The sequence below is a fragment of the Prionailurus bengalensis genome, chromosome X (assembly GCF_016509475.1).
Source record: "Prionailurus bengalensis isolate Pbe53 chromosome X, Fcat_Pben_1.1_paternal_pri, whole genome shotgun sequence".
Taxonomy (NCBI): Eukaryota; Metazoa; Chordata; class Mammalia; order Carnivora; family Felidae; genus Prionailurus; species Prionailurus bengalensis.
Window position 1 is genome coordinate 35,435,115 of NC_057361.1, and position 69,762 is coordinate 35,504,876.

Consider the following 69,762-nt stretch of genomic DNA (forward strand, 5'->3'; position numbering starts at 1 on the left):
TGTCGTTGTGCATCCTTCTGGTTTGGGCCCTCAAATCCAAAGCTACCCCTTACTGATATAGCAGGGTGCTGATTAAATACATCCTAGCACAGCAACATGCTGTGTCAACAATCAGAAATATTAACAAGGAAGTATACTTATTCACATCGAAAGGTGTTTACAATATATTGCTTTATTTCCTTATTTTTAAGTTTATTTATTTTGAGAGAGAGAGAGAGAGCTGGGGAGGGGCAGAGAGGGAGAGAATCCCAAGCAGGTTCCATACTTGTCAGTGCAGAGCAGCACGGAGGTCCATGTGGGGCTCGAACTCACGAAGAGATCATGACCTGAGTTGAAACCAAGGGTAGGACGCTTAAGCGACGGAGCCACCCAGGCCCCCCTCCAATATATTGTTTTAAAAGCTGCTTACAGGGGCCCTCGGGTGGCTCCGTCGGTTAAGCGTCCGACTTCGGCTCAGACCATGAGCTCACGGTTCGAGAATTCGAGCCCCACATCGGAGTTTGCGCTGACAGCTCAGAGCCTGGAGGCTGCTTCGATTTTCTGTGTCTCCCTCTCTCTCTGCCCCTCCCCCGTTTGTGCTCTGTCTCTCTCTCTCTCAAAAATAAACATTAACAAGTAAACTAATAAAAAAATAAAAATAATAAAAGCTGCTTATAAAGCAGATGGAGAACAAAACAAAACAAAACAGATACACGCACAGAAAAAGAAAGTCGAAAGCATATTCCCCGAAACCTTGCCTCCCCCCTCCCCGTGGGCCTGCAGTTCATTTGTATAATAAAAAATTTAAATTTTTTAAATTAAAAGAATTTTTTAAGCCGAACGATTGGGAGAGTTCCCATAAAGTGCAGATTTCTGGCTTCGCTTCTGAAAAGTCAGAGGGCCCGGCCACCCAGCGTCCCCTCAGGGCGATGGCCTGACGCAGAGCAGTGTTGGTCCCTTTCCACAGGACCCCATTCAGTCCACAGGTAACCTCAGGGCAGGCGTGCACGTCAGTGGGGTCCTTGGTTTACACTCCCTCGGTGATTTCCCGCCTGGAAAGATTTGGAACATATGTGGGGCAGAGGAAGTGTGATGCCTTTAAAACATGCCTCCAGGGGCGCCTGGGTGGCTCCGTCGGTTGGGCGTCCGACTTCCGCTCAGGTCATGATCTCACAGTTCGAGAGTTCAAGCCCCGCGTCGGGCTCTGTGCTGACAGCTCGGAGCCTGGAGCCCGTTTCGGATTCTGTGTCTCCCTCTCCCTCTGCCCCTCCCCTGCTCATGCTCTGTCTCTCTCTGTCTCAAAAATAAATAAACACTAAAAAAAAATTAAAAAAAAAATAAAACATGCCTCCAGGGTGCCTGGGTGGCTCAGTCAGTTAAGCATCGGACTCTGGATTTCCGCTGAGGGTCACGGCCTTGCAGTTCGTGAGCTCGAGCCCCGCGTCGGTCTCTGTGCTGACGGCACGGAACCTGCTTGGGGCTGTGTCTCTGTCCCTCTCTCTACGCCCCTCTCCAGCTCTCTCTCTTTCTCAAAGCAGATAAATAAACTCCAGAGAGAGAGAAAAAAAAAAAAAAAACCAACAAACATGCCTCCAAGTTCTTTGACACCCTTCCCACAAAAGGTGGAGCCCGATCCAAGCCTCTTTGAACACAGGCTGGCCTCAGTTACTCACTTGGAGCAAAAAGAATGCGAGGAGAGTGACAATTGGGATTGGAAAGAGGAATACAGCTTCTGAGCGGTCCCCGCTTTTAAAGGAAGCTTGCCTTTGGGACCCAGCCAAACAAGAAGTTTCTTTTTGACATCTTTATTGAAATATAACTCACATGCCATAAAATTCACTCACTTAAAGTGTATAATCCAATGGGTTTCGTGTACGTCTGGCTTCCTCACTCGGCATCATGTTTTCAGGGATCGTTCGTGTTGTGGCATGTGCTAGGCCATCATTCTTTTTTAAGTTTATTTATTTTATTTTGAGAGAGACAGCGTGAGCGGGGGAGGGGCACAGAGAGAGAGAGAGAGAGAGAGAGACAGACAGAGAGAGAGGGAGAGAGAATCCCAAGCAGGCTCCGCACTGTCAGTGCAGAGCCCGATGCGGGGCTCGAGCTCACGAACCGGGAGATCGCGGCTGCAGCCAAGAACCACACGTCGGATGCTTAACCGCCTGAGCCACCCAGGTGCCGCAGGTTGAGCTGACCCTCTTAAAGACGGACGACAGGCACATCAACAGAGAAGTGCAACAAAATGTAATACGGTGGGGTGGCTTAGGTCGCCATCACAACTGGACCGGAGGAGGGGTCCAGGGCGGGGAGATTGGAAAGAAGGAATAAAGTGAAGGATGGAGAAAGAGAGAGGCAGCGGAAGGAAGGCATGACAGGAAGCTTCCTTGCTTCTTTCTGGCTCGTCTTAAGCCGATTCTTTGCTTAAATGTGTATATCTTTAAAATGCCCGCTTTGGGGCGCCTGGGTGGCGCAGTCGGTTAAGCGTCCTACTTGGGCTCCGGTCATGATCTCACGGTTCGTGGGTTCGGGCCCCGCGTCGGGCTCTGGGCTGACGGCTCGGAGCCCGGAGCCTGTTTCGGATCCTGGGTCTCCCTCTCTCTCTCCCCCTCTCCCACTCGCGCTCCGTCTCTGTCTCTCAAAAATAAATAAACACTAACACATTTTTTTTAAAAAATGCCCGCTTTGCACACGCACGGGCCCCAGGAGCGGGTCCTGAGGGCCGCTCGTTACCGGAGAACTGAAAGCTAGTGGGGCGCTACGGCGACTAGGCCGGCTTAGAAAGCCCTCGCCCTTTGACAGAGAAGCCTTCGGTCGGGAACATTATTAGCCCTTGTATAGACCTTGCAAATCCAGCAGAGTGGGGGCCGAGGAGGCCCAGGCAGAAGTTAAGCCTTGGGCCCATCACCCAGCCTCATAGCTGCCTCCAACGTTCGTTCAGGGTCAGACTCCCCACCCCCGCCCCCCCGCCAGCAAGATTAATCTGTAGAGAAGAGCCAGGCTGCTAAGAGCTAATTGCCAACACTTAGGATTCTCCTTCTAGGATTGTAGACCTAGGGTGCGCCACCCAGGCTGCGGTCAGAAGAAACCTCTGCATCCAAAGTTCATATCCTTAGCCTGCTCTTTTTCCTGCCTTCCTCCCTCCCTCCCTTCCTCCCTTCTTTCTTTCCTTCCTCCCTCCCCTCCCTTCTTTCTTGACAACTATCCCGAATTAGGTGTCACTCTTCTTGTTTTCACATCTTGACTAACTAGTCAGAAACCCACTAAGACTATAAACATGGGGTTTTGCCTATTTGTAATGTTTTCTATACGTGTGTCACGCTATACGCATCCTTCGTAGATTACCTTCTGTTTGGGTCAGCGTGACGTCTGTGACGTGCGTCCGCCTTGGCCCGTGTAGCTGGGGTCTAGTATCTCGCCGGTTGACTGTAAGCCAATTTATGCATCCACTCGTCCGGAGCGGGCCTTTCCATTCTTCTTTTTCCTTCTCTTCCTCCCTTTCATATAAGCGAGGCGAGGCAAAACACCAGCTTCCGAAAGCGTTTCTGGCTCCTGCTAACCCTGGCCCCCGTCCTCTTTCACGGAAAAGGTCAGGTGGGACCCTTGGGGAAGGCGATGGGAAGGAAGGAGGGCTGGGTAGGGCCCGGACGAAGTGCGGTTCCCCTTCCTCCCGGGGGGGTAGGGTCCTAAGCCCGGGTGCCCATGGGAGGAGCCCCACATCTGGCCAGACTGAGCCTGCCTCCGCTGCTCAGTCGCTGGCTGGGAGGAGCCCACAGGAAGTGTGGCCTTGGCCCGAATGTGGTGCCGGATCCAGCAGGAGACAGCTTGGACCTTCCATGAACTCTGCTCCCCAGTAAGGTGTGCTCAGCGTGCCCTCGTGGCCGGCACAGCGGCTCTGGCCAGCAGCTTGCTTCCGGCTGCCTGTGTGCAGCACCTACCTGCCCAGGTGGGGACTCGGCTGACCAATCCATCGTCAGAAATCCGTTTGTCGGGGCGCCTGGGTGGCTCAGTCGGTTGAGCGGCCGACTTCGGCTCAGGTCATGATCTCGCGGTCCGTGAGTTCAAGCCCCACATTGGGCTCTGTGCTTACAGCTCAGAGCCTGGAGCCTGCTTCGGATTCTGTGTCTCCCTCTCTCTGACCCTCCCCCGTTCATGCTCTGTCTCTCTCTGTCTCAAAAATAAACGTTAAAAAAAAAACAATTAAAAAAAAAAAAAAAGAAGTCCATTTGTCCAAACCAGGAGGCTCTGGGAAGGAAGGTGTTATGAACTCCCCCCCCCCCCCGCCCCCATTCATACGTTGAAACCCTAACCCTGATGTGATGGTCTTAGGAGGCGTAGCCTTTGGGAGAGCACTAGGTCGTGAAGGCCGAGCCCCGATGAGCTGGGTTAGTGCCCCGATTCAAAGAGATCACAGAGCTGCCTGGCTACGTTGCCCCCATATATGAGGACACGGGAAGAAAGCAGCTATCTGGGGGCGCCTGGGAGGCTCAGTCGGTTGAGCGTCCGACTTCGGCTCAGGTCATGATCTCACGGTCTGTGAGTTCGAGCCCCGCGTCGGGCTCTGTGCTGACGGCTCAGAGCCTGGAGCCTGTTTCGGATTCTGTGTCTCCTCTCTCTCTGCCCCTCCCCCGCTCATGCTCTGTCTCTCTCTCTCTGTCTCTCAAAAATAAATAAACACTAAAAACAAATTTAAAAAAAGAAAGTAACTTACAAACAATATGATAACTCACCCCTAAATACCATAGCATACATCTCCTCAGAATAACGCGTTCCTACATAATCGCAATGCCACTATCACTAAGAAAATCTGCGTTTATTCAATAATACCCTCTAATTTATAGTCTTTATTTCAATTTCCCGTTTCAATTCACTCTACAGTGAATTATTTCAAATTATTTCAAATTATTTCAATTTCACTCTACAGTGATAGAAGCCACATGAGTGGCTGCCTGGGGTGAGGGGGGCCTTGAAAGCAAAGTGGCACCAGGAACCTTTTTGGGGTGATGGGCATGTTAGATGCTTGACCGGTGGTATAAAACTGTCAAAATTCGTAGAATTGCAGGGCGCCCGACTGGCTCAGGCCGTGGAGCGTGAGCCTCTTGATCTCGGGGTTGTGAGTTCAAACCACACGTTGGGTGCAGAGATTACTTAAAAATAAAATCCTAGGGGTACCTGGGTGGCTCGGTTGGTTACGCGTCTGGCTCTTGACTTGGGCTCACATCCTGACCTCGCGGTTCATAAATCTGAGCCCCACATAGCGACGGAGCCTGCTTGGGATTCGCTCTGTCCCTCTCTCTCTGCACCCACCCCGCTTGTGCTCTGTCTCTCTCTCTCATAATAAATAAACTTAAAAAAAAAGAGCTTTGGGGCGCCTGGGTGGCGCAGTCGGTTAAGCGTCCGACCTCAGCCAGGTCACGATCTCGCAGTCCGTGAGTTCGAGCCCCGCGTCGGGCTCTGGGCTGATGGCTCAGAGCCTGGAGCTTGTTTCCGATTCTGTGTCTCCCTCTCTCTCTGCCCCTCCCCCGTTCATGCTCTGTCTCTCTCTGTCCCAAAAATAAATAAATGTTGAAAAAACAATTAAAAAAAAAAAGCTTTATAAAAAATAATAAAAATATTAAAAAAGTAAAATCTTAAAAAAAACCAAACCCATGGAACTGTATACTTACAATGGGTGTCTTTTATTTTACGTGAATTATACCTCATTACGATCGATTTCTTTTCATGTTTATTTATTTTTGAGAGGGAGATGAAGAGAGACAGAGTGTGAGCTGGGAAGGGGCAGAGAGAGAGAGAGGGAGACACAGAATCCGAAGCGGGCTCCAGGCTCCGAGCCGTCAGCAGAGCCCGTCTCGGGGCTCCAACTCACGAACCGTGAGATCATGACCTGAGCCGAAGTCGGACGCTCAACCGACTGAGCCACCCAGGCGCCCCTCCACCGATTTTTAAAAATTTCTCCAGTAGTCCCCAAACTGTTTTATAGCTATTTTTTTTTTCTGTGATCTAGAATTCTATCAAGGTTCATCATGAACTGCATTCGATTGCCTTGTCTCTTCATCTTCTCGAAAACATTCCCTCCTGCTTTTGTGTCTCATGACATTGATTAAAAAATAAAAATAAAGAAGGGAGCAGTGGGGGAGGGGCAGTATGAGCCTTAAAAATCAATCAATAAAATAAAGGCCAGCTGTCTTGCAGAATGTCCCACATTCCATACTTACCCGTCTCCTCCCGATTGGATTCAGCTTACACATGTTTGACGAGAATATTAGCAAGATGATGCTGTGTCCTGACTCATCACATGTACGGGTCTGTCCCTCCGCTGGCAAGGCTCACCTTGTATGTTCCCGGCTTCAGGCTCAGGATCAGCCATTTCTTCGAGCAGCCTCTGGTTCTGGATCGGGGAGAATGGTAGTTAGAAGCCAAGAACTTAGTGCTAGATGTGCTCATAGTTATGGGAGTGTCAATGCTTTTCAGGCCTTTTTAGCGGCAGAACTGGAAAATCCACGTAGCGTTTGTTTTGTTTAAGTCTTGACTTGACTATGCAAATCCAACATCACAAGGTACTTTCTCTTCCCGGCTCTTCTCACACAGTGGTTTCCAACATCCCCAAATACATTTGTTTGCTCTTTCCAATGATGCACATAAAATATTTTCAGGATTACAATACAAATCCCACTACAAGAGATCTGCTAAGTAAAGTTCAAGCTATCTTTGTAGTTATCTTTGGCCTTAGAATGTGTTCCACTAAGGTTGTGCCTGGGGGGGCTCAGTCAATTAAGCACTCGACTAAGGTTGTGCCTGGGGGGGCTCAGTCAATTAAGCACTCGACTCTTGATTCTGGCTCAGGCCACGCATGACCTCAAGGTTCTTGAGTTTGAGCCCCGTGTCGTTAGCATGGAGCCTGCTTGGGATGCTCTCTCTGCCCCTACCCCCCGCCCCCGCTCACGTGGGCACACACACTGGAACTCTCTCTCTCTCAAAATAAGTGAACAAATTTTAAAATAAAAAAAAATACATTCCACTAAGGATGTACACTCTGAGCACTATGTTCAAAACAGGTTAATTTCTTTTCTCTGCTGGTTAATTTCTTTTCTCTGCGGTGGTATCTATGTGATACAAAGTTCCATTTGTTCCTGCTTATATTCAAATTCAGCATTTGTCCTTGTTCATTTATTTTTATTTTTGGTTTTTGGACTTGGGATATTTAAACCACTTAAAACTATGTAATTGGCCAGACACAGGGAAGTCTTGCCCCGTCCCTGACCCCTCCAGCCTATGCCATCGAGAGCTAGCATTTGCCATGGTTTCTCTGTGTTTTCCCAGTGAACAGGTCATTGCCAGATGGTAGAGATAAGACAAACACAAATCTAGTTTGCAGAAATTTGCAAACTGTGTGTGAAGGGTCAGGCTCATTTCAGGATCCTTTTTTTTTTTTTTAAGTATACAACTTTTTAATTTAATTTAATTTTTTAAATTTTATTTATTTATTTGTTTTTTTAAACGTAACCTCTACACCCAACATGCGGCTCAAACTTACAACCCTGAGATCAAGAGTCACATGTTTTACTGATTGAGCCAGCCAGGCGCCCCAAGTATACAACTTCTTTTAAACAGAGGAGCCTGGTGCCTCGGTCGGTTAAGCATCCAACTTCAGCTCAGGTCATGATCTCACAGTTTGTGAGTTTGAGCCCCGCATCAGGCTCTGTGCTGACAGCTCGGAGACTAGAGCCTGCTTTGGATTCTGTCTCCTCTCTACCCTCCCCTGCTAGCGCACTGTCTCTCTCTCTCTCTCTCTCTCTCAAATATAAATAAACACTAACAAAAATTTTAAAAATGTTTTTAATTTTTATTTAAATTTTTTTTTTTAACATTTATTTATTTTTGAGACAGAGAGAGACAGAGCATGAACGGGGGAGGGTCAGAGGAGAGGGAGACACAGAATCTGAAACAGGCTCCAGGCTCTGAGCCATCAGCACAGAGCCCGACGCGGGGCTTGAACTCACGGACCGCGAGATCATGACCTGAGCCGAAGTCGGATGCTTCACCGACTGAGCCACCCAGGCGCCCCTTTTAATTTTTATTTTAACGTCATCTCCACGCCCAGTGTGAAGCTTGAGCTCACAACCCTCAGGTCAAGAGTCACATGCTCTAGGGGCACCTGGGTGGCTCAGTAGGTTAAGCGTCAGACTTCGGCACAGGTCATGATCTCACAGTTTGTGAGTTCGAACCCCGTGTCGGGCTCCGGGCTCAGAGCTCGGAGCCTGGAGCCTGCTTCAGATTCTGTGTCTCCCTCTCTCCCTCTGCGCCCCACCTCCCTCTCAAAAATGAATAAACATTAAAATTTTAAAAAGTTAAGAGTCACATGATCTACTGACTGAGCCATCCAGGTGCCCCATAAAAAGTTTTTTATGGTAGAAAAACTTAAATATAACCAAAATGAGAAGAGAGCATAATAGAAATCACCCCGCCATGTACCCATCACCAGTTTCAACAATTACCAGCTGCTGAGCAGACTTATCTATAGGTCTTCCTCTCCCTTCCTACTGGATGATTTTGATGCAAATCCCAGATATTTTGTTATTTCACTCATAAATATTTTAGCATATATTACTAAAAGCTAAGGACGCTATCAAAAAATGTTCAGTGTACCTATTTCCCTGTGTTTCACAAATACATTTTTTCAGACTTTTTATCTATCTATCTATCTATCCATCTATTTTTAGGTAAATTCCACACCCAGCATGGAACTCGAACTCACCACCCGGAGATCAAGAGTTGCACGCCCTACCGACTGAGCCAGCCAGGCGCCCCTAGTTTTCACACACATTTTGTTTTTTAGCTTTTCTGTTCAATTGAGACTCCGAGATCCATATTCTTCAACGCGTGGCGTTCATCTTCGGTCGTTCAGTCAATACGTTGCCCCGTCACCTACTTCTCCCCTCACAACTTATTTGAAGAAACTAAGCCATGTTCCTGGCAGAGTCTCGGTCTGGCTTTTGCTGAATACACGCCCACGGTGTCCTAACATGCTCTGTCTCCTATAATTCCTGTGAATTGTGAATAGATCTAGACCTTCATTGTCCAGTATGGTAGACCCTAGCCACCTGCGGCCGTTGAGCACTTGCAATTGTGGCCAGTCCAAATGGAAAAGCGCTGTGTGTGTAAAATATACCATTGGATTTATTTTTCCAAGTCGCAGTACAAAAAAAAAGTGAAATATCTCATTAATAATTTCTGTATTGATCGCACGTTGAAATGGCAATACGCTCGGTATATTGAGTTGAAATATAAATATTTACCTCGCCTGTTTCTCTTCACTATTTACTTATTTATTTATTTGAAGTTTATTTATTTATTTTGAGAGAGAGAGAGAGAGCAGGAGGGGCAGAGAGGGGGGGAGAGAGAATCTCAGGCTCTGCACTGTCAGCTCAGAGCCCAATGTGGGGCTCAAACTCATGAACCATGAGATCAGGACCTGAGCTGAAGTCAGATGTGCCACGCAGGCGTCCCTCTCTTCACTTTTTAAAATGTAGCTATTAGGGGAGCCTGGGTGGTTCAGTTGGTTGAGCGTCAGACCTCGGCCCAGGTCATGATCTCACGGTTCGTGGGTTCGAGCCCCATGTCGGCCTCTGTGCTGATAGAGCCTAGAGCCTGCTTTGGATTCTGTATCTCCCTTTCTCTCTGTCCCTCTCCCGTTCATGCTCGTGCTCTGTCTCTCTCTGTCTCTCTGTCTCTCTCTCAAAAGTAAACATGAAAAAATAAATACATAAATGAAATGTCGCTACTAGAAAATTCTGAATTACGTACCTGGCTCACGTTATATTTCTATTGGGCAGTACGGCTCTAGAGCCTTGATCGGCTTTCGGGTTCAAATTCTTGGCAAGACAACTTCATAGGGGAGAAAGGGTTTTCCCCTCAGGAGGCACACCATGCCTGGTTGTTCTTCTTTTCCTTTCTTTTTGGTAATGTTGACATTCATAAATGATCATCGCCTAGATCCACTATTTCATTGAGGGTTACACACTGGTAACATTCTGTAATGTCTTCAGATGCTAGAATGCTGTCGTAGAGCAAAACATTTCCCTTCATATAGGAAAGGCAGGGGGAAGGCTGGATTCTTTCCCTTTGCCCGTTTTCAGATGATGAGGTTTTCCCCAACACTCCTCCTGGGGGATTCAGTGAGTTTGTGTCTGCCTGCTGTGATGAACTCCCGATTTGAACGTATCCGTGATTTTTATATTCATTGACGCTATCCTCGCTGATGCTCAAAGCAGCCCACATTTATCGTGTGGGGGCTTCTCCAAGTTGGTGGCTGGTCTTTTTGACATAGCCCCACCAGCTTATTGTGTACGTCCACACCCCCCTCCAACTCTCTCCCTCTGCACGCCGCAATCAGCAATTTCTCTCAAAAGAACCTCAATTCCTCCTAGCCGGATAAGGTAGTTAGAAACCACAGTCTGGGATCTGGTGGTGCTCATTTCTGTAGGTCATCCTTTCGAGGACTTTTCAGAGGACAGAGCTATGAAATATTTTTTTAAGATCGAGTTCACCATGACTTCACAGCAATACTTCTAATTCAAGGGCAGAAAATCTCAGTTCTCAACAACAGACGCTTTTTGCTTTATCTCACAACGCACACAGGACCGGCTCGGAATAACAATGCGGACACTCGCACCAAGGATGGGATTATTGAAAACAACTTGAAATGTTTTTCGCCCTTTTCTGTCGTCAGGATTAATCCACCAAGGATTATATAATCAACCGGCTGTGTTTTACAGACGCTTGGGACAGTTCTTTTCTGAGTGGTTGTGCCACCAACTGGATACAAGTTGGGTTTGTTTCGTTTTGCCTTTTGATTCATAGGCATTGCTTTCAGTTTAAAACTGTGTAAACTCTAAAGTCAAATCGATACAAGAAGTTAAATCAGAGATGGGCAGCTTCCATCCTCTTTCCCTTGCGGCCGACACTGTTTTCCCCAGATATAACCATTTTCTCAGAGGTTTTTCATTTTTATTTGACTTACTTGTATTTTTTACATTTTTTAATGCATTTTATGTTTTTTATGAAAAAAACATTTTTAATATCTCTTTCTTTCTGAGGGGAGGGGAGGAGCAGAGAGAGAGGGAGACAGAGGATCCCAAGTGGGCTCCACGCCAACAGCACAGAGCCCGACGCAGGGCTTGAACTCACGAACCATGAGATCATGACCTGAGCCGAAGTTGGATGCTCAACCGACTGAGCCACCCAGGCGCCCCATTTTATTTTTTTAAGGTTATTTATTTTGAGAGAGACAGAAACAGTGCGAGGTTTTGTGAGTTCAAGCCCCCTTGAGATCATGACCTGAGCCGAAACCAAGAGTTGGATGCTTAACCGACTGAGCCACCCAGGCGCCCCGGAGGTGTTTCACTGTTAAAAATAAAGCAGACGTATAGGCTTACCTCCCCTTCCCCATCTTATACAGTAGGAAGGCACGCATACTTTTCTTCACCTTGTTTTTTTCATTTAATGATATACTCTGAAGAACATTCTAAAGCAGTTTCAGAGAGCTGGTCCTCAGTTCCTTGCACGGATGCACCACCGTGAATTCACCCAGAGCACAGGAGGCAGAGACTTGGATGCTTCTGGTCCTTTACTGTTAACACCTGTGAGGCCCGAGTTCACACAGGTGGTAAGTGTGTGAAGATCGGGTTTGGCTGGAGCAGTAGAAACCCTCAAAATAACAGTGGCCTCAACGTACTCGCTTATTTTCCCGAGCCATAAAAGCCAGGAAGGGCGGGACAGGGCTGGGGTGGTGGCTCTGTCACACCAGGTCCTCAGGGACCCAGGACCCACCCAACAAGCACATTGAGTGCTTGACTTCCACGCTTCACGGTCCGGGGGTCCGGGGTGGTCACTCTGGCTACAGCTACCACAACCACATTTTTTGGCCAGGAGAGGGAGGCTAGGACATATTTAGGGACACCTTCACAAGTGGAAGGAACCACACTTCTGATCTCCACCCGTGATGCGCAACGCGTGAATTTCTACCTGCCATCCCACTACAGCGATTGTGATCTCCGTATCTTACATCGTATTTGCACTATGGTCCTGCACGCCCGGTGCTACGTGGTCTATTCCTATGGTCCCTCTCGATTCCCTCGGGGAGCTTTGACACACATACTATCTCGTCTCTACTCAGGGTCCATTCTTCAGCCCTTCTTCCTCCGCGTTTCCAAACACATGGTGGTGGCTCGACAAATGTTCTTTATGTTTTGTTTTGTTTTTTTTTAATTTTTTTTTTAACGTTTATTTATTTTTGAGACAGAGGGAGACAGAGCATGAACGGGGGAGGGGCAGAGAGAGAGAGGGAGACACAGAATCCGAAGCAGGCTCCAGGCTCCGAGCGGTCAGCCCAGAGCCCGACGCGGGGCTCGAACTCACGGACCACGAGATCGTGACCTGAGCCGAAGTGGGCCGCTCAACCGGCTGAGCCACCCAGGCGCCCCTGTTCTTTATGTTTTTAATGTTTATTTCTCTGGGAGAAAGAGAGCGCGTGAGAGGGGCAGAGATAGAGGGAGAGAGAATCCCAAGCAGGCTCTGCACTGTCAGTGCAGGGTCTGATGTGGGGCTCGATCTCACGAATCGAGAGATCGCGACGAGAGCAGAAACCAAGAGTGACACCAGGAGCCGGACGCTTAACCGACTGAGCCACCCCTCAATAATTTTTTTAATGACTTTTCAAAGATTTAGGTATTTATTATTATCATTTTTTTAATGTTTATCTTTTAGAGAGAGAGAGAAAACACGCGTGCATGAACCGGGGAGGGACAGAGAGGGAGACAGGATACAAAGTGGGCTCTACGCTGACAACAGAGCGCCGGATGTGGGGCTCGAACTCACAAACTGCAAGATCATGACCTGAGCCAGAGTCGGACGCTTAATCAACTGAGCCACCCAGGTGCCCCAATACATTTTCTTTTTTCAATTTATTTTAGAGACAGAGAGAGGCCAAGTGTGCGAGCTGGGGAGAGGGGCGGAGGGATGGAGAGAGAGAATCCCAAGCGAGCTCCACACTTAGCACGGAGCCCGACGTGGGGCTCGATCCCATGACCCTGGGATCATGACCTGAGCCGAAACCAAGAGTAAGACACTCAAACAACTGGGCCACCCGGGCGCCCCAATAAATGTTCTTTATACTAATACCCCCCAAGTGCATGAGCCACCACCTTGAAAGTCTCCCAACCCAAGCTCATTACTTCCCCACCCACCCCCTTAAGCCTGTGGCTCCCACCTGTTTTCTTGGCTTAATTCATAGAAATGACCTTCATCCGGGATGGAACCTCAGCTGGCCTCAGGCCCTCCCTTTGCCTCCAGCCCAAACACAGGTACAAAGAGCTGAACTCCCTGGAGTTATTATTATTATTGCTTTAATTTGGGCTCCCGGGAGCCCCTTGCAGCCTTTAGTAGTGGAGGCTCAGGGGTGACAGGAGCCGGTTTCTCTGAAACGCTTGGATTGTCCTCGTCACAACAAAGGTGAGTTTCTTCTTCCTTTTGTTTTTAATGTTCATTTCTTTATTTTTGAGAGAGAGGTCGCGTACAGGTTCGAGCGGGAGAGGGGCAGAGAGAGAATGAGAATCCCAAGCAGGCTCCACACTCAGCGGGGAGCCTGATGCAGGGGTCTGATCCCACGACCCTGGGATCATGACCTGGGCCAAAATCAAGAGTGAGACGCTTAACCGACAGAGCCACCCAGGCGTCCTGAAAGTGGGTTTCTTTCTAAGAGAAGAATGGATCAAACACAGTCCTTGGCTGCCTTCTGTCTTCAGAATACATCCCAAACGTCATCTGGTGTTCCAGGTCTTCCCCAACAAAGGGGCTCTCTCCACCTACCGGGTTAGCCAACGGCGCCAGATTTCCCCCTTCCCGGCCACCCCTTGATTTTCCCTCCTGCTGCTAAGCCTTGGCGACTCCCCCGTTCATCAAGTACATCGGCTCCATGACCTCTTCCTGGTCTCCGGAGCCACCTCCCATCTGTTCTGCCTTCGTGTTCTCAGAGTCCGAGGCAGGCCTGGAAAGTACTCAGGGCATTCTGAGCACAAATGGATTTGATACAAGGAATTGCGTGCTTATAGAGTCTTTCGGGGCGGGGGGGACCACTGGGTTCCAGAACAATCTACCGGGGTTGTCATCCAGGCGTCAGAAAACGGGCCTCGGCAGCCACTGATACTTCTAAAGACCCCATGTTAGAAGTCTGCTTGGTCTAGTCACTCCAACTGGCCAATGTGTCTGGATGACCTCTTTTATCAGCCGTTACTAGAGCAGGAAGAGGTCTCTACCTCACTCTGCCTTCCAAACCGCAGGGGCGTTCAGATCCTAGCTGCAAGAGAGTCTGGTAGCTTTCAGCCTTCTGGCCTCTGCAACGAGGGAAGGCCATAAAAGGATGTGGGACAGAAACTGGGTGCCTACTGCTAGAAAAACTAAGAGCGGTGAAAGATAATGGAAAACATGAGGCCCGGAGGGAGAAGGGACAGCTCGGTTTCTGGAAGGACCACTCCTTAAAGATAAAGGGTTGGCCATGATGGAGTTACCGCGTTCCATCAAGGCCAAAGACAACGTACGACCATACGAGGGCATCCAAGAGAATGGGGGAGAGAAGGATCCGAGAGACACCAAACTATACGTCCACGAATTGAGATGTTAGAACAGGACTCCAAATTGTATTTTTTTTTTTTTTTGGAAGTTTATTTTTGAGACAGAGAGTATGCACACAAGCAGGGGAGAGGCCGAGAGAGAGGGAGGGAGAGAGAGAACCCCAAGCAGGCTCTGCGCTCCCAGCACAGACTTGGGGCTCGGTCTCACGAGCCGTGGGACCATGACCTGAGCTGAAATCAAGAGCCGGATGCTTAACCGACTGTGCCACCCAGGCGCCCCTAGGACTGCAAACTGGATTCTGAGTATAACTGCCCTGAAATCCTCCAATTTGCCCCGGTTTATACAGAGACCATATATTCCCCTGAAGTCATCTGTAGGGAACGGACCGTCGTGGTCACTTAAAAAACATCCGCGACGAAAGTGGTGTTTGAGGAATACACAGGACACAAGATGTCCAATTTTCTCCTTTCCGCAACAGGTTTATTGCCTTTTAAGAAAATTTTTGTAAAATATAAATACAAAGGCAGAGAATTTACTTACAAAGTTAAAACACAGATTTCAAACATAAACACACAATTCAGAAAATTTTAGTTTTATGTACATTTCCAAGCAACCTCGACATTATTATGTTAGTTCTCAGTATTTTACAGGGTACAGAAAAAAATAGCTCAGTCTTCTTTAAATAAGAGCATAAAATGTTTAAACATATAAACAATCCGGTTTGATGCGTGAAAACTAATTTCACAGCTTTTTAAATTAGGATATAAAAGTTTCATACAATTAGTTGTTGTGTGTGGATATGGTTTGAATTTATATTACACACTACCGGATTACATCCAATAGCATTGACCTGGCCCGAGCAGGTACTCTGTAAACAAAACATGAAGGTACAACCAATGCCCAAGCGCCTTCACCCAACTCACTCCCCGAGACCAGCCGCGTGGCTCGGACCACACTCGCCAGAGTCGTGGCCTCCGACGAGGGAGCTCTGTGTGACGTCGCGTCCAAGTGTGGCACTCCGTTTCCTCATTGTTTGTTTTCTCCTTAAAAGAGAAATGGAACAAAACAAACAGTCCCGGTAAAAACGAACGTATCCCAAAGCGTGTGTGCATGGCAACAGTAAAGAAACGTTAGAACAACTTCATAAAAAACTGACGGAGCCGTTTCTCTTATATAAAGAAGAGATATTTTCGTATGTAATAGTGTCCTTTCTTTACAGAAATAGTCGTATTATGACACATATGCACAAAGATTAACACTATACCACACTGTACACGGAGGGCCCGGCGAGCTCACCAGTAGTCGTCCGAGCCCATGTCGCCGGGGTGGAGCCACTCCATGGACGAGCCCAGCAGAGTCTGAAGCTCGCTGGTGAACTCCACCAGGTCTAAGAGCTCCTTGCTTTCGGGGTTAAAGGCTTCCAGGTCTTTGGAGCAAGAGAACAGGAGACTTGCCGAAACTTGCCGGTAAAACTCTGCCTCTGCGATGGTGACGATTTCCACATTTGGGAAGTTGCACCGGAATATGCGAGAGGACATCTTCAGTTTCTTGAGCACGTCCGAGAGCAACAGCCAGTTTCGAGGCCTGCGCGTGAGAGGGGAGAGTGGTTCGAGGCTGCGGCCAACTTAAAAGCGTTCCCCGCTATTCCCCGTACCACCCCCCCGCAAGGAGCCCTGGGCCAGGCCAGCGGTTACTTCTGCCCCCGCCCCGGGTCTCACCAGCCCTGCGACATCTACTTTTACGCGGCGACAACTCCGGACTCGGCTGCATTTAGGAAGAGACCGTCTAGAGACGATTTAAACGGAAGCAGGGACCGCACCTCTGAAAGAGCCTTCTCTTGGGAGGGGTGGGGATCTCAGTGCTGCCAGAACCTTCCAGGTGAAACACCTGCTCGCTCAGCTCTGGCCACACCTCGGGTCACCACTCTCCAAGGGAGTGCCTCGCTGCCGTCACCGCGGGAAGCCTTCGGTCTCCCAGCGCCTGACAGTGATGCAGAGGCCTCTTTGGTCTCTCGTCTCCTCCGGCCCCCATGAACGGAGCGTTAGACACCCAGAAGGCTGGCTGGCTTTCTTCCCCCCTTCCCCCACCCCTCAGTGCTTTGGGGAGTGACGCTTTTGAGAGGGAAGGTGTTACGTTCCCTCTGTACACCCTCAGCATACGTGAGGAGGATGTTACTGGTTAAGCACCTCTGTCAACATTTCAGCAGAACAGTTTCCTGACATGTACGCACCCCCCGAGGGATGGGTCAGTTGCGGCCCAGTGGCCTGGCCGCGGGGGCAAGACTGGATCTGACCAAATCTGAGGACACACGAGACCCGAGGTGCCCTGGGACGCGTTTTCCAGTTCACACGAGAAGGGGCCACGTGGGTATAGGCCAACAGACCTCAAATGCCTTGGAAGGTCCCTACGGTGGCCTGTTGGAGCGGGGCGGGGGCGGGGGCGGGACGGGGCGACTCCTAAGGAGGACCCCTTTCCAAAGAGTTTAGTGACCCAAGGATCCAAGTTGCGGACTCTTATGTGAAGTTCTGGTCACTGAATTCAACGTCCCTTGGGCTCCAGGGGTGCTGTGTTCCCAACCTCCACGCCTTTTCTGGGAAAGGCCTGCTGTGGGCTTCGTGGGCTTCGAGGAATCCACTCACCTACCCACCCGCCCGCCATCTGCTTAAAGGCGTCTCTAACTCCTGCCGCCGAGCAGCCTAACTAGTCCACGAGCACGTGACGGCCATGCTCAATGCTCACCCCTGAGCGACGGACACTTGGATGTTGTAACACGGTAAGAGGGGGCTTTCTGAGAACTCAAATTCAAACACGTCGCTGTAGGCCTCATCGTCGTCATCCTGGTCCTCCGGCCCCGGGGGGTTTGCCAAAACGTCATATCCGCTTTCGTCATCTGGCTCTAATGCCGGGCAAACGAGAGAGAGAGAAGTCAGTAAGCCACGGCGAGGTATCAGCTCTTGTCGAAAGAGGACGCCGTGAAAAACTCTTTCCCAAGTCGGCCCTGCTCGTGGCGCCCACTGCCCACCGCCCCTCGCCCACAGCACAGAAAACTCCTTCACTTCCCACCGAACCAGAAGGAACAACGGCTCACCGCACACAGCGCTGCCATAGAACTCCCAGGAGCCATTGGAATCTTCGTCGCTGCGACCCTGTAGGTCATTTAAATAATCTGGAGGGAGAAAACCAAGATAAAACCCGCTGGGGAGAATCAAATGCTGGCCGCTTTCGGGGGCATTTTACCGTCAGGCCTGGCATGCGACTTCCCGGCTATCCCACAGCGCCCCCTTTGTGCCCTGCTGCCAACACCCGGCTCTCTGCCACATCAGACCAGGACCCGCATACCTGTCCACCTGCCTTCCGGACAGACGGGCCACCCTCACTGCCCCTGGAGCCCACCAAAAAACCTAGACGGGCCAGCTACGCATTTTCTCAGCCCTCGAAAGCAAATTAAGAGTGTATTATTTTGTCTTTGAATTTCGTATCCCTTCTCTGATAGACTCACTTTCCCCAGGAAGTATGACTCAAGGTAAACGAGGGTGGGCCCCACGACCGAGTGGTATTCCCTGGACAGAAACGCGCGAAGAAGCCATCTAAATGGTTGAGTAGTAAGCCCACGTCTTGAACTCTGTCGTACCTGTTAAAAACTTTTCCATAAGCTCGCTGTGGGTCATTTTCATGATGGTTCTACCTGAGTACGTAGCCAAAGTGGGGTCAGCACCATAAGAGAGGAGCAAACGGACGATTTCCAAGTGATCGTTCTCGACGGCATCGTGGAGAGGTCTAGGAGAGACACGCGGCGGGTTTACACGTGTGCTTGCCTCTGACAACGTGCAAGACTGGACACGCGCGGGCCAAGCTTCCCGGGGGGGCCATTTCACCAAGGTGTGCGCCTGCCTCTGCCATTCCGGACAGGGGAACTGAGGCACCGTGAGTGGCCCGAGGTCAAGCAACGAAGCACTCTGTTGTGATGTCTGTACTTAACCCCTTACAAGGCAGGTGAAGGGACACATTTCAGGCTTAATTCTCAACTGCAAGTCTATTTTTAAGCCAGGACCCCAGGAGGAACTCAAGTCCAAAGGAAATCATTTTCAATGAACTTAAGCAGTGACAGACTAGAAAAAGAGAATTTATGGGGGGGGGGGGGGCGCGGGGAATCGCACCATTATGGAAGCCAAAACACCAAGCAATTGTTATACCATTAAAAAAAGAAAAAAGAAAAGCTTATTCCTTTTTTTAAATGTTTCTTTTTGAGAGAGAGAGAGCGAGAGAGCGAGAGAGTGAATGTGAGTGGGGGAGGGGCAGAAAGAGGGAGACACAGAATCCGAGGCAGGCTCCAGGCTCTGAGCCGTCAGCACAGAGCCCGACGCGGGGCTCAAACTCACAAACCGCGAGATCGTGACCTGAGCCGAAGTCAGGCGCTTAACCGACTGAGCCACCCAGGTGGCCCAAGCCTACTCCTTTTTTCAGAAAGAAACTAGGTACGAAGTGGAGCCTTTCCTGAAAGGCGCATGTCAGCAGCTTAGAGATCAATGATCAAACCTCTGGCCCAGAAGCAGAGTCCCTGGGGTGAGACCTTGGGAGGGTACACACTCTTCCGGCCGGTGTCCACTGGGGTCAGGCGGTTGCCCACAGTCCCGTCCTGAGGGAAGGCTATTTGGAAATCACGAAACACCAAATACCTTTCAGTTTTGCTAATTTTATGCCTGTCAGGAAAGCCCTATGCCCCGCCTCCTGGTGGCATCCCATGCACACAACCAGGAAGATGCTCGGGCTGACTCAGACCTAGGCCTCTGACCAACAAACCGAGGTCAAGGGCAGGGTAGGGGACAGGCCTGGGGATGTGAGTGGACAAAGCGGGTCCTACGGAGCCAGTGGCCTCTGGCCCTCTGTCTGTACTCCTGGGACTTTCAACTCACGTGTATTTTAAATACAGTGCTTTAATACATGCTGACACGGGGCATCCGACTTCGGCTCAGGTCATGGTCTCACGGTTCGTGAGTTCGAGCCCCGCATCGGGCTCTCTGCTGTCAGGGAGGAGCCTGCTTGGGATCCTCTGTGTCCCTCTCTATCTGCCCCTCCCCCGCTCGTGCTCTCCGTCAAAAATAAAAGACACGTTAAGAGAAACTGCTGACAATAAGTCCAGGGTCTTCAAAGGCAACACCTGCGATTATTCGTGAAGGCTCCGACATTTTCAGGGACTTGTGTCCAGGGGAACGTTACTAACTGTTAACGTTCTATCTAAATTTGCCAGAAAGGTCTGTTCCATTCCATTCGAGGACTCTGCCGTCCGCGTGCTTACATATCCGTCTCTATCTATCTTTCCTTCTGGGGGTTTCCCACATGCCCTGAGAACCACCGCCACTGACCTGGTTCCGTCCTGGGCACTGCAGTTGACGTCCGCGCCATATTCAAGGAGGTGTCGCACAATGTTGAGCCACCCCCTGGCACAAGCCTCGTGCAGGGCACAGTAACCCGCGTTGTCTCGATGGTTCACGTCACAAATCTTGTTCTCCAGGCAGTACAAGACCACTTCCTGCGGGGAGAGGGGGAGAGGGATGCCATCATCCATCATCACACGGCGAACCTTCCAAGGGTGACCTCTCCAGAGCCCGTCAGTGCCTTCTTTCAAAGGCACCCCCCCACCCCCGGGCCCGAGAGCCACCGCGGGGTGGGCAGACGGTGGACGTGTCGGTGAGGGGGCGAGGGCATGTGTGACAAAGATTGAACGGGCCCATTCAGTAGGTGGTAGTGGAGAACAACGCAAGTCTGGATGAAAGCATGGACGACCGACGCGCAGAGATTAAATCAGCCGGAGAACATTCCTTCACGTAGAGAGGGAGGGGTGGCCGGTTAGGTTAGCCAGGTCCTCCCACGCTCCCGCTTGCAGGGTAAGTAGGGTAAAAGAGACACTCTTTGCACACCAGAAAACATCAAGAAGGGACACGAAATTCTTCAAACAAGCCCCGCCCTATATGTTACCTCGCTCCACCCCCCTCGGAGCGGAATCGATATGATATTTACGGATTTACCGAAGTTAAAGATGAGCATCCGACATACCACACGCTGCCGCCTACGCGTCTCAAGAACTAAATAAAACAAGTCTACCCTTCCCCCTTCGAGGAAGGTATTCTGTGTCAACGGTTTGCATTAGAATCACTGTTATTAATCTGACTTCTTTGGTGTATTAAAATATTAATATGAACTGCTCCCGGTAAGCAGAGCAGTAATTTATTCAGTGTTTTATTACCTTGATTAAGAAAGTTTTCAAACACACGGAACAGCAATTGCCACCAGAAAACACACTACACTGTGCTCCTACAAGTCATGTCCAGCAGAGAGCCGTCAGGTTCCGAGAGCTGGGGGTAGGCGGGGCCTGCCCACACGGGGTCTACTTGGTAAGAGGGAGCTGGCCGGGGTCAGAGCAGGCCTCCCGGTGACAACTTTTAAATAACTCATCTGTTAAACCTCAAACAGGGGTCATTCCAGCCGCCCACAGATGTAAGGTGGGACCTGAAAACCTTTCGTGGCCTTTCTAGGACCCATCAATCAAAAGCGACCGCTTCCTTGGGAGCTAACCGGAAGGTTCCATATGCTCACCCTGGGGACCTAATATGGCACGCTGGTAACCCTGGCCGTTGGGGCCCTGCTCCTTCAGGCGACCGAGGCAGCTCCCTTCCAAACCAGGAGGAGGAAGAAAGAAGGTGTGGCCAACAAATGAGTGTCTTCGTTCAGACCCTAACCTGCCAGGAAGCCCACAATCCTCTGGGCTCCCAGGCCACCTGCCCTGAGCCCTCGTATCCAGGATACCGCATGAAGCTGCTGCTCTTTTAGCAGGCCCTCACTAGCCAGACTCGAGTGGACGGCTGCAAGCTAATGAGTTGTGTGCCCCAGCCAGGGAGAGGCCCCGTCACGTGGCTCTGGGATCAGGTCTGAGCACCACCGCTGTGCACAGATCAATTTACCCGCGGCCCGGCGGCCGGCCCGGTGTCCTATCAACCCAGGGTTTATTTGCTCTGACAACTATGGCCTTCACCTGGAAACCTTTGTCGCTACTGGACGGATCTGAGGGTACCTAGAAATGAAAGGACAAAGCTGATGGGTAAGTCAACCCTCTTTTCCTGGAGGGTGGTGGGGAAGGCAGTAGTAACCCGACGGCCAGGTCAAACTCTTTGACATGGGCGGCCCCAACTGAGCCGTGTGGCTATCGCCGTTTACAAAGGACTTCTCCCTCTCCCCCAAGTGAGTATGTCATCTGTTATCCCGCGGTCATCCAGGAGACCTCAGGAAGGGAAGGCGGTACTATTCTCGTTCAACACTCGGGTTTCGAAACAGAGGTCCGGAGAGGTTGGAGCCCAAGTCCAATTCACATGAAACCCTAGACCTATGGCTCCAGTCTTTTGGTACCTGGTCAGCTAGGAAGATTGAGAAGGCCCAAGAGGGCCCCTGCGAGGGGGGTGCAATCGTGCTGTGACGAGCATCCCATCCCGACGCCAGGCTCTCTCGGTTAGGGGGTCGAGCAGGCGACCCGCTCTCTCTTAGCTGGGACGGCGGCGGCCTCTATAGGCTGGCCACCGCTGTCACCAACAGAGACAATGGTGAAGAGGCTGGGCAAGTTGGCCTCCCCAGTACGGTTCTTGGTTTATTTTCCACACTAGAAATGGGACGGTTTGAAGGGCAGCCCACCCATTTCCAAACAAAATCAAACTGTTTTTGTTGGACAATTCTCTGTTAAGCGGCTATAAGCCGTATGCCATTAACCGCAAAATGTAACCATAAAGGCCATAAACCCGACATTGTTAATTAATTAAATGCCTCATTAACTTTTTTAAAAACATGATTTATTCAATTCATAGAAAATTTAACCATCACCACTAAACGCACAAGCATGTGGTTGCACATTGGCATTTTAGCCTAAGAAACAGAAACCTTTTTACCGGAAGGGAAAGGTTTGAACGTCTCTGGCCATGCACGTGGTCTATTTAACACAGAGGGTGCTTCTGAACCTTCAGAACCAGATAAACACAACGCAAAGCTTGGACAGCCTTTTGCTTTCACATAGTATGTCCAGCTCAGCAGAAAATGACAGTGGGAAAGACTAACTTCAGGAAGGCCTTCCCAAGCCAGTGCCTTCGTGAAACACACCTTTACGGGGTTAAACAAATTGTCCTTCACCTTTCAAAGTTTTAGCCCACCACATCTAACTGGCCATCATCGCAACATTTTAAGTCCTGCCTGGAGAAATCCTGGGAAGTTGGAAGTTAAAAGTCGGTAGTTAAAATGTTCAGCATCCGAACCGCTGATCTGTGCAAATTACATATTGAACTTTACATGTGAAGGGGGGAGAAAAAACCCCGGTCGTCCTGACATAAACACTTCTACGGCTTCACGTGCCATCGAAGGCCCTTTAGGTAGCTTACAAATGTCTGGATCAAGTAAGTGCTCCTTGGTCCAGGGCTCAGACCCACTGGTTCCACGAAAACCAAAATGCAAACTTCCTCAGAGGACCAACCAGGGTCCGTCCCTGGTCTGAAAGGGAGACTGGTGGAAATGTCAAGATCAAAGGTGAGGCTGGGAGCCCCACCCTCCACCGCCCTCCACCGAGGGGTGGAGCCCGCTGCCCTCCTGCTCGCCCTCCAGCTCTCAGGTGAGGCTTCCTCTGGGGCCGCCCCGTGGGTTTCACCTTCCCGAACTAAAAATCATCCCAGAGAGCTCCCTCCGGGTAATCTGGACATCTCCAGAAAAGACACGACCGTACAAACGACAGCACATTTCACCAACGAGCAAATGGGGCAGGGGACGGGCTGGCTTGGGGTCAAGGCGGTCACACCGACCAGAGCCCCCCCCCCCCCCGCCCCCACAACGGATGGAAGCACAGAGCCGGTCAGGGTGTGGGGGCCAGGACTTCGGCAAATCCCGGGAGCCCCCGGCAGAGCCCTGCCACCGCAGCCCTCGGCCACACCTCCAAGCTCCACACTCCGCCTGCTGAGCCCCGTTTTATTTTCGCCATTCAACTCCCAGAGGGCTGATGCCAGCATAAAAAATGCCTTTGCCCTGTGGGCTATTACATCACAATTTCATCTGACAAGTGTGGTGGGGGAGCCGCACAGGGCAGAGGGGGTCATCTATCTCAGAGGGCAGCTCCGACGTAAGCCAGTCTTGGAGAGGAGCAGGGTGGGGGAGGGGGCAGTGAGTCTTAGGCCTGAGTCCCGCTGCTCCTCCTCCTCCTCCTCCTCCTCCTCCTCCTCAGCAGCCCTCAGGCTCCCTCGCCCTCTCACATAAAAGACTCTTCACTCTTCGGGTCCGCCCCCCTCCCCCACCAACCCCCTACCCCTGCCCAGACATTTCCCGCCCCGCTCCCCACAGGGGCACCGCTTTGCCCGAGAAACAGCGCAAGCAACCCAAAATAGAGCTAATAACTTCTCTCCCCCTTGCTAATCAGAATCCAAAAGGGCTCATTAAAATTCCCCCAGTCGCCAAGCCCTGGGTTATGTCAGATTTTATATCAGAGATAAGTGAGCGAGACTGGAGGATGCCGAAGCAGCCTACCTGCCTGAACACGAACTGAACATCAGAGAGGCCTTTCTTTTCACATGGCGATTGAACAAGCCAGCAAAGAGTCGGAACGCGAGTGGGGCTAATGCAAACATCCTGCTGGAATACCCAGCCCAGCCCCTGATGGGGGAGGGGAGGGGCGCTGGGCTCCGAGACCCTGCGAGACCCTGCCCGGGCTCAGCCAGGGCACCTCCCCCACCCCCACCCCAGCCTCGAGGAGCGACAGCCCAGGCTCTTGGAATCCGGGCACCCCCAAGGACACTCACCTCGTAGCCAAGGCGGGCTGCCCGCTGCAGGAGGGTCTCGCCTGCGTTCTTATTGACAATAAGTCTCCGTGCTTCTGGCGGCATCGGGCGCGACTGGGTGGTCTCGGGAGGGGAGCTTGAGCGCGGCAGCTGGGAGGACTGGGAAGCCGGCAGCAGTTGTTGCAAACGGTCGAAGGGCTTCTGGTCCTGCTTGGCTGGTGACAAATCGTAGTCGGAACTGGGCTCGGGCCGCTTTCTGAACCTCCGGACGGTCACCTATCACGAAACCAGGCAGCGCTCGTGGGTAAGCCGGCCTTCCAGCACCCCGCGTCTCTTCCCCTCCTCCCCGCAAGTTACAAACCCGAGTGGGGGAGGCACTTTCCCCTTTCCGTTTGTTTGGGGGAGGGGGGCTGTGGAGTGGAGGGAGGCTGGGGGGAAGGGTTTCGTTCTTAACTAGTTTGAAACTTGGCCACCACCCAGGAGACGTGGCCCCTAGGATGGGGGAGTGACGTTTTGGGAGGGGAACCTGGGAAAAGGAAAGCTTTGTCCCCAGAAGCCGAGAAGCAGGGGGCAAGAGGTACCTTGCCGTCAGTGTTCTCCACATAGTAGTCTCCGGTCAGCGACAAGCCGTGCCTGGGCTCCGGAGGGATCAAATGCTTGGTTTTGCACAGTCTCTTCCCGGATGGTTTCTCGCTGTTGTCGGTGTATTTCTGCAGCAGGGAGGCAGCCTGGCAATCTTCTTCTTCGTCTGTGCACAGCACATCTGTCTTCTGGCTTTCTTTAATTTTCTGCTGTTTGGCAGGCGGCCTCGAGGCTGGCGCGCAGCTTGGCGGAGGCTGCTTTTTGCCGCTTGCATTGGTGGATGAAAGGCTCTTCATGGGCGGAGAGCCGGAGAACACAGGCAAGCCTAAATCCGGAGGGGGTGGCGGGCGGGAAGGAGGGAGGGGGAGAAGAAGCAGGCGTTACACGGTTGTAGCCGGTGCGGAAAGAAAAGCCCATTGTTAGCACTGATCACTGGAGCGGCTTCAGTTTTTAAAGATATACCAATTATGTTTCCAAAGCATTAATATTTTAATTATCCCACATTCAAACGGCAAATAGGTTAACCCACGAAACGCCAAGCGGCAAGTTTCTCCGGAGGGCCGGGACAAGAGGGCACAAGCCAGCCCTTCCCGGATCTGCCACCCCCACCCCGTGGGGGCCTGGGTGCTCAGCACCTAGCCATCGGCCACAGTCTGAGGCTGCCACTGGGGTGCTGGCGGGCCCGCGGGGTCACCCAGACTTGCCCTTTCTGCAGGGAAGTGGGGAGGCTGGAAGGACCTCCCGAGAGAACTCCCCGCCCGCCACATCCTACACCCTACACCCTACAATCAGTCCATTTTCTATGGCGCCCTTCCCCAGGCAGGTGATCCACCCTCCGCGAGCGGGGCAGGCGGTCACGGGGTGGCCTCCGCGTACCTTGTTCGTTGTCACTGGATTTGAGGGACTCCTCCGACCAGCTTCTGTTGCCTTTGGCCTCTGCCCTTTTCCTGCCAGGTTTCTCTTCGGGGCTGTTATTGCCCTGGGCAGTGACCTCAGGCTGAACTGCCTGGGTCACTTCCTTCCTGCCCTGCCGGCCAGGTTTGCTCTCTGCTGCCGACACCTGCTGCTCCCACCGTTCTCTAAGGTGCAGCAAGTGGCGTTGCTTTTTAGGATGGAGCCCTGTTAATTCAATGCACACCTTCAGGTTGGTCAGCTCACTATAATGTGGGTCTTCTAAGTAGTTAGAGGAACTGTTTGTCATTTCCCTCTCAGGCCAGTCATCTAATGGAGAAATAACTACAAATTAATCAACAAGCCCCCTGGGGAGGGGGGGGAACAAACTGTCTTAAGCATCACTAATGGGGGGTGGGGGAGGGGAGGGGAGTGGTCACAGCCTCGGCCCGAGGGCTGTCACCAAGTCTTGGGAGGGGGCCTGTTCATCTTTGGCCGTCTTGGGGCTGGAGCTCCTGCATCTGGCTTTGGGGCAAGGGTGAGCGGCTTCCCCAGGGCTCCGGGGCGGGAACGGGGGTGGGGGTGGGGGGTGGGGTTGGGGGGGTCTCCACTGCTCCGCATTAGGACTCCCCCTGGGCGCCCTGCGGCCGGGGTGCGCGGCACACGTCATGTCCGTCCACCTCTGGCCGCGTGCGCAGGCAGTTGAAGCCGACCGAGCTCACCTTTGGAGACCCGTCTTCGCTTGGCTTTCAGCAGAGGGTCCTCCGGCAGGTCTTCCGCTGCGGTCTCGGTGTGGTTGCTGTCACCTGAGACTTTGCGCTTTCTGTCCAGCCGGAGGGTGGGGCTGTGTGGCATGTCCCCGGCCGCCTGGTCGGCGGGGGGCTCGCTCGCAGGCTGCCTGTCCACGAAGTATTTCTCCACGGGAAGATCTTTGTCCTCTGGCGCTTCAAAGGGATCGTGTTTGTTTCCAGCACTGTATTCGCCTGGCGGACGGGAGACAGGAATACGAGGGATGAAGGCCCGAAGGTCACCACGGGAAGGCAGGACCTCCATGCCCACGGTCGTCTGCCACCAACAGACCGTTCTTTGGATGACCGGGGGCCTCACGCGTTGGCGGCACAAAACCCGCAGAAATACAACGTCTCAAAAGGGAGGCACACACCACCCTCGGCTTTCTCTTTCTACCTTTTTATAGTTGGGGCACAAAGAGAGTCGGGAGACGAGGCATCCTCACGACTTCAATGATGCTCAGGTCCCTTCCAGGGCCCTGTCCCGCGGGGGGCAAGTGACCCTGCAGCAAGATCCAACCAAGCCAGGGCTGACCCAAGAAATCTCTCCGGAATCATTTGCTGAAGGCATGATTTTGAAATCAAAGGAAAGCTACGTAATAAACAGAACGAATAGCGCCGCCGCGTCATCTGCAGAAGGGACAGCAGCAATGTTCCCTTGGGTCGACAGGGGAGACGGGGAAGAGAGGGCTGGGCAAGGAGTGTGTTGGCAGGCAGGGAAGCTGGGGGACCAAGCGGGGAAGACGAGCCTGGGGAAGCCAAGGAGAGGCTTCCTGGTGTGCACACAAGAGTCAAAGGCAATTTCTTTTTTCTTTTTTTTAGGTTTCTTTCTTTTGGGGGGCGGGGGCAGAGAGAGGGGAAGCGAGAATCCCAAGCAGCCTCGGCACAGTCAGCGAGGAGGCTGATGCGGGGCTCGAACACTCGAACTGTGGGATCATGACCTGAACCGCAGTCAGACGCGTAACTGATTGAGCCACCCACGTGCCCCAGAAGGGTCAAAGGCAATTTCAAAGAACTCAACCTGATTACCACACTTCCCTCGGTCTTTCTGACATCTGCAGAGTGAAAAAAGTGTAGTGTTTTACTCCAACACCTGGGTGACACCATGCCTTCCTTCACACGCAAACATCTAGGGCCATTCCAAACGCAAGGATCCGCCCCCTCTGGTGCCCTTAAATCGGCTCGGCCCAACGTCACGCGCTGCTTTTGCTCCAGCCTAAGAAATGGCTCATCGACGCCTCTGGTCCCATTTCTTCTAATCCCTGAATAGTTTTGTAACCATCACTGTGACGTTAAGGAGCGGGAGTTCAGTATTTTGATGGTAACACTGAGCAGAACTGCTCAAGTCCATTTCCACAGGAAGTCATAAACACACTCATCATATGCTGACCCCATTCCTCCTCCCTCCCCCGCCTAGACCACTTCAAATATCACTCCCGCTCCTGACCAGCCCAGCTGGTCCCCTGATCAGACTTTCCTTGGGGGCACTGGCAGCATTCAGTGGCACTCCGTTGTGGGGGGTGGGGTGGGGGGGGGGGAATTTCACCCTGGCCTCGGCTAGCCTGAGCTGTCAATGGTGGAAGGACCTGCCCACGTGGGTCTTCTGTCACGGCAGTGTCCCAACACAAAGCTCAGTGGCGGCAGCAGGAAGCCCGCGCAAGCCTCTGACCCATGCTTCCGGGCGATGCAGCCGGGATGACCGGCGGACTGGGTTCGGCCCAGGCGAGCAAAGGGGACAGGCTGTGACTCGCACGCCTGCCGCGCTGTGACCCTCGTAACCGCTCTGGCGGTAACAGCGTTCCTTTACAACCGAAGGGGGGACCGAGTTGTCAAGTGGGAATATGGCTGCGAGCTCTCCTCCCGCCGGTGAGCTGCCTCCCGGGGGTGGGCTCCGTGAACAGCACGAGCCCAGCTAACGGAAAGGCCGGAGAAATCACTTTAACGGACGGGATGCCAAGACTGTCAAGGCTAGGCTTGAGTGTTAGCCCTGTATGCATGAGATGTTAACATGTGAGCCCTCCTGGTTAACACCATTTGACGTTCCTGGTCCAACCAGCCTTCCCCGAAAGCCCCGTGGGAGGCGCTGGGGATCAGTGTACAGATATAAGGGCTAGCTCAAGAACCACCATGTGCAATTTTAAAGTCAATTCAGTGTATCCGCCTCCCCCACCCTTAGGTAGGAAAGATGGTTCAAACAAAGTGGGCTGAAAGCAGGGGTAATCGGGAGATGACGGATGCCTTCTAGGGTCACAATCAGGCAGGAAAGCTTAGCCAGCGACCTGCGATGTGCCCCGATCGGTTTAAGCCTCTCTTCGCCCCCGAGTGCTTCAGATTCCGCTTCTACATTTGACATCTTAGCTGCAGGTCTCGAAATCACCTGTATCTGTTACGGGCCCTATCCGGCGAAAGAGGCGCGTCTTGCTCGGGGAGAGGGATTTCCGGGCGCGTTGGCCCTCGCTGCCAACTTCCCACAGTGCAGCTCGGTTCTATTCTCCCCTACCTGGCCTTTCACCGTGTCAGCAGGCCGTGACCAACCGGAGACCTCGTCTCCCCTTCCTCGCCGAACGACAGCAGCCCTACAGGTGCACAACAGCCTTCCCCTTCACCCGCCAGGATGGGGAGCCGTGGTTCACTGAAATCACCCACCCACGCGACGTAGCTGAGCTGCTTTCGTCCCCATTTGGCGAAAGGATCTTTCCCCAAACTAGATCCATCCATCCTTCCCACAACTCCCGAGCCTCTCAGGGCAAAGATCCCAGTTCAGCCGAGGGAAACTGCCCCCCTACCGTGCCCAAGACCTCATGCGCCATGACCTTACCCAGGCCAGTAATTAATAATCCTAAAGAGCACCCGCCATGACTGCCCTAGATACACGTGGCCACCAGCTATGGGGGACATGTGCCATGTCACACACCTGATCTGCCGGGAGCTCCTCGATGACACTATTCTAGCCACAGCTACCGGGATTACCCTTGAAAGCAAAGGAGATGGAGAGCCAGATACACAGGGGTCCTAACTACCCAGTCCACCACCCGTTCCCTTCTAAACGTGGGAAGCTATGTGCTCTTGGTCATTTGATCCAAGCGGATGCGAATGTGGCTCTGTTGTTCGTGGTTTAACACTTGGTCCCTGCAGTGTGGTCACGTGACTCACGGACCATACATCCCATAATTTATCATGGTTGTGCCATAGCACCACCTCAAAGAAGCATCGCCATGGCAACATTTACAAGTCACCGTGGCAACAAAGCACCCTCGCCACCGTTGAGCCATGACCAGTCAGCCCTAAACAAGGTGGGAGGGTTCCCCACGATGGAAATTCCCTGCTCTGCAGATAACTGTGACACCTCAAGCAAAGGCTAACCTTGTGGAAACTTACGCCCTCCACAAAGAAGCATGGGGAATCGCGGTTTCAAACTCAGCGTAGTTCATCAACATGCAGGCGGCTCGGCCAAAGAGAAGTTTCGTGAAGCCCTCTGACTGAGGCTTCCTCCAGTTCCTGCCCAGGCACGGCCACTGAGCAGGTCCTGGGTCTGCCCCAGCCAAGTGGCTGGCAAGGGAGACGGCCACTCCCAGTTCACGAGGGAAGGGACCAAGGTCTCCTTGTCCTCCCCGCCCCCCCCGCCCCCCCCCCCCCCCCCCCCCCCGCCTTCGAAATGCCACTGATGGGAACCCTCAGCAAAGTTCCAAGCTTGAGAACCCGCCTAGGTCCTCTGTCGACCTTCTCAAATAAAAACTTAATTCAGCCACGCCTACTATCATAAAGCATATAACGAAAATCCCGGCCGCGGTGTTTTCAACTTAATTCACTCTTCTCAGGCCAGCCCCTCCCAACGAGTGCATACCGAACGCCTGGGCGGCAGAGGCCACACAGGAAGCACCCACCAGGTTAGAAGCTCCTGGGGTCCGCAGGAGTGGGGGGCTGCTTTGGAAGAGGGACGGCATCGGGGAGGCATCCCGTACCTTCTTCATCACCCCTGCCCACCCCAGATCCCTGCCCCACGTCTCACGTGCTCACAGCTCCACCTTCGGCCACACGGACACCCGCGAGGAGAGAACCAACTGTGAAGCAGGGCCTGAGCCCACACGGGACATGAAGACATGAGACATGAAGGCCAAAAGGACAAGAAGGCCCGTTAATTTGCGGCCGGATGAATCTAGCACCTGCCGTCCCCTGCGTGAGGAGACGGCGGCAAAGACAACCAACGGCTCTTCCAAGTTATTCCTCTTGACCAACACAAACCACAGGTCCCCTAGAAGATTGGGGACGGGGACCCACCTCCTTGGTCGCCCCAGTCTTTACAAGTGAGCCCCCCCCCCCCCGCTCCTCTATCCCCTTCCTGCCCTCGGGGACGATTTAGGCCTTGCCGGGCCACGTCCTGGGTGCTCCAGGAACAGTACCCACTGGTCAGAGCCTGGACGGACTCAGGGGAGGGCAGAAAGGAGGCCTTTCGGAGGCGTCTGGGCTCCGCTCCCCATTGGCCTAGTCTGATGCTCGTCTCTAGGTTCCGCAGGAAAGACGAGGAGGGACATAAACTTCCCTGGGAAGACGGCCGGGGTGAGGCCGCTGCGATGTGAAGCCGGGTCTGGCCATCTGACTGAAAAATCAGACAAAGGTCAAGTGCACCCAGAGCAAAGAGGGAGTGTCGGGCACGGGTAGTTCCCTCTCCTCAGAGAAGCACCTACCCATTAACTTGGCCTTGTCCACTTCTACAAGGTCTCCCTGAGAGATTTCCCCAAGAGCCGGCCTTATGAGGCACGTCAGAAAAAAAGGCAAGTTACCCAGATGGCCAGGGCGAGCGCGCGCAAAGGGGAAGGCGTTGTCTGCTGCTTTACTCAAGGGCGGCCCAGACTCTCCAGGTCTGCCTATCAACGCCATGAGCGGGGGGAGTAAGGAAATCTTCAGTCCAGGTACATCAGAGGACCCGCCACTGACTAGCCACCGAAACTCCCTTCTTTGAGACTCACGTGAAACAAACCGGTCCTGGTGGGTGGGCCTATCCAGAAACCTGGCCACCGGCCACTGTCTGACCCCAAGGCGGACTGGCGGGTGGACGGAGGAGGGGGCTGTGCCCCGGGCAGCGAGAAGCAAGCTCTCCTGGACCGCAAAGCCTCCCCAACTCCACCAGACGCCCATGAACCGCGTGTGTGCGGGAACGCCCCGCCCGTGACGTCCAACAGCACAGAGCTCACACGATGCACCCGCCATCCCGGACTGTCCCGCGTCCCGAGGGTTCTGCACCCATCGTCTACTTGACCTTCAGCCAGCAGCCCTCATTCACAAAAGCACTAGCTCTCTCTCCATTTTGCCTCCAAAACAGAACACAACCTCGGTCTGGTGGGAAGAACGCGCTCGTTTACACCACGCCCTCGGATCGTGCCGTCCGACACCTAACGATGGCAGACGAACCTGCCGCAGAAAACAGTCATCTCATCTCTATGTTGTGTGTGTGTGTGTGTGTGTGGGGGGTGCCTCTGGCTGGAAGGATCATTCCACTGCTACCAGAAAGAAAGAAAGAACGGGAAGAGAAAAGAAACCCTATCTGTACCTGCTACAAAACAGAACGTAACATCCGTGCCACATTTACATCTCCCGCTGTCATTCTGCAGAGGTGTCCCAGGAAATAATCGTCGGTAGGTGCCTCATTCCTGGATGCCACCACGGTCAAAAGGACAATTGGCCCTTGGCTCCCTCGGACGGGAAGGGCGGCCCATTTCTCTGAGCAACCCGCTGGACGTCGGGCCCTAGCAGTGAATTGCTTCCTGTCCCCTCCGTCAGCCCTGGGAGCGGTGGCCCGCTGTTCCCACCGACGCGGCACCACACGGAGGCTGCCCGGGTTTACTTACATCTCTCATTGTCATTCTGGTCGGCAATGGCCTCTTCCAGGGCGACCGACTTTGGCTTTTTGTCCGGATTTCCTTTCAACCTCTCCCAGTCGGCGGGGCTGAATTTGCACACCTCGGAGTCTTTGGCTGTTGGGTGGCCACCTTCTCTCTCTTTCATCTCCAGCTCTGAGAAGCGCATCATTGCACGCTAGAAAGAGAACGGAGATGGGAAAAAAAAAAAAACACAACACCTTACCATAAAAGCTATTTCGTGTGCCTTACCTTAAAGGAAAGTATGTTCAAAGAAAAGTTTGCCCAAAGCCAACCACAATTTACGATACAGCGGAGATATTTTAAAATGTAATAGATAAAAATTTATGAGTATCTATACGTAAGTCATCACACATTCTTTACTCGTAAAGCCATATGTGTATAGATATATATGTGCTGTGCATGTACATCCATACATACACCACTGCATAGAGACATTCTCTTTCGAAGGTAAATAAGACAAAACAAAAACACAACGCAAAGAAAACAAAACAAAACAAAAAAAAAAACACAACAGAAAAGAAAACAAAATGCACAATGAATAAAGACGACCATGGCCCACAAACTTCCCTTTGTATATTTGGAAATGAAATTTAACTCAAAAGGTTTATGTAAGATTCTAGTAATAAAAATTTGAAGAACTGACCTCACAGTAAGCAGCGGGGAGACATAAAATACTGTCCTCTTGTAATCCTTCCATCTATGTAATTAAAATGGGCACTCAATGGATCATTTAGATAACTTCATCCATTTTTATAAGCATAAACCGATTTTTTTCTTAACATTGCAAAAACAATTTGGCGGTATTTATCTTTTAATGAAAAGTAAAATATCTTAAGGAAATGCCTATACAACATCTATCATTCGCTAGCAAGTTAAACACATGCTCTATCCCTTTAAGCGAGCTTTTTTTTTTTTTTTTTTTTTTTTTTTGGTGAGAGAAATCGCACGAATCCCACAGACATGCGGCTGTTCTACACCTCCACCAAGTCTCACATAAGGCATTCTCAGCGGCTACAGGTACTTTTTGTTAACGTACAGTAATGGCAGAGAATTCAAAGCAACTGATAGGCAAACATCATGCAGTCTTTCGATATCCTTTGCAACAATTACCACTTCTGTTACCAGCAGCTGAGCGGCGTTCCCTTACTATCATCTACAGAATAACTTCAAGTATCCAGACACGCGAACCTCCTAAGAGCTACCGCTCACGTCCCCTTACTGGACACATTTCATACATTTACATTTACCATAAGCTCCATTAACCAAATCTGCCTGGCGTCCTGCCCTACCACACTCCCCCAATCCTCTTTCCACGTTAAAAAAAAAAAAAAAAAAAAGAACTGACAACTGGTACAGTTCCTGAGATTCGGGTGGGGGGGCGCTCACCTGCAGGGCCCGCTGCTCCCGGCTGAGCTGGCTGGAATCTGCATACAGTTCGGTAGTGACACACTTGAATCGGTCACCCACGTAACCGGCGGAGTTGGCGATCCTCTTTGCCAGCTTCGACGGCTTCGGTTTCAGAACTTTGCCATCGTTCGATTCCGCCTCATCGGCTCCATCTTTGGTATAGGTGGGGGCGACGTCCACACTCGGTGGGGCACTGCCCACGCAAAATGGTTTGGGATCCTCTTGGGTTTTACCGAAAGTCACAGCAGGGCCATCGCTCCCCAGAGTCGGCTCCAGGAAGGGAGTCGCCACCGGCATCCCCAGGTTCTCCTTGTTGGTCCCCGCTGGAACATTCTCCTTGCTCAGGCTGAAGACTGACTGGCCCGGGGCCTGTTTGAACGCGTAAGCTTCGTGGAAATCGCTGATGCGCCCCAACTCCTCTCTCAGGGCGATGAAATCGCGGTGTGGCTGCAGGGCCGGGTCGGCCGGGGGCTTGGCGGGCTCGGCGCTCTGGCCCACGCTCTCCGCCGCGAAGCCCGGTTTGGACCCGTTGGCGTCAGTTTTGGCCTCTGGCTCTTCGCGGAGAAGGTCTACGTAGACAAGCTTGTCGCTCTTGACGACCGTCTTCCCCTGACTCCAGCCGGGGCTCGGCTTTAGGCTCTTGTCGGCGGCGGGGACGTCCGGGTGTAACTTCGTGCCGCTAGCTTCCAGCATCTCGGAAAACCGGTTCCGGAGCGTCGGGTCCTCATAGCGGGCTCTCTCGTGGGAGCGGGACCTCCTTTCTGGCTTCTCGTCTTTCGTGATCTCGATGGGCGTGTGAGGTATCAACATGGGATGCACCATGCCCAACCCCAGTGCGTCCTGGTAGGTGACAAACTCCGGCCGGCCTGTGGGCAGCCCGTAGGGCAGTCCGGGCTTTGGGGCAAGGTGCCCGGGAAAGAGACTGCCGTTGGGCAACAAAACCGGGTGGGGGTAGACGGGTCCCTTGCCGTGTAAGGAGAGGGGACTGATAGCAATGCCCTCAGGCGCTGGGTAAGGGAGGTAACTCCTGGGGTAGGGGATCGGTGGGGACCTGAAAGCCTCACTTGGAGACAGAAATATCGAGCTCGGCGGGAGGCCATTCTCGTTCGCTTTGAAGCTCGGCTCCGGGTTGCTGGCTTTGGCACCCTTGCTGCCGGTGCTGCCGCCGTGCTTGGCCGGCGTGCTCGGGGGCTGGCCCACGTGCTGAATGACGGACGGCGTGGGGTCCATGGAGCTCCTGCCGGTCTTGCAGCCGTCTGCGGTGGCATTTGGCGCAGGCGACGCGGAGGCTGGGCGGCCCGCGCTCGATACCGACCCTGCGACGTTAGCGACCACGGCGTCGGTGCCGCCCATGCGGGGACACGATGAACTCCGCTGCTGTGGTATGGCCCAGTCCAAGGCCTTGTTTTTCGGCGGCACGTTTTTGCCATTGTTCTCGTCGTTAGGGCTCGGCCCGGGCACCACCCAGGACGAAGGAGCCGTGCTAATGATTTCAGATCTATAGATAGCACAGCCGCTTCCGGGAGGAGATAATGTTTCTTTCGGAATCTCGCTCCCGGACAGCACTAAGCCGCTTCCAGCTCTGCTGTGCACGAGGACCGTGGGAGCCATCTTTTTCATGTGGTCAGCTTTGGAAGCATCGACATCTACCACTTTAGCAGACAAGTCGAGGGGCTTATCGGTGACGTCTTTGGTAACCGTCTGCTTCTCCAACAGAGGCGGCGAGCCCCCGTCTTTTCTGTCTTGACCTGCTGTTTTCCGGGGGTGCCCGGGAACCGGCTGGGCACTGTCGGCCCCTTCCGGAGTTTTAGGATACTTGCCGTTGGAGAGCCTGGCCGAGGGGAACTCACTGCTGACCGTCATGTATGGCTTTGACAGGGTGACGGACGGTGACGTGGAGATCCTGGCGTAGTGCTTGTGAAATTCGGAGTAGGAGTCTGCAGTGGGCTGGGGGGGCAGGTGGACGCGGGGTGAAGGCCGGGGCGAGGGGGGCAACAGGAGGGCTGTGTCCCCGGGCAGGCCACTGGTGACCGCCTTGGCGGAGGGCACCCTGGGCTGTTTACTGTTCTGGATGTGGGGATAGGCGTGGGAATCGACGGGGTTCCCGGGACTGACGCCCATCTTCCAGGGCAGGCTTTTGTCTGCGCAGTGGACCAGAGGTGGGATGGCCGGGGAGGCCGAAGGCGTCGAGAGCCTCATGGGCGAAGCCAGGGACGACGGGATGTGGGGACTGACGTAGTGAGGCGGCGGCAGGTAGAGAAAGCGCTCCCCGTTGGTGCAGACCGGAGAATACAGCGGCTGGGCCAAGCTGTAGGACTGCTGAGGTAGCAAGGCCTTGTACATGTTCAGTGAATACTTATTTGGCGAGTCAAGGAACGGGTAGATGGCTGGAGTGGCCCCCTCCATGTAGGGGTTGACCCAGGGCAGCCGCAGGTAACTAGCACCATTGATGTTGAGAGGGCTCTGTTTGTCGCTGGCAGGCCTGTCCAAGCCCAGTGTTTCGGCTGTGGGCACAGCACTTTTTTGTATTCCGGGTGGTGTCTTATATATAGCACTGAAGCCGTTCGGGGGCTTTCCCGAGACGGCGGAAGCCTCCACGGTCTCGGGGGTGTTCGGTTTGAACTGCATTTCTGGATTTCTCTCAGAAGAGAACCCGAGACCACCTAGCGTGCTCGCGGCAGCCTCCCGACCTTTCTCGGAGCCCAGTCCGCACAAGCTAGAGTAGACGATGTTGCCGGGGACGCGGAGCCCTTCCCGGATCAGGCCAGTGCGGTCCATGCTCAGTGCTGCCAGGCCATCGATCCTATGACCAGTAGTGGCATCCACCTTTACGGAAGAACAACACGGGTGTGACTCGAGACGAGCATTCAAAGCGGCAGGGCCCATCCCGAAGAGAAACCGCCATCTAGCTCAATGTGCCATCAGCCTTGCCGTCTGAGCAGAAAGGGTTAAAAAGACAGGTCCCACGGGGCCTGTGACCCCCTGCCCACTTCTCCAAAGGCCTTTGCCGCCTGCCCGCCTGCCCGCCCGCCCGCCTTCTCACCTCGGTTCAACTAGTATCCTGAAAGCCTGTAAAAGGTTGATCCCTTTAGACTTGGGGCCCATACATTAAATTCAGTCATCTATTAACTCTGGAAAATTCACCTTCTCAGCAAAAATTCTCTGCTGCTACAGAGAGGACACCAGCTCCAGTCCTCTTAGCGCCGCCCCCCATGGGGTACAGACCTGAGCCTCCCAGGCCTGTTAGGTTGGGGGCGGGGGCGGTGCTTACGGGGTTGGGTTGGTTTTGTTTTTGTTTTTGTTTTTTTTGGCTGGACGCAGGGAAGCATTATGATTTAACATAACAAGAAAACAATCTTCAGTGGGACAGCAGGGAAGGAGGACTTTGGCGGTCTCATTTCTAAATCAATAAAGAGGCCATGGGTCAAACTGTGGTTGTGTCTTTTGACTTCCTCTCCCTGCTGTCTGAAGACGGTTCTGTGTTTCATATTTTACTGGAAAAGCAAACCCTGAGGGTCTCCTTGGAGGCTGGAGATTTATCCAGCTCCAGGGAGCACTGATGTGGCACGCAGCTTATCGAAGAAAGGGAGGCACGCATCCCACCAGTCACTACACGGCTCGGACATAAGTGGCCAGCGTGCCCAAAGGAGTGCAAAGGCCAAGAAGGCGAGCGGAGAAGAGCTTGGGCGAGGGCCTGAGGAGGGCACATTCTACTCAGCCCTGCCCTGAAACAGCCCCGCCCCGCCCCCCCCCAAAAGCCCTTTAATGGCATGCAAATTAATGCACGATTGATTACAGATCACTGATATTCAGATAGCCCGTCAACAGAAGCCATTAATCTCTTACCACGTTGTGGTTCAAGGGATTCTCCTCCCTCAGTTCCAGTCTGGCCTTTGAAGCGTCACCATCATTTACAGGAATTTTCCTATTTAAAAGGACACACCAACTTCGTGAAAGCGTTCCTTGCTTAACGCATCTTTCCGTACGTAGATGGCCCCAGGAGAGACCGGCTTCTAGTAAGCTCCATTTTTCAAACCGCCCTCACAAAAACATTCCTCACCAACGGCCCGGCACTGAAAGTTGTCCCCAAATGGTGATTCAACTGGGCTGGGAGAAAACAAAGGAAAGGCGGGGCGCGACGGGGACGTGAAGTCACAAATCCGTCCCCAAGGTGGAGGACGCGGAAATTAAGATCGTGCGCGACGCCTTCTCCCAAGAGGCCAAGTAGGCTGTGCGAGCCGACCCTTCCAGGTTCTACCTGAGGGCAGACGTTAGGGAGTCCAATGGCCAAACGCCAAAGTGGAAAGACACACAAGGCCGGAGTCTCCCGGCTGGCCGCATCCATCACTTGTGCGTTCCTCACGAAAGGCAGGCTTTCGAAAAGTTTTCCCCAAACAAAGTTTAGGGGCCCTGTTCTACAACACCGGTTTCCATGGTGATAATGAAGCCATATTTGACTGCCTTTATCAAAATGACGGGGGCGGGGGGGGGGGGGGCGCGGGGAGACACACGAATATCATACAAAATGCCAGCTGCTCTAGGCTCCCGAGAAAGCCGCACACCTGTGCCAGGCTGCTGCGGCTGCCCTGGGACTTGTTATCAGACGGCATCGATAAAGAAAGCGCTCAGTGCCAACTTGCAACTCCCCAGGATGAAATCGCTGACAAGCAGCAGCAGATACCCCGAACAGCAGCTTCAATCATCTACCGCTTAGCCGCCCCTACCCCACGCTCCAAAATTACGGATTAGGAAGCGTAAGAGAGCTGTCAGGGGATTGAGACCAGGAGCCGAGGGCCTCACTGCACACCCAGCAGAGGACACCGAGAGACCCTGGGCTTAAAGGAAGTGAGGGGTGGCTATCTCCCCATTTATTACTGAGCAAACTATTTGTTTTAAAAGCACTTCGAATGCCGATCCACCTGGGCCCACACTCCTGACATTTAGAGTTAAAGCAGCATATAGACTGGGATTAATTCTCCTTCATAAATATGAAATAATAAATTAAGGACGAAAGTGCACTGAAAGGCCGCTTTAGGGGCTAATCTTTTAAAGGGCGGCAATGCTTCGCTGAGCCGGGTTGCCTGTTAAAACTGTAAATCAAGGGCCGCCGGCTAGGCGGGAGATCTTTCTCCCCCCACCCCTTTTGCGCCCACTCTGGCTTTGAGAAGGTGAGGGGGGCTTCCGCATGGGCCCTGCTCAGGAGCTTGGGGGGAGGGGGGGGAGGGGGGAGGGGGGCACCCACCCTCTCTCCCGGGGCCCCAGCCAGACAGGCCCACTCACCTGTCTTCGTTGATCCCACACATGCGGACCCTCTCGCTGTTCATCCAGCTGTGAACGTTCCCATACAGGGGGGTTGCTGAAAGCATGTCGTCTTCTTGGATGGCAGCTTTTCTTCAAGCGTCTAGTCTGTTAAAAAAAAAAAAAAAAAAAAAAATTCCAGGAGGTTGACTAAAGAAGAGCCAAAGAGGGAACCGGAGAGGCTGTCTTTCCAAGCAATTCATACAGAGCGCAGACTCGGGAGGGCACGTCGTACTCGATGTCCTACGGACGTCCAGGACGGAAGGGGCACACCTGACCCAGAGGGTCCCGGGCTGACCGCACGCAACTCCCTGGCGGGCGGGGAGGGGTCCAGGTGCCGCACACATCACCACCACCCCCGGGCGCCTCGGCCTGCCCGCTGGCCTCCCTTCTCCTTTCCCAGCCTTCGGGAACACACTTGGCAGTGCGGTATCTGGATGGAGGGTTAAAAAGAGTCGGTGGGCTGGTGAACCATCCCACCCGGCCCTAGATTAGATTAAGCGCCGAACCCGGGTGGTTTTGCCTGGGTGGTTTGGCCTGGGAGCTGCAGAGGGAGGCGGTTGAGTAATTCAATGACGCCTGCTCACTGGGGACAAGAAATCATTAGCGAGTGCAGAAGTCTTAGCAGCCCAGGCTGCCGGGCTGCGAGCCACTGGCACGCTGGGAGCGGGCAAAAGGCACCCATTTTCCACCCACGGGGAGGGGGTGGCTGCCCGGGCAGCGGAGGGGAGAGCACCTCTCCCCGCCCTGCCTTACCTTCTCTGCCCACCACCCCCACCCACATCACATTCTAGTTTGCTGCATGAGTGAAGGGTCAGGACAAGCTGCATTTTATTAACAGGATTATCACGGCGCGTGATTTATCCTCGTGCAGGATTTTAATTGCTCTTTGGAGGTTGAGCCGTTTCTTTTGACTGCGCTTCAGCCCATATCCTGCTGTTAAATGCTGGGTTAATAAGTAGGGGAGCCTTTAATGCCTGGGACCGATGGCCCTCGGCAATCTCCCCCCGCCCCCCCCCCCCAACCCCACTCACAAACACATCGTCATCCCCCTTGTCCGGGCCGGGCCATGGCATCCTTACGTGGGACCCAAATCTGAGTGTGGAAACACGGGTGTGCAGATCGTCGGGGGAACTTTTCTTTCTCCTCCCTCACACACCCACCCACACAGTTTCCGAAAGCCCAAATGTTCCCTAACTCGACACATTTCCTTTGTTAGCAGGGAAAAATATGCAAATGCTCGCTTTTACACTTGAGCACAAGGAGCAGACTGCCAGGTCGGCTGGGCTGGAGGCACCGGGTCCAGGGACTCTTTCGGAGAGCAACCGAGGGGAGAGGTGGGGGAGGCACCTGGGAGACCAGACTCCAAGAGCCAGGGCTAGGCTAGCCCTCGGCATTTCTTTGTCCTAACTAGGCCTTTTGTCCACCAGTATCCCCGTCGGCCCCCTATACGTGGAACACCGTCTGGTAATCAAGAGCCACACACACAGACACCAGGGCTCAGAGTTGGAGCTCAACAATGAGGCAGGAGGAGGAGGAGGAAGAGGAGGAGGAGGAAGAGGAGGAGGAGGAGGAGGAGGAGGAGGAGGAGGGGAGGAGGAGGAGGCAGAAATCTGCAGTTGTAGCAGGCCTGGTGGGATTCCGAGCGCACGACTTGCCTAGGAAGTGTCTCTTTCTCGAGACAGAGGCGTTTCCGATGGGCTAGCTGCGGTGCCCCAAAAAGACAATCTGGGGTCCTAAAGAAGGTTCTGTCGGGGCTTGTGGGCTTGTCTCCCTTCTTACAGACATACAGATCATGTTGGGGGTCGTCCGCCCCTAGTGCAGGGATGACCACAAGGCACATTCAAGGGACTGTCCGCTCCCTAACCCCTGCCGCCCCTTCTAACAAAAGGAAGACGTTCTGGGTGGCCCGGCCGGTCTCAGATCATCCTACTTTGTCTCCCCCCCCCCACCCCAGGGCCAGTGACCCCTTTCCCTTGAAAGGGGTTTTCTTGAGAAGGGGAGGCCTGCGCTGATCGGAAAGGTGAATGAGATTTAGAGACACCTGGGGCCATTGGGTGCTTTCAGAGCTGTTCGCCCCTCTCCAGGACTCGTCCTGTGGGGCTTTCAACATTAACGCCGCACACTTAAATGACACCGGGCGTCAGAACGAAGTGGCTTCGCGTGCACGGGGTCAGGTGGAGTGCTGGGGGTGGGGGGCAGAGGGACGAGGCTGAACACTGAAGATACAAGGCAGGGGGAGGTACATTGTTGGATCCTGCTGACTACACACACACACACACACACACACACATACACACACACACACACACACAATCTTTAGCTGCCCCATGAACTTTTTGTGAACTGTTTAAAAGTGGAGGTCTGTTGAACAAACAGCGGCGCCACTGCCAGCCATAATTTCATTGCAACAAGCTAAAGACTTTTAACTCTTCGGGTTCCTGGCCAAACACCGAGCCAAGTGGGAAGGGCCAGGGAACAAGGGCCCTGCCCTGCCTGGCAGGAGGCCCTTCTCCAAGGTGACAGCCCAAATCCCCAGCAGGAACATTGTAGGCAGAGGCCATGTTGCGCCCACCCTGCGGCGACTGAAGGCTGGGGACCCCCCCTCCCCCACCTCTCTGGGGATGTAGAACCAAGGGGACCTTGGGGGAAGAAACACAAAGAGACTGAGAGGCGGAGATGCAGCGATGCTCATCCCATGCTCCACTTCTAGAAGGGGCTGTTGAAATAGTTGGGGTCTTTTTTTTTTTTTTTTTTTTTTAACTCTGAGAGAAAGTGCTTCAAAACTGACTTCGCTGACCCTTGGGCCACGGTGGAGAGGACAAATAATGTGCTTTAGATGACAAACAGGAGCAGGCACTTTGCTGCCGCGAGAGAGGCTCTATTTCCCCGTGTGCTCCCCACCCCCCTTCTTCTGCGTGCAGGCCAGAAGCGCCAGGATGCGTGAAGTCACTCCACAAGAGCACTTTACAGGCACCAACCTGTTTCCCTGTGAGCTGCTAAGTTACACCTTGGCTGTGGGGTTTAACCCTTTTTTCCAGGACTGGAGAGAAGGGGGCCGAGGACGCAGGATAGGGGTGGAGAGGGAAGGGGAAGGTGGGCCGAGAGAAAAGGTCCGACGGGGAGACCGAGCAGTGGCTGGTTTCTAAAGAAAAGACCCAGGAATTGGATTGGAGTGGGTGCCCACCGGCACACCCATTTCCGGGGAGAGACCTGGCTTGCAAAACGCGCGCGCGCGCACACACACACACACACACACACACACACACACCCTGCGAAGTAGCCTCCAGCTCTTGGACTGGAAGTGACTAGAGGCACAAGAGACCTTGTGCCCCCCCCTCCCCCACCCCACCCCAGGACAGACCAGGGTGGTTATATGCTCTGGAAGCCAGGGGTGATGGTGTGAGTATGAGGCTTGGCTTGGTCCCTGGGGTCACAGGGACCAAAATTAAGAGCTGGTGTCCCTGACAAGGGACACTGCCAAGCCTCAGACCAGACAGGAGGGGCACACAGGCCCCCGAGACGCACCCACCACCTCCACCATTTGACCCATTCGTGCCGTGAGAGCTGCTGGTCTTTCTTTAAAGGCGATTTACCCTGGCAGACAGCAAACAGCAGGTTGAAACGAGAAGGAACAGTGACCCTGAGCGGCTGGGAGGAGCCAGGGGAGGGAAGGCAGCACCAGATCGCTCCTGGCACCCCTCTTTTTTCTCCACCGGGCTGCTCCTGGCACCAGGCCACTTTTACTGCCTCCACCCTTGAAGCGGTGATCGGTTCAAGTCTGCACGTCACACGTGTCAAGTTCACCCACAAAATGGAAAGCATCGCCAGCAAACCACCCCAACTCTCACGTGGCACGCAAGCATGAATGGTGCCCCTTCCCAGAGTCTCTCTCACTTGGCACCCCTCTCCTCCACCAGGCAGTTTTCCGGCCAGTGGCCAAGAAGGCCTGGGCAGGTTTGTGGGGGGCTTCTGGCTCAGGAGGCTGAGCTGGCAGCAGGGAGACCAGCCGGTGTGCAGCGAGGGCTGGAGACCTGTTGGGGGGAAAGGACCTCCCTCACGTCATAGCTGGTTCTCTGGGCAAAACATGCAAGAACGCGGTGACCACAGCCGGGATCCCAGCTCCCACCCTCATCCACAGGGTGTCCGTGGGCAGGTGGCCGAACCTCTTCAACCTTGGTCCCCTCATCTGTAAATATCTGGCACCGTGTTTTCCAGAGGATTAAACTGCACTGTGGACTTGAGTCTTGCCCGGCAATAGCGAGTATAGGCGGCGTTTAACCCCACTAAACAGCATCTGACTCCACGAGGCACACTGTGGAACAAGCCCAGATTGGCTGCGGACTTTCTCTGTGGCAGTGGGAAGGCTGAGGCAAGGACACAGAGGGGGCCAGGCCAGGGAGGGGTGACCTTCAGCAGAGTTGTGTGGATTTCATCAAAGCCCAAAGCGAACCCCGCGGGAGCCCTTCCTGGGGCCGCTCCAAGAGCAGACTGAGTCACGCCCAGCGGCACTTCTCTCCCGATGTCAAGGAAGGGAGGGGTGAAGAAGTTCCTATTTTAGGATGGCGGGAGGGGGGCTGTGTGGGGGTAGAAGATGTGAGGGAAAAGCTCTCCCGGATGTGCACTGTTGGGGGCGGGTCCTCCTGGGCCCCTTTTTCCCGGGGCGGGTAGCAGCGGGGAGAGGGGGACCCCAAGACAGCCCCCTTCCCCCCCCTCCGCCCCCCGCCCCGCGTCGGGACAGGGCTTCCAGAGATGTGGCTGAGGTTGGTGGCTGGCTCTGCCCTCCCGCCCTCCGACGGTGTTGGAGGGGTGGGGGGTGGGGAGGAGCGATCCAGCTTGCCCAGGCGCCGTCTCTTGGCACACTTCAAGCCACGGCCATTGCCTCCGGGGGCGTCCCCACCCACGCCCCAAGTTTTGCATTAGTAACAGACTGAGCTGCGGAGCAGGAGGGGAGAGGGAGCGACGAGGATGGGAAACTCGCGCGGCCCTGACCTTTCGAGCAACCAGAACCTTCCCTGCCTCCTCCCGGGGCGCCTGGGTCAGAGCAGAGAGCCACTCGGGTCTGTCGGGGGGTGAACTTGGCCCTCGGCGGCGGCGGCTAGGGCGAGCGGGGGAAGGGCGCCCCCTCCCCTGCCTCAGCCCCGAGCGCGATCGGTCGGCAACAAAGGGATTTTCTCTCCCACCGCACACACCCGTGCTGCTCCGGGCTCGCCCGCCCCTCCTCGCCGCTCCTCCGCCGAGGTCCCCGCGCGGGGCCGCGCCACGGCACACACACCCACACCCTCGCGACGCGCCCCCGCCCCGCCTTCCAGGAACTCCGGCTCTCTCCGGGAGGCGGCCCGACCTCCGCAATCCCCAGTCCCCCCGACCCCGGTTAACCCCTCGGGCCCTGCGGCCCCGCGCGCTCCTCTGGGGTTTCCCCCTCCCGAGGCCCCCGCCGCTGAACCTCTGACAAAAAAGAACTTTGGGTGGGCGCACGCAGAACCCAGGAGGTGCTCCGAGCCCGGCCGGGGAACGCGCACCGCACACCCTCTCCTGGCCGTCGTCCTGGGCTCCTTCCGGAGCAGACTGGCGTGTTATCCTCCGTGGACATGCTCCGCCACCCCCCCCCCGACCCCATGCAAGCCAAATGTAGCCAACTGTGAAGTGGGAAGGGGTTCGGGTAGGGGGAGGCCCCTGCAAAGGATCCACGGGGAGAGGCGCTGCCAAACCGGGGGTGGGCCCCCCACCATGCACCCACCCCCACCCCCACCTGGCACAGCCGTGGGGCGGGGCAGGGGGGGGGGCGGGCTCTGCAGTTGGACCAACGTGGGACACTCCCCTTCTCCCCTGACACCGCTGCCCCCTTGTCCCTTTCACTTTCTTTCACGGTGATGCCACACACCACCACGTGGGCAAGAGAGGGCCCATTTGGAAGCTGGTGTCCCTGGACAGGACTGCGCCCAGGACAGGAAAGCTAGGTTGGATGCGATTAATCACCCTTACTTCCCCCTCCCCCCAACCCCACACCCCCTTGGGAGTGTGCACAACCTGGGGGCAAATCCAGAATAAACGAGCCATGTCACAACTCCAGAGGGGGTGTCACTGCACTGCAATCCCTACCAGGGTTTTGTAGGAATGAAACACACTTAATGCTCCCCACCCCACCCCAAGGAAAAAGCTATACCATAAGGCTATTAACAACAGCTATCATGAGTACACAGGAAGCACAAAGGAACTTTTTACGCATAAAAGATGCATAATACATTGGGTCCTGTGATCTGCACCCGGGTTCCTTGCTGATTGTGCGCTGCCTGGGAGTTCTGGGAGGGCCGGGGATGAGAGGGTCAGAGGAGGAGAGGGGTGCCCACTTTCTTTACAAGGAACAAAAGAAACCCCATGCCTGCTACTCGATCCTGGAACTCGGAACACCCCAAACAAAGCTGTGGAGCAACTACGGTGGAGATGGGGGCCCATGAATTTTTGTAGCTGTTCAGAGCTTAATTACTCCTCCTTGATCCGTGGGACTAGACACGACACCGCCAAGGTTAAAATGCCCCGAACAGCACCGAGCAGATGTGAGCGAGCTGGCAGACGCGCAAATGAGGCCTGCCTCCGAGCACGATAACAAGTGACTAATACATTGCATATCGTTGAAAGAAAATTATTTTTCTCTAATTTGCATTTGCTTGGGGAAAAAAAAAAAAAAAGCCAACCAGAGTCCCTCTTCACAAGCACGAGTCTAATCCTGGAAATACAGCCCGGCTGCTTTAAGAGAGCTGGAAGGAGGGAAAGACTGCCAGTGTTTTGGCGTTACAGGCTTGTTTATCTTTCCGCCTTTCCTCCAAGGCGAAACTCGTTTTGCAAGCAACATTCCTACAGAAAATGGCACACGTCATAAAAAGAGACCAATTTATAGAACTGGCACCGAAGTTCATGTATCACTCCAGAAGCATCTCCCAGCTCCCCACTGGGGAACCCAACTGGATAGAGAAGTCCACGTTGAAACTCGGAGAGGGTAGCCCTGGGGGGCTGGGGGCAATGAACTCAATTTGCAGATATCCTGGAGGCCGTACTCTCAGGGACCAAAGTCACAGAGAAGGACAAGATATGGAATTAAATCAGCTCTGGATGATCCTCCAAACCCTAGAGGCCAGGGCTGTGAAGGCTCCAACCTTGGGATGGGGAGGGGAGCGATTCTGACACCCAGTTTGCCCCAGGACTGCCCAGAGGCAGGCCCACCTTTCTGGCCATCCTGAACCCGCCTGCTTGGGCCAGCCATGCATCTCCAGGAGTGGCCAAGGCGATGACTGCCGCCACCAACTGCTCTCCCGTCCACCCCGGCGCCTCCCCGCCTCCCCGCAGTGTCTGGCCAGCGACCAGGAACTCAGAGAAGGCCTGTGGCTGGTAGACATCTAGTTGATTAAGTCACAGAGTGGGCGGCGCTGTGGGCACACCTCAGGACCCGCACGGTTGCGTCCTGCAGCTGAAGGCGAACGTGCTCTTGAAAATGGGAAGGCTAGGATGTCTGGGTAGCTCAGTAGGTTAAGGGACCGACTTCGGCTGAGGTCATGAACTCACGGGTCCGTGGGCTCCAGCCCCGCGCCCAGCTCTGTGCTGACAGCTTGGAGCCTGGAGCCTGTTTCAGATTCTGGGTCTCCCTCTCTCTCTCCCCCTCTCCCACCCGCACTCTGTTTCGCTCCCTCTCAAAAATAAACATTAAAAAAATTAAAAAACAAAAAGAAAATGGGAAGGCTAAGGGGTGTGGGCGCTCAAAAGCCAGACCGTACCCCTGCCCCCCAATACACCCCCCCCTTTGGGGTCCTGAACCTACATGCCTGTCTCTCCAACTTGTCTGAGTACCGGAGCCATTTCAGAGCAGGAACAAGGACCGTCAGAGCCTCTGCAACTTCCAGAAAGCCTTCAGTTGTGAATACATTGTTTCCAACAAGCTTGCTTAAGGGTTCAAAGTTCCTTTCCCACATCTTGAAAACCCTGCCTGCAAAAGCACCTGAGGAGGACCCAGGTCCACAGATCCTGGCCAAACCCCTCCCGACTGGGTGACACTCAGGACCCTGTGGGCCTTCTCTGCGTGACAAGCTCCCTAAATCACAACACACACATCCCGCACCTCCATCCCAATTCCGGGAGCCCCAAAGGTGTGTGTCGGGGACCCGTGGCGGGGAGGGGGGGGCGGCGCACGGTGCTGCTGAGTCTCGCTCGCACCCGAGGACGCTCCGGCCGGAGAGCGGCGGCCACCTCTGCGGCTCTCCGCGGGCCTGCATAGTGCACGCTTTGTGTAAGTGCCGAGGAGGCGCAGGGCTGCTCGTGCACCAACAGCTGTCACATTATTTGCACTCGCTGTAAACAGCCTTCACATTCCCCCCTTACCACATAGTTAAAGCCAGACTAACAATCCACAGTTAGAGATCAAACCAACAACAGCAGCATTGTGTCTGCCTCCGCTGCCTTCGCACCAAGCCCAGCAGCTGGCAGGTTTCTCCGGAACAAGGGGACCCCCCTCTTCCCCCACCCCGCCAGGCTCCAGCCAAGGCTGGCCAAGGCAGCGTGCGTTTGTCGCCGCTGATTGTGAAAGCAAAAAGAACACGGCCATTTCGCAGGGATTTCTGTGTGGTTTATCAGCCCTCTCCCAGAGTTTTCTCCTCCCTCCCGGTGGCTTCGGGAGGCGCCCCTCCCCCACTTCCTCAGCTGGGAATAAAGGTTGTTCAGGCTCCCAGGGTCGGTTTCTGTGCTCAGCAAAGCGTGGGCTGGCCTGCCCCCGGGCCGGGCTTGGGGTCGGGGCAGGGAGGCCTGCGAGCTCTCCGCTCTCCGGGCCTCTGCACTTCCCGCGGCCCGCGCGGCCCCACTGCCTCCCGTGCTTCGAAAATTGTCCAACTCCCTGAATACTTACTGGCCGCCCCACTGATCAAAATGTCTCCTTTATGATTTTTGGTTAAGGCGAACATTTCCATAATCGTCATTATTAGCGCAAATTACACGCCTAATCGGTCCTTAAATAGATTTTAATTAAATAATCATACAAGGCTCATTTTATGACTTAAGAAAGGCATTACTTTTCGTTATAAACTTTCCACCAGGATATAGACTAACGATACCAGACAAATACTTATTCTTTGAAAATCACCAGTAACTGATGGGCAGAGTATCATGAAATGATACTGTTTCACCTTCTGGAATCCAAGCAGAGACCAGACATAACCACATCTGCGCAACTTTCCTCCTGAGAAGGGGAGGGGGGGGGTTTCCCCTGCACAGCATTACTTTTGTTGTCTTCTCTTTCAGGCCAGTGGAAACAACCCCCCAAAGCCACTTTCCCTTACCCATCTGAAGAGATTTCTCCAGCTGGACGTCTCTCTTAGAGACCACTCCTCCCCCCCCCCCACCCCCATCCATCCGCTTTCCACCCTTTGGTCGGCTCTCAGCCTTGGTGCAAAGCAGGCAGGCCGTGCTTGTTAAATGCTGTGTAAAATGCTGTTAATAAAATAATAAATACAAAGGATGGAGGCTGCTGGTTCCACGGGTGTTTTGACTGGAAATGCCTTGGCACTTGTCATGTGTTTATGGGAGGGCAGACAACTCCAGGATTTACACAGTTTGGACATTTCTGTACTTCATTTATTCTGTCCTAAATGACGTAGGCCTAGAGCTATTTCAAGTTTGCATTTGTACAGAACTGTTAAGTGCCTAAGAGCTTCTCCAATTAGACCAAGTTTTAAATCAGACCCAAAGCTGGACCGTCCCTACACTCTGACTCGCCCCTCTGCCCCTGCTGCGGGAGAAAACAAACACTCTCAACAGCAACCCCCTGTCCCTGCTCTCCCCACCTTCACCCCTTCTGGGGGGCATCCAGGGCAAAGGTTAAGGTGTCTTCAGATTACAGGCATGGCCCTGGCTACCCAGTGTGGAAATCATGGCTGTGACGCGCACCCTGGCCACACTCTACCTCTAAAATAGTGAGCTGAGATGCGGGGGGAAACTGCTGGCCTGGTAAAACCCACTGTTCACAAAACAATGTCAGCAAAGGCTGGAAGGCATTCTTTAGAGAGGGACCAGGGATTCGTGCCTACTGAAGCTCTTTCAGCACAAAGGCTTTTAGGGGAAGAAGGGAAAAAGAGGGAGGGGGGGGGGAGGAGGAGAGAAAGGGAGGGCTCCTGTTTCAGAGCAAGCATCCCCTGAGAGTCAAGAACCAAGTGTAGCTTCAATCAAACGCTGACTTCCCCTCTGGGAGTCGAGTAGGAAACCTGATCACAGTAGCTTACTACCGGCCTGGATCCATACAGGTCTGGTTTTCTTCTCATGCTGGTAATTTTTTAAAATACATATCGATATTAAAAAAAAAAAAAAAAAGAAGCAATCCCTGGCAGACTTTATTGAAAACCACACTGAGACCTCGTAACATCCGGACTTAATCCCTATCAAACAAACCACAGCACCTCTGGCCTCTGCAGCAGGCCACCCCCTCACCTCTTCCAACCAGGTCTCTCCCCTCCAGCCACTGGCTGGCTGTTCTCTCTCCTGTGAAAGGGAAGGACGGGAAGGCTTGCCAAAGAGCACCTAGATACCGGGTTCTGGAATCAATTCCTAACCATATAGTGATCCCGCTTAGGGGCAAAGAACTGCAACAAAAGAGGAACCCACGGGGGGGGGGGGGGGCAGGCCAGAGGAATATCCTTGGGAGGGGAATTTAAACCTGCATCCTTGGTCCCTGGACACTGGCTTGAGCAGGTCTCTGGGGCGCGCAGGGGCAGCAGGGAAAAGAGTAGCAGCCTATAGGAACAAGACCAGTCATTCAAAGCAATCCCTAATCCTCGGGGCCTACTATGTGCCAGGCAGTCTTCTTTGATCCTAAAGGTGGATAATTATTCCCAGTCTTACAAATGAAGAAACTTACTGAGGCTCAGAGGCCATAAATAACTTGCCCCCAAGGTCACACAGCTAGTAAAAATGGGCCACGGTCAAACTCAGTCCTGGAGTTGCGGAGAGGAGCCAATTATTGGTTTAATTGTACCATTTGAAATCCCCAAGAACTTCGGAAAGCTTCCTTGGCCCTTGTACTCGAGTACAGGGGGAAAGCGTTTAACACCTTTGCGACTCAGGCCACAAGGAGACTGGAACCCAGTATCTCCTACACCCAGGAATCTCTTGGCCCAGTTGAAGTCTTTCCCAATTTCCCGACTCCCCCCACACCTCCCTACACTGGAGGAGCCCAGAATAGGCAGGGGGTAGGGGGGTCGCTCCTCCCAGATCTCTCCAAAAAAAGCGCTGACTCCTGGTACTAGAACTGGGCCCGCCACCATAGTTGCCACATAAAGCAATAAATCACATTATCTAGATAGAGCAAGAGCCCTTTGGAAACAGTGCCTACACCTACCTTTCCCAGGGTTTTAAGGTAAAACCTCAGGGACCAAAGTGGGATGGGGGAGGAAATTAAAAGGGAAGTGGCTTGCAAGAGGCGGAGCCCTACTGGACTCCCCCCCCCCCGCCCCCCCCGGGGGGGGGCTGGTCCCCACAAAAAGCCCAAGCCCGCGGACAAGCTGGGGACTGGTTGATCTTTCATTTTCCCAACTTCTCATCCCAGAAGCGGGGGGGCTGGGAGCCTAACATCCCCACCCCACCCTTTCCCCAATTTCCAGATCTGCTCCAGGCTTTCAGATGCTCCGGGAACTCCCCACCCCCGACGACACAGGCTCCACAGCCTCTAAGGCCGAGGGCCATCTCCTGCTCCGCTTCGGGGCGACTGGGAAGGACAGGGGCACCGGACAGCCGGCTGCCCCTGCGGGCTTCCCGACCCCGGACCGGTTTCTCCTCCAAGAGGCCGAGGCTCCGGATGTGCGAAATGGCTCCAGGGGCGACTGGGCGGGCAAGGGCCTCGGCAGCCGGAGGGATCGAGGCAATGGCGGCGCCGGGTCCTCACCCCGCTAGCCAGCCGAACACGCCCCCGCCGCCCGGCGGCCCCTGGCTCCCTGCCAGTGGCTTTCTCTCTCTCTCTCTCTCTCTCTCTCTCTCTCTCTCTCTCTCTCTTTTAAACTTTTCGGCGTTGGCGATTGGGACAGGGTTTCCAGCCTCCGCCCTGTCCCGGCCCCCTAACTCGGTGCAGGTCCGTCCAACCCCCGGGAAGGCGACCCCCGCCCCGGCACCGCGAGGCACTGGCCCGGGCCGACGCCTTCCCCCCACACCTCGAGCCACCTGGAGCGGGCGGCTTCCCGAAGCAATCGGCATCCGGTAGAGCCTGGGACGACTGCGACCGCCGCGACCGGGGAGGAACTCCCGCAGCCTCCAACGGTCCGGGCCCGGCCGCTGCGCGTGCAGCGCGCCCCACACCCGCGCGCTCTCGGAAAGAACTTCTGCAGGGGGGAGGGGAGGGGAGGGGAGGGAGCGGGGCGGGCAGGCCTGTGGGTTTGTTGTTTTTTTTTTTTTTTTTAAACTCTCCAGTTGCAAGAGTTTTGGGTGTCCCTGGCACGACGGCCAGCGCTCGGGTAGAACAATAGGAATGGGGGCTTGCCGGAAATGGTGCAGGAAGACCCCCCCATAACCCTATAAACCTCTCCTCCCCTTGCCATTTACTGTTGGCATTAAAAGACCCCAGTGCCTTCAATGCAATGGTGCCTGTTTATAACTTTTCCCCGCTGGGTCCCCATACCCTAAACAAGTCCCCCTCCTCACATTAGGAAATCGTAAGGGCAAAGATCGCTCCCAAATCTGTGACCTCTGGGAGCTCTTTGCCACTTTCACCTGCTCCCTCCCGGCACCCCAACCTGACTCACCCCCTCCCCCCCAGTAGTTTCTCTGGTTTGCACCTAGACAATAAATTTAGTTTAATTTAGCTTCCGGTCTTTAATTTTAGCAGGTCTCCTTTTTGCATGCAAATCAATATGGCAATTACCATCTAAAAGCTCGCCCAGCCCCGGGTCAATGTAAATTGATCATTGTCCGCCTTCCACAAAATAACACCGGGAGTCTGTGGTGCATAATGAGATTATACTGGAAACTGTCTTTTAGATCACAAATTATATTTTATGCTGTCAGGATCTTCTAGCGGACTTCCCCGCTAGTCTAATCACAGGGAGCCGAGCCCGTGGGTGCGGAGGGGCAATGGTTGGCTTGGGGACACATGGCTCGAAAAAAATAACCAAGTGAGGGCCCCTCATTTCCGAGACCCTCGGCTGGAGACCGGCACAGACGAGCTTGTGCTGGGAAAGGGGGCCTTCTACAGAAATATCGCGGAAAAGCATCGTTCATTAATCCCCATCCAACACAAAGTCAGATACCCCTTCCGGAGGAACACGTTGTAGACAACCAGCAAAAGCCGTCGGGCCGGGCTGGTGGTCGGGGGAAGTCTCGGGCCAAGTGCTCCAGACGAAAGCGGCTTGGCTACCATCGGGGTTGCCTGAGGAGGCCATCTACTCCTGCCCCGGCAGCCTCTCAACGGCGCCGCCGCCACCTAGGCCCCAGCAGCGCAACCAGCTTTTGCAAACAGACGGAATCCCGCGGGCCGTACACACTGGGCAAAGCAGCTGGGGCGGACCGTGGCCGGCCTCGGCCTCCCCTCCCCGAACCGTGTGAGCGGGCGGCCCAGGCCTCCAAGCAAGGATAAGGTCCTTTCTCGCCGAGAGCACCACTCTCCCGCCCCTCTGCGGCCCCCAGGGCACGGGTGTGACCCTGGGGCCTAACAAAGGGCCTTCAGAGTTCCTTTCGGCCCCGGGCCGGCGGGGGAGGGGTGGGGCCAGTGGGGAAGGGGTGGGGCTCGCCGGCCGAAGTGGACCCTCGAGGTCCCCCACCCCGCCTCGCCGCGCCCCGCGCCCTCGAGGAAACCGCCTAGGTGGCATTGTCAGGGCCGCCGGGCGCTCCAGAAGGCCGTCCTGGAGTTCGGGAGGCACTGCGGCCTGCAAGCCTCCCGCCCAGCCCGCGGCCCAGCCCTGCCCCGCCCGACCCGGCGCGGGCTCCACCCGAGTGCGGTCTTCCCAATAAAAGCTGGAATTCCCGGCTGGGCTCAGACAAAGAGGGACCGCGGCAAATCGACGCCGCGGGCAAACCAAACCCTAGCCTAGTTTACGTGCGCGTCTGGGGTCACACAGGCGCCTGCTAATCCACCCTTACACAGGCCGTCCCCGCAAGGTCTCCTCCAGGAGAGGGGGAAAAAAAAAAAAAAACCAACCTAAAGCATGCCAATATGAAAGCCTACCTCCCCTTTATTCCTCCCGGAGGCCGAACTTCGCACTTCTTTCGGTTCTATCTTTATCAGTCCACCAGGCTGAGAGCCACATTAGCAGACAGGACTTCAGAGCAGTGCCACCACCCATTCCTCCTGACCCAGAGCTGAAAGCTACTCCTCTTTTTTCCTCCACCTTCCATCCGCTCAAGGTCAAGAACACAAAACCTCTTAGAAATCCTACCTGCTCAACACACGCCCTCTCCCCGGCTCCAGAAGCGAAGAAACTATAACCAAAAGTGATAGTAGTAAGTGAGGGCCATCCACCCTTAAGCTAGGCCACTTTGCCCTCAGTTTCCTTCCAGCCAACGACTCGCGATTTCCCTGTGAATGAGTTGCAGGAAGGCGGTGGTGCGGCCCACACGTGGGTGCCCACGGAGCTCCTGCCCGGCAGGAAAGTCCACAGTCAGGCAGTGAGGCGTTTTTGTCATTCAGCCTGTGTATCTAAGCACGGATGTATGCATATGAATGCTTTTTGTGTTTCCAAGTGACCCTCTTCACACCTTTAAATGGGCTTTTGTCTCTGGAACGCACTGACCGAAATTCTGCCCCAGTTTCCAGCTCAACAGAGTCTGGGATTTTCTCTTAGGATATCACTATAGGTGTCTGTATTTGCATGCCCGTGTTTACATTCCTCTCGGCCAGTTCTTTATCTCTTCTGTATCTCTTGTTCCATGTGGGCACCGGAGCCCAAGTGTCTTGATTTGTCTCAGCACTTGTCATCCAGGCGCACATCTTAATCTGAGCATTCCTGTCTAGCTCCTACACCTCCCCACTACGTACAATTCTTGCTTTGCCAGTAATGTGGCCCGTTCCCAGGCTACACCAATATGGGTTTGCAGTTTAAATGGAACTAGAGGATCCCCTGGACCACAAACCCTACAAGGAAGAGGGTGGGGAAGGAGGCAGAGGTGCGCTAACTAATGATTCATTTATACACAGGGTAACCCACCCACCAATTTCAACCTCTAGAAAGAACTAGACCACTGTCTGCAAAGTTATGTTACATCTTCAGATGGATTCAATATCGATCCCATGTATGTGTATATATGAATGATCGATCTTGTACACATCGCTATCCAACTCCTGTTTAGAGGCTGTCTCCTTGCACATATCTGATCCTAACTACCCACAAGTTCATGGTTAAGGGTGCGTCTATTTATACAGACAACCCAAGGACCTCTATGCTGTGTCCAACGCATACCTGGACACACGGGGCCTGACATTTCAGCCTCAGGTCTCAGGTCTGCAGCAGTCTTGGTCAGAGGCCCCACCCCACTACAGCTCAGGGCCGACCTTCCTATTACTAGATGTCTGCATGAATTCTCTCTGGGAACGCTGAGGTCTATATCTGCATTTCCCAAACTCAGTTCCTTAAGTGAGGGTGCCCGCTATGTGTGTTCACACCTCATTCCCACTGAGAAGTCCTGGGTCAAATTAGATCATCCAGCAGCTACGTTTGGTTCGTCCAAGAATCGAGTCCAATGCACCAGGATGTGAGCGTGCGTGCACAGAAGAGAAAGGAAAACCCTAGGCCCAGACTCCCGCCCCGCCCCCTCTCCCCCCCCGGGGGGTGCTACTCTGCCTCCAGGAATTTCTACTAGGATCTTTGCCCCCACACCCCCATTACACTCCGTTGCCTTTAAAGGGTTAAGAGAAATCCTCACAGCCTTCCCTCCACCCAGCTCGCAGAGCCCGCAGGCTTGCTCGCTCACTCGCTGCTCACGGGAGTCTGCCGCCGCCTCCGCGGCCCGCCCCCCCCTTTCCCGTCCTTCAGCCGGGAGGGAGCCTGCATGCCTGTCTAGACCGATCTATCACAGGCACACCAACAACACCCGCGAGAGCGCGGAGACCCTGCCCAGGTCCCCCTGCTCGCACGGTTCCCGGCGGGCAGAACCCGAGGAGCGTGACCGCGTCTGCGGGGTGGGGGTGGGAGCCTACCCGCGCGGGCCGCCCCGAGCGCACCGCGGGTTCTCGCCGGCCCTGGCCCCGGCCCCCGGCGCTCCCGCCAGCCCGGCTGCCGGGGCAGTCACAGCTCTGCGCGCTGGGCAGTCCTATTTTTATCTTGTCTAATCCCAAACTGGGCGGGGAGCACAGGCGTCGTGCTTAGAGAACAAGAGATAGGCGAGGGAGGCGGGGAGGAGCAGCCAGGCAGCGACGCGAGCAGGAGCGAGTTAAAGACACAGTCGAGGCGACCGAGAGCAGGAAGAAAGAGCGGGCTGCGCGGGCCTCGCGGCGCTGCACGCAAAGCGCAGCCCGGCGAAGTTACACACTCGCCTCTCCGCCACCCCTCGCTGCTAGTCCCTCCCCACTTCCCAGCGGCGCTCTCCGAAGCCCGGGCCGCGGGGGCCCTGGCCTGTGTGGGAGGCAGAGGCCCGGCCGGCCCTGCAAAGGGTTGGGGAGAATCGCTAATGAGCTGTGCGGCCCATTGATCCGGAGAACACTTCCTAATTAACTCTCAGTCACCTACTGGTGACAGCGCCTCAAAGGACAGCGCTGGGGCCGTGCGAGCCCCAGCCCCGACCTGCCCGCCAAGCGCCTGGCGCCCGAACCCCGCGCGTTCCCCTAACTACCCCAGGTTCTGGGTGAGTGGCGGCGGATACCCGCACACTGAAGGCTAGCCTCCCATTAAACCTGGACGGCATATTAATCACCGCCATCTCACCTCCCCCCCTTCCTCCACGCGGTGAAATCATGCCCAAAATAAACACGAGAACCAACACTGCAAAGCCCAGACCAGATAACAGGTCGGGGGTGGAGTGGGAAGGGTCGAGAAGCAAACGTATTCTCCAAGTGCCCACGTACAGAAGTCTCCGAGGCCGACAATTAAAATGCCTTCCACACAAGCAATTTCGCTAGCAAAACCGAATCCAACACCTCGTAAGGATTGATTTCGGCCCGCGGTGTCCGTTTCCAGGGCCACAGGAAGTGTCAGATGGCTAGAAATACCCAACTCTGTCTGCGTTCGCCACCCACTACCTTCTGGGGTGGGCCATTTCCTCCCTGTTTTCACTTCCAGGCCAATTTTAAGGATTTTTCGACAAGAGGCTACCCCTGGCACCAAATACCACCACCCCTCCCCTCCCCTCCTCTCCAAAAAAATTTTAGAAAAAAAAAAAAAAAGAAAGAAAGAAAGAAAAAGAAAAAAGAAAAGAAAAGAAAAAACCCCAGCTAAAACCATGAGCTGTCTGGTCTAGACACAGAGAGGCTGTGAGAATACCTATTTGAAGCGCGCTGGTTTCTTTTTAAGGTTTGTTTTTAAATACACATAACCCTCCCCCTTCCTTCGCTCTGCAATTCCCCCAACCCCCACCCTTCAGACGCCGGCGGCGCGCGCCCTCGCGCGCAGGCACTCACAGCCTCTAGCTGGAGATCGCGGACTTTCTGGAAAAGATTCATTAACAGCAAATTAAGCCTCGCCTGGCCTCGGCCTACACGCGGCCAGACTCCGCCGTCTCAGGGACCCGAGGAAGTGCCCACTCGAAAGTGCGAGCGGCGGGAAGCCCGCCGGGACCACGCGTGCCTTGAGCCGCCCTACTCCGCTCACGGCGCCCCAGGGCTTGCTTGGTAAACAGCAGGCGCACGTCGCCGCCGCCCCGAGCCCCCGAGTTGGCAGAGGCTCTGCAGCGCAGCGGCCCGCCTGCTCCGAGCGCGGGCCCCGCGGCGCGGCGGCGCCTTGCCCGCCTCGCCCTCCCCACCTCGGCCGAGGATCGCGCCCGGGTGCGCAAGTTCCTCTTCGCCCTCAGCCTCTGCGCCGCACGCCCTCCGAGTGGGACCAACTTCCTCCGGCCGCAGACACGCACACGCCCAACCAGCTTCCCCACCAGACTCCCAGCAGCCGGGTGGAGGGCCCAGGTCTCACCCCCCCCCTCACCGCCCGCACCCTCCCTTCCCGCCGCCGCCCCCGCACATTCTACCCCCGCCCCGGGGGGCTCACAACTTAAAACCTACTAGGCAACGTCGGGGAGGGCGTGGGGGTGGGAGGGAACCGCAGATTATAATTTCAGAAGAACATTTTAAAAACAAAGCGTCTGACCTGGCGGGCGGGCGGGCCGACGGGCCGAGTCGGAACCCCTAGCACAGCTCGATTTCCTAGTAGTTTCTTCTTCTTCTTCTTTTTTTTTTTTTTTTTTAATCCACGTGATTCGCGCTTTGGGGCAAGCCAAGAAAAAACCCGGGACTCCCCTCCCGACTTGCGCGGCGGCGGCAGCAGGTCGAGCTCGGCTCGGCCCGGGGCGCCCGCCACACACCCTCGCGCACGCACACGCCGTCGTTCCACTAGGAGGAACGACCGTCCCCTGGAGAGGCGAGGCGAGGCGGCGGCGGCTGGGGGTTTTTACAGTTCTTTCCCGAGTCGAAAAAGAAAGCAGACGGGAACCCGCCGCCCTCCCCTTCCTGCTCGCGAGCTAACGCCGAGCCGAGCTTCCCAGCTTCCAGCCCAGCTGCCCCCCCTCCCGCGCCCGACTCGCGGCGCTCCGCGGCGACCGCGCTCCCGCGCACAGACACACACAGGCTGCAAACTTCCACTCGGCGAACTCCCTGCTCTCCTCCCAGCCCCCCGGGAGGCGGCAGGCCCCCCGCCGCGCCCCTCCCTCCCCGATGCCCACGCGGGGCCGCTTAGGCTGGCTGCATTTTTAATAACTTACAGCTAGGAGATAAAAACGAAAGCGAGCCAAGCAGCCAAAGGGAAGCGCAAGGCGAAAGCTTCGAGCTCCGCGGGGTACGCGAGAGTCGGAGGAGCAACCCGCTGCGGGCGGGGGCCCCGAGGGAGGGGGCCGACTGCAGCCCGCGGCGCGCCCGCCCGCCCGCCGCCCGCGCGGCCTCCCCGGGGAAAGGTGTTCCGAGCACTGACCTGAAATCCCCGGCCGGGGAGTGAGCTGGGAGCCTGCGATTCGGCGCTTTGAAGTTTTCCCCCCCGAACAGAGTCGAGGCGGCGAGGAGGAGCGAGGGGCGGATGGCTGGATGGGGAGAGGTGTGCGGGGTTGGAGGAGAGTGGGGTGGCGACGTTAGCGAGCGGAGAAGGAGCCGGGCCGGGGAAGCGCGGCGAGCAGCAAAGTTTGCCGTCCCCGGCTGCCCGCAGCCCGCTCGCGGCGCCGCGCTCGCTCGTCTCCCTCGCCGTCTGCTGCCAGCCGGCTGCCCTCGGGGTCGGCCCCGCCGAGGGGTGGGCTCTGGGCCGGGTGGGGGCGGGGCGGGGCGGGCTCAAAGCCTCCGGGCAGGTGGCGACAGCCCCGCGCGATCCTCCGGGCTCCCGCGGCTGGGCCGGGCTCGGCCGGGCTCAGCAGCTCCCGCGCCGCCGCTGCTGCCGCCCGCGCTCGGGCAGGAGCCCCAGCGCCATGTTGACGGATCGCCGCGAGCGCCCGCTCGGGCTGGGTGTGTGTGTGTGTGTGTGTGTGTGTGTGTGTGTGTGAGTGTGTGTGTGTGTGTGTGCGAGTGTGTTGGCCAAGTCGTCCCTGCGCGGCGACAGCGCGGCTTGGGCTCCCCGCCCGGCGGCTCGCGGGCTCCCCCTCCGCCGCCGCCGCCCGCCTCGCTCCCGCTCTCGGTCGCGGTCTGGGCTCCGGCGCGTCTCCCCCGCAGCCGCCGAGCTCGGCCCGCGTTCAGCGAGGAGCGTAGCTCTGCCTCACCTTGCCGCTGGGAGCCCAGGCTCCGTCTGCCGCCGCACGCCGCGATCCCAACGCGTCCCCCTCCCTGGTTCCCTCCTCTTCCTCCTCCCCCTCCCTCCGCCCGCCCTCCCTCCCTCCCTCCCTCCCAGCAGCCGCCTCCCCTCCCCCCGCAGGCGCAGCGCTCGGGCGACAGCCGCCCGCCCGCCGCCGCCGCCTCCAGCTCTCGCAAGTTTGAGCTCCCCCAGCCTCCACTCACCCTCCGCTGCGGCGCCTCGGCGGTGGGGTTGTGAAGGGGTGATTCCCCGGGAAAGGTTTGCCCGAGTTTCCCCAGCGGTCATCGATTCCTGCCCCGGCGCGTTTCGCCTCTCTGGGTCCGAATCCCGGACCACTTGGGTGGCTCCCCCCCTCGCCCCTTGCCCTCCCCTCCCCCGCTCGGACCGAGTTGGCCGCGCACACCCGGTCCGGGCGCGCGTCCTGGGCGAGCCAGAGACCGGCTCGGGCGGCGGCGGCGGCGAGGGCGGCCCGTTGATCCCGAGCCGAGGGGATGGGGGGCGGCGGGGGCGGCTCTCCCAGCCGCGCTCCGAGACTCCCCTCGCTACCCAGAAGGCCAGTGGAGGACCGCAATTACCATAAAGCGCCTCGCACTCCGCGCAGCCAAAGCTGTCAAACCCCGGCGGCAGCCGCCGCTGCCTCCTCTCGCCACCAGCGCTGCGCTCTCCCGCTCGCGCGTCCCTTCCGAGACCCAGCAGAGCCTGGCGAGTGCGCGTCGGCGCCCACCCTTGCCCTGGGTCGCCCTTTCCTCCGGGAGGAGCCCTTGCCCATTCTGGTGTCCAGAGCTACCTGAAAACCCCACGCCGGGCCCGAGTGGCCGTTCCGCCCGAACTCCGCACCCGAGTTCCCCGGACGTTTCAATTGTGTGGGAATTGTTTGGATACGCGAGGGGGTGGGCAGCCAGTGGGGCACAAGGAAGCGGGGGTGGGGACGGTAGGGGAGCGGAGATCCTCCAGAATTCCTCTCGGTTCGCGGGCATTTCATAGTCTGCACCTCAGATGGTTGGAGGCTCCGTCCTGGCCCCTCACCCCAGCCTCGGGAGATTATCTCCCGCGTTTTATTTTCCTTGGCAGGGAGCAACTTTTGGCTTACACCGTTCGCCCCATAAATTTCCACTCGGTAACGTCGTGCTGATCGGTGCTCGGCGGCGGCGTACAGCCTGCGCCCGCAGCAGTTCAATTCAATTGACACGTATTGAGCTTCTCCAGCGCACCCGGCGCGGCGCTGGCTGCGGGGGGGAGGGCGGGGGCCGGCGGGCGGGAGGGGGAGGCGGAGAGGCGAGGTTCCGGCCTCCCCGGAGCGCAGAGCCTCTAGGGCGAGCCGTGAAGCCCCAGTTCGTGAAGCTGGCGGGAAGGGGTGGGAGTGGGGGAGGGGTGTTCCGGCCTAGCCGCACCCAGACCGCGGGCCCGGACCTCGCGGCAAAAGGTGATCCTACTGGGCCCTTCGCTAGTCTTTTTATGCTGGGAGTGGGGGAAGTCTCTTTCTGCCTAAGGACAAGATGGTGCAGGCTCGATGAGAACATCAATCCGAAATGGAGGTAGCTTGTAAATCCACACGGAAAGTTTTAAAATATCCTGGAGTGTCTCCATGCCAAAAATAATCAAAAGCATCTCAAGTTGATTACGAAGTCAAGGTCAAGGCCAAAATCAGCTCTAGCTCGCAGATCCCTTTTACAAATTAGACTTAATACTGACTGCGGGACTGGTGTTAGGTGCGATGTTATTTGTGCTGTTTTAGTTCTCGGTACATAGTTATAAAAAGAGCCCTTTTCAAAGCAGAAGTGAAACATCTCTACCGTTTGAAACCCGAAACTTCGGGCAGAATTAAATCTTCATGCTCCAGAGCTGCTTATAACAACTGATGTAAAAGACAGGCAGGCAAGTGCCCCCGAGAACAGTGCCCAGCCCTGCTGGGCCAGCGCCACTTCCAGGACTCGCCCCTGCATAATGGAATGCACGCCTTTTTCTTCCCAGTCTTTCTGGAGGTGGATGTCTCTGAAAGCTAACCCACACATTTTTTTAATCTCCGGTAACAAGCAGAAAGACACCTGGACTATTATGCTGTAAAGCTATTTTTTATAAAGACATTTTAGGGCCAGACATTAAAAGTTATTAGACTGAACGCATGCGAGTTACAGACACAGCTGGAGAAAAGGCCTCTGGTTGTGTGTTGTAGCAACATTTCTTTTTGAAGCGACTCCTTTTCTTCAAAACAAGTCTAAAATAACCGGGAAGGCTGAAGTTGGGTATTTGTGGGGAAACTCTCTGAACGTGGTTTCAGGCGAGGAGGCCGCTGTGCCACTGTGGGCCGCGCAGGAGAGCTGGCCTGGGCGAGTGTGGAGCCATGCCAGGCCCTTCCGGCTCGGTTAGGCCGCCGCCGAGACCCTGGCACGGTGCCCGGCCACCTTCTCTCCCCTTCCCATGCCTCCCCAACTCTCCCCCCAGGCACAGGCTTTTCCCGGAGTTAAGAGTCGCATGTAACCGTCCAGAACTTTTGGAAAATCCAGGAACTAAGTGAGACACGGAGCCTGCTGCCTCTGAGTCCTGTGGCCTCCTGGGGCTGCTGACAAAGGGGCCTGTTTGTCTAACTTTAAAAGTCCTAGAGTTAAAATGAATTGCGGGGGGGGGGGGTTGCGGTGCTGTAAATGTGAGGGGGCCTCGATGCTGGAGACAAACAGGCCAGTACATTCGCCTTTGACGTAATCTGCAGCGTTCAACCCCCCCCCCCCCACACACACACACATACACTGTTTTAAGGAGCCGGGCCTCCATGGTATCCCCGTGCGGGCTGGTGGGATTAAAGGGTTTCGTTTCCATCTCTGAGGGATACATTTTCCAACTCTGTGGGATTTTAAAAATATCTTATTAAGGGAGTCCTAAGAGGCATGAGTGTGTGTGTGGGGAGGGTGGTTCGTGACTCACTGGGAATTAAAATGTGAGATTTTCCGGAGGTGCTCTAAGGCAGGGGAGGGGTAGGGAGTTTACACCTATTGGCCCGGTTAGTTGGAATTGTTCCAGGGAGGAGGAGAAGAAAGCTCCTGAAGGGCAGTCCCATCCTGAGTCCCCATTCAGGAGGGGACTCCGAGAGCTGGGGACACCTCGGAGCCTATGGAGCGTTTGGGCAGCTAGGGCCTTTCTGGGCTCCCTCCTCCCCTGCCCTCCCACGAGTCCCCCGGGAGCTGACCTGGGGGTCAGGCCGCTATACCCAGCACTCAGCAAGGGGAGGATTTCAATGAAAGCAGAGGAGGAGGCGGAGAGAGCCAGTGAGTGAGTGCAAAGGAGAGGAGGCAGCACAGGCAGTGGAGAAATAAAGAAACAGGAGAGGTGCAAGGCTACCCCTCTCCCACCCACCTAGACCTCAGGCTCTCAGGCACTCTTCTCCTGCACATTCTATCCAAGCTCTGCAATCAGGCAAGCAGGCCGGAGCCTCAGGGAACAGGCCTGGAGCCCGGCCACCCTTTTCCGCCCAGACTGACTGTGCAAGACCTGTCAGAGCCTCTTCCACACCTTCAACCACCGCCCAGGCCTAGGGGAAAGGCCATTCCTCCCGTGGTGAGGTCCTTACCTGGTATTTCGTGGACCCTGGGGTTCCAGCATGGTGGGTGCGGCTCGTTTGTAACAAACGTGTGGGATCTAAATCATAAAGCTCTGTAGACCCCTGATGACACTCTTCAGAGGCTGTCCTCACATTTATGACACTGGTTATGGGGATAGGTGGGATTTGGGTGGTCACGGGCGATGTATTTTTACCTTACATGGTGTGAGCTGGCCTATTAATGTTAAACGTTTTAAATAACACACAAACACCCATACTAACCGGTTGCTTTGTGCAAAGAACTCTGGGCTACCCAGTGGCACTGAAAAGATTCACTAGCCTGCCCCCTCCAAGCACAGGGCATCCTCCGTTCCACGGATTTCAGTTATGAAGAAACATCTAAAGGGAGCTGCTTTCCATGGCAGAAGTCTGCTAGACTGAGAGGTCGCTAAGTTGAAGAGGGCTGTTCTTTCAGCCCAGCCTTTGAGGGGTTATTGGGCGTTTGGGGGAGGAGGGTCCCAGAGGCAGGCAGAAAGTTAGTACCCACTGCCTCTTGGAGTTCACACCGAGGGGCTCGCTGGGTAGACGGGTGTCAGCCTGATGAACATAAATAAGGGTGGCTTCAGGGAGGCCCTGTCTTGCGCTCCACCTGCCCCCCCCCCCCTTAAGAGCCCTCGAAGCACCGCGAGGGCCGGATGCTCCTGGCGATAAACCCGGACGCCAAGTCCCACCCTGGCTGCTTATTTAGCAAGGCGCCTTTGGCTCATATTTTACCCGGCCAGGGGGCAGTGAGTGGGAGCCCCGGGGAAGGGGACGGAGAACCACCAACGGCTTGCCTGCGGAACCAGCAGGCTGGCTTTCCAACCCCAGCCATTTTGTATCCTGCCTCCCTCCTCCACTCCCGGGGGACCCCTGCGGAAACGCATCACCTTGAGCCCGAGCCCCTTCGCAGGCACCACCCGGGGCCTGGAGGGATCTGGAAGGCTCCACTAGCCCCTCTCTCAGGGAAGAAGGGGACTACGGCCCAGCAGATGGAAATGCGGAGCTGATCTCTCTAAAAACCTCTGAGGCCCTCGCAAAGTCGGGCGCAGAGGTGAGTGGCGGGAGGTGGTTGCCTCGGGAAGGTCGGCCAGGAGCAAAGCTTGGGGGCAGTGCGAGGCTGGGGATTCCACAGGGCCTAATCCACGGCACTTTTTCACCCGCTCCCATTCCCCCTCTGGCCCACTCTGCTCTGCCTTCACTCCTAGGGCCCCCCTCCCCATCCCTGCGACCCCAGTGCGTTTGCAGCCGCGCAGCCCCTGGCCGAGAGTGCGGGGGGGCGGGGGGGGGGAGGGGGCGCAGGGTGGTTTGTGTTGCGAGGCCTGACAGAACCTTCTGTGTGCGGCGGAGGGAGGAGGCTAATGCATAATGCACAGCGCCTGGAAGCCCGGCCATTAGCGGCCTGTCGGTGACACAGACAAACGACTGAGAGAGAGGGAGGAGATCCAGCTCGCTCTGGAGTTTAAATATACCAGCGTGGAGGGGAAACGCCATGATTTAAAAGTGTGTGTTTGCAGACACTCGCATATATTTTAATGATTTCCAGCAGGCCAGGCGTCCCAGCCTTGCATCCCCCTCCCCAAAAGGGGGATGTGTATGGGGAGGAGGAACCAGGGCAGAGTGAGAGGCCCCAACCCGAGACCCATCGGCAGCTTTGAGACACGAAGGGAAGGAGAGGTTGGTCAACGCAGCACGGAGAAAGCAAGGCCTAGGGAAGGCGCACGATCCAAGGCCATCTCCAGATTTTTTTTTTTTTTTTTTAATCTGGACATGAAGCCTTCCATCCCGGACTGGACCCTCTACCTTGTACTAGAAAGGCCCGGGAGGAAGACTAGATCCGGCCACCCTTGTTTCCCCCCAGGCACCCCCATTTTTGAATCTTCCTTTTCCACTGACAATCCAGAGACCTCCTTCCTCCCCGTTTAACACACCAGTGTTTTTTAGCAATTAAGGCGAGAAGGGGGTGGGGATAAAGATAAGCCAATTTTTTTTTTCCGCCATGCAAGTGTGAAAGATAAGATAACGCTAAGCTGGGGCAAAGCGGCCGCTTACAACCTCCCCTCAGCGATTTTGATCGGTCACTTCTTATCTCGCAAAAATGCTCCTTTCGAAAACTGCATCAAAAAAAAGAAAAAGGCCGAAGGAAAGCATTTTCATTTGGAAGTGACATTTAAAACCCACCTCCTGTACACCAGCAACCACCCCTTTACCCATCCTTGGGGCTCCCCAGGAAAAGTCGCACCTCTACTACAGGGATTCAGGCTTTCTCGGGTGTGTGTGTGTGTGTGTGTGTGTGTGTGTGTGCACGCGCGCGCGCGCGGGTGCGGGGAGGGGCAGGATTACTAAGGTAATTAGGCTGAATAAAACCAGGGATGCGTTATGAGGATTTATCTTGCATCCAACCTCAAGCTCGCAGCCGGGCTTTCTTCTCTTAGTTACTGTCCAGTGTTTGCGTTTCACCATCGCGCTCGCGTGTTGAAACTAAACAGGTAGTTATATTTGGGAGGGTCGTATAACTATGTCAACACGAAGTGGTTGTTAATGCGAAATAATAAGAAACTCTGCTGGGCTTTGCAGGCCCCTGTAAAGGAAGGAAAAGGCATCATGCGCCCCCAGAAACCCGAGAACTCTCGACCGAACCGGACTCTCGGGGAGTTTTATAAAACCCTCCTCCTCCCCCCGCACAAATACATCACGCAGGGGTTTCCGGAAGACTTTGTATTTGTTTAGGGAGGTTTCGGTATTGAACTCCAGGCCCGCAGGGCGGCCGGTAAACTCCCCCCAGCCCGGCCGCTGGCTCCAGATCGCAAACATCAAGGCGGGCGCCCCAGACCGAGTTGATGAGCCTCTGTGTCCACCTCCGGCTTAGAGCTCCGAGGTTCCCACCACCTCACTCCCCCCCCCCTGCCCCCATCCCGGGTTCGCACCTCGGCGCTGGGCGCACACCGAGTCCGCCCCCTCCGGCCCAGGCTGCACGACCTAAAGCCCGGGGCCAGCCGCGGCCGGATTGTCCCCCGGGGAGCCGAAACCGCCGAGCGGGGAAACCCCTCCTCTCGCCCTTCCCCGAAAAGCCTGGCCGCGGCGTAGGCGCCGAGCGAGCGGGCATCCGCTGACAGCCGGGCCTCACGTAAGGCCCACACGCGTCCCATTAGTCAGCCTGAGTTCCCCTCGGGCGAGCCGTCTGGCGCGGCCCCAAGGCCGGGCGCGGGCGGGGAGGGGTGCGGGGCCGCTGCGAGCGGGCAACGGGGCGGGGGCGCGGGCTCTGCGGGACCCGGCCGAGCTCGGTTCCGCGTTCCTGGGCCCGCGGGTAAGCTGAGCCGCCGGGGCAGGCCGCTCCCTGGCTGGCGCCGAGGCGCCGAGCTGCGCTTCACGTGCCCGCCATATCAGCGGCCGCGGCGGCGGCGAGGAGAGGGGGCAGGGAGGCGCGCCGCAGCTCCCGCGGGGTCTCCAGCCCCCGCCTCCCCCCTGCGCGCTGGGGGCTGGGCCGGGACCACCCCGCAGCCCCCGTCCCCGCGCAAGCCGAGAGCGGCGCTGCCAGACACCGAGAGGCTCCTAGGGCGCCGCTCCGAAAGCTGCGCGGAGGCAGCAGCCAGGGGAGGGTGCTCCTCGCGGCCGCCCCGGGAACTTCCCAGCCGCCCCGCCGCCGCTGCCGCCGCCGCCGCCGCAGTCACCGGGACCGGAAGCCCTCGCGCCGCTCCGAGCGGCCTCTGCCGGCCCCCAGGGTTGTTCCAGACGAGAGCTGGCCGCGCGTCACCCTCCATCCCTCCTGGCCCCAGGCGGCCGCCCTCGCCCTGGGACATCCCCAGTTAAGCCCGGAGGACCCTTCTCGCTGTCCAGTGAGATCTCCTTCTGTGACCGCCATAAGAGCCCCACTACCACCCACCCACCCTCCCCGCCCCGGCCCCAGTCCCAGCCCCGCAGCTGGGACGGGAGGGGCGCGGAGCCGCCACTCCGGCCGGGCGGGAACACCTGCTCCCGGGGCCCTGCAGCTGGGCGCGTGATGCCGGGAGAGGCTGCCTACTGTTGTGTGCAGGGATCGCGGAGGAGAACACGGGGCTCCGAAGCTCTGGGCCAGGCGCAGCCGCGTCTCGGCCGCCCCCGTCTCCCACCCCTTCTGTGCGATCAAGCTCGAAGCCTGGGGACTCGGGTCTCCTAGGGATCGAAGGGCCGCCACCCCTCGGATCCGACTTCTGGCCTTAAGAGGTCGTTCGCAAGACAGATGGGGCAAAACCTGTTTTGGGAGCCTTCCCGGTGACCGCCCCCGCTCTCCAAACCAGACACACTCATCTCCCCTCGGCCTCGATTTTAGCCTCCGGCGGGGGACGAGAGTAGGTCATGGCGGCACCGGCAACTACCCCCCACCCTCCACGAAAGGGCTGTTCTGGGGTTCGGACTTTGCCACTCTGCGTGGGGAGGGCCGATGGACCCTCCGCATCTTCTCCGTGCCCCGAGGAGATCGGGCGGCCGAGATGACCTGCGCTGCTCGCCCTGCCTCACCTCCCCCCCCCCTCCCCCGTCCCGCCCTCCCCAGCGCTCCTGGCCCAGGGCCCGGCCGGGGAAGGCGTTGTTTTGCCAGCGGGGGCCGAGCGAGTGCGCAGAGAAAAGCCTCCCTGCTCTAATGAGAGTGCACACAGCGCTGCAGCGAGGAGGATGATTACCCGGCGGGCGGGGGGGCGCAGGCCCGGGCCGCGGGCGGCGTGTGCGGCGGCCCCGCGGGCTCGGAGTCCCCGCCTGTCTGGCTGCTAATCGCACGCTTTCTGCTGTTACGGAGGCAGGCGGGAGCCGGCGGCCGAGCCCAGCGCCGGCGACTCGGCGGGTGACACGGAAACATGGCGCAGCGCCCCTCCCCCGCCCGCCCTCCCCGCGCTCCCGCCTCCCGCCTCGCACTTCCTCCCGCCCGCGCGGCTTTTGCAGTTCTAATGCTCTGCTGTCGGCCCGGCACCATTACGCTAGCAGCCGCTTCTCGGCGGCCCCGCGCGTCTCTTTCCCCTTTGTTTTCCGGGTCTATAGAAAACGTTTGCTTTTGTCCCGAGCTCTCGTTAAACCAAACTTGTGGTGGCAACGGAAGGCGGTGCGGGCGGGGAGGGACCCGGGGATTTTGGCAGCAGCCGACCAGAGCGTGGTGGAAACTTCTCTCGCTGGGTTCCCCGCCACCCCGCCTTCCCCCCCCCTCCCCTCACACACACAGGCCAGCCGGCCTGCCGAAGCTTCCCCCTTCTCCCCCGAGAGGCCTCAGCGCTCCAGGAAGGAGGTCTGGGCCAGAGGGACTGTGTCCAGGGGTGAAGAGCCCAGGGTGCGTGCCTGTGAGCCCCGAGTAGTTTGGGGGCACTCGGTAACCTCGATCTTTGCAGCCCTGACTAGCCTCTCCCTCCCTTTGGTCATTCGGGGCTTTGTATCAGCCGATGGAGAAGGAAGGGGAGGGAAGAGAAGAAAGTGGTTTGTGTGTGTGGCTTTTATATTAAGGGTTTGTTGGAATCTCTCACCCCCAACAGCACAGCATCCTTTATAGGATCTAGGGCGAGAAGGGGGGAGGGGGGGAGACGACGTGGGCTCCACGGGAGAAAGGGTCAGAAACCTAGGCCTGGGAGCTGGATCCTAATCTACTGGCTGGCTCGGCTACACCGCCCGAATGAAGGGTGGGGCGACCCTGCAGGGTCGGGGACGGGAGGGCCAGGTCCCTGAATCCAGGAAACGCCAGACGTCCCTCCCCTGGGCGAGAGCGCAGGTCCCCCCCTGGCGCGCTCCCCAGACCAACGCGCACGCCTTGGCTCTCCGCACCGGAGCTGCTCAGGCGGCAATTTTTTAAGCCTGCAATTAAGCGAGGCGTCGCCGTGTCCTCTGCTAGTGTCGATCCTGTCAGTCGCACATGGCCTTGGTGCTCCGGTCCGAGGCCCCGCGATTAGTCACAGGCTCGCTTCGCTCCTTCCCTAATCCGCCTCTGCAGGCAGCCTGGGGACGCGGCCGACTTGGCGGCGCTGGCAGGGAGCCATCGCGCGCGGGGCGGGCCGCCTGGCCAGTACCAGCCCCGCTGCGCCGGAGCCGGCGCGGGCCCCAGGGTGCGGGCTTGGGACTCCCTCCCCCTTCACAGCCCCCAGGCTGGGGCGGCGGCGCCCCTCCTCCTCTCGCCCCACTCCCGGGCCTGCGAGATCTATTTGTGTGGTGTCATTTGCATAAAAATAGGACAAGTGTTTCAGTGCGTTCGAACGCGGGAGGCGAAATCCTTATTGATGTGTCTGTGTGGAGCCCTCGGTTGTCGGAGCGGTTTGATTTAGGGTGTTTGTGTTGCCTTCTGCGAGAAATGAGAGGAAATCCTGCGCAACGCCTTCGGCGGCCGAGGCCCCCCAGAGCATCATCCCCCTCTGCGCGGCCCAGAACAGTCCACCGCCTGGACCCCAGCGCTCCGAGTCCACAGCGAGCAGGTTGAGGGCCAGGCGGGCGGCCCATTATGACTCATAAAACCGGGCGGCCTAATCACCAGCTGCCAACCCGTTTACGTGTGGCGCTTCCCAATGCTCCCTTCGCCCGGCCCGGGCCTCCAGCGGGCTCGCCCGGGACACGGCTTAGAGCCGCTCGGTTGGGGCTAATCAAGTGGCCGCTCGGTCCCGTCGGCAGCGCGGCTTCCCATCCCAGGCGACCCCCGCTCTCCGGCCTTTGCGCTGCTCGCCAGCAACTCCTCAGCCTGGACAAATAGCTGGGAGGGCGCCGGCCTCGCGGAGCCAGTAAATCAATCATTAACTCCCCGGTGAGGCCTGGCCAGCGGAGACAGGGAGCAGCGGCCAGAACCGAGTGTGCGGGGCGAGCGCAAAGCCCCCACCCCGGGTTGGGACCCGTCCGCGCCAGCGGACAGGGTGCGTGAAGACGGGTCCCCCCGGCGGCCTGTCGATCCCCTCCAGAAGCCTCCGCCTGCCGGGCCTCTGAAGCCCGCACCTTGCCTCGCCAGGCAGGTCGGGTTACTGTGCGGCCCCGGGGCGGGCTTGAACATTAACGAGGCGCCCGGGGCCTCGCGGCCTGGTCTCCCCAGGAGAGCCTGCCGCGCTTGGGCAAGCTCTTCAGATCCGGTTGGGCTCCTCCATACTCGGGCTTGCC

At 55.9% G+C, this 69,762-nt stretch overlaps 1 protein-coding gene across 7 annotated transcripts; it reads right to left on the reverse strand.

Moving 5' to 3' along the window:
- Positions 1-15,057: 15,057 nt before the first annotated feature.
- BCOR (BCL6 corepressor) lies at positions 15,058-59,106 on the reverse strand. 7 transcript variants are annotated; one of them, XM_043571158.1, is made up of 16 exons: positions 58,305-59,106; positions 39,226-39,351; positions 37,792-37,870; positions 33,925-36,771; positions 33,182-33,235; positions 32,506-32,692; positions 26,594-26,854; positions 25,857-26,201; positions 24,980-25,305; positions 24,420-24,674; positions 19,968-20,134; positions 18,236-18,381; positions 17,693-17,770; positions 17,344-17,500; positions 15,901-16,188; positions 15,058-15,647 (listed from the first exon to the last, which is right to left on the reverse strand). In XM_043571158.1, exons 2-16 carry the CDS (start codon positions 39,309-39,311, stop codon positions 15,524-15,526), a joined length of 5,400 nt encoding a protein of 1,799 aa, XP_043427093.1. In that variant the 5' UTR covers positions 39,312-39,351; positions 58,305-59,106; the 3' UTR covers positions 15,058-15,523. The 7 variants fall into 7 exon arrangements, with proteins under 7 accessions (XP_043427093.1, XP_043427095.1, XP_043427094.1 ...); XM_043571160.1 differs by having other exon boundaries at positions 25,857-26,099; positions 58,305-59,105; XM_043571159.1 differs by lacking the exon at positions 33,182-33,235 and having other exon boundaries at positions 58,305-59,105.
- Between the last annotated feature and the right edge of the window lie 10,656 nt (positions 59,107-69,762).

What these genes read in the sequence shown, in the direction of transcription:
- BCOR (XM_043571158.1), bottom strand. Translation starts at nt 39,311, where the DNA reads ATGCTTTCAGCAACCCCCCTGTATGGGAACGTTCACAGCTGGATGAAC. An exon ending in TCCCCGCTGCTTACTGTGAG is followed by an intron (nt 32,693 to 33,181) that starts GTCAGTTCTTCA and finishes TTCTCTTTCTAG; the next exon opens with CGTGCAATGATGCGCTTCTC. An exon ending in CCAGAATGACAATGAGAGAT is followed by an intron (nt 26,855 to 32,505) that starts GTAAGTAAACCC and finishes CCCGTCCGCCAG; the next exon opens with GCGAATACAGTGCTGGAAAC.